Consider the following 72,089-nt stretch of genomic DNA (forward strand, 5'->3'; position numbering starts at 1 on the left):
GCATATAATGGTCTGCAGTTCTCCGTCTCAGAAAAAACTCCAAGGCTTTAACCCCAAGTTCCTTCTTGATACAGGTGTATAAACTGGCACATTCATGGTGACAAAAAGGAGGTTTTTAGACCTTGCCAGGCCCTCAAATGTATTGAGGATGTCCTTACTATGTTTGATGTAACCTAGCAGGTTATGGAGCAAGGGTTGTAAAAATTGGTCTACATATTCAAACTGGTTTTCTGTAGCGGAGTAAACCCCCGAGATGATTGGTCATCCTGGTGGAAATGGGCCCCCCTTCTGTATTTTGGGGATTACGTATATGCAGAGGAAAGAGGGTTCTCTGACCATCAAATAGTTACACTCTTCATCACTTATCAAACCACTCTCCCGCCATTCCACTAATCTGATATTGATGTGAGTACTGAGTGCTTTGGTGAGTATTCCCTGGGAACGTTATATAGCACGCTGTATCTGCTAACTGGCGGTCGATTTCCTGCATATAACTCTCCCTGTCCATCACCACCACATTCTCCCCTTTTCAGCTTCCCTGATTACAATGGAAAGGTCAGATCTCAGACCCTTCAGTGGCTTATTATTTGCAACAGAGAGGTTGAAATTGGTTTTATAATGGGGAATGGGGTGTTCCAACAGTTTATAAAAAACCCTGGGTAACCTTCTCTCTGAAAAGGTCAATATTTGGAGCGCATTTTCAGCCCAGTGTTAATTTCCATATTTTTTTAAATGTTCAATTCTACTCTCAACATATTGACATCAACCAGTGTTTCATCCTGTAGTGATATCATCAGTTGTAATACATGTAGATCAGAGACAGTGTGAATCAGTGGTATGCGTTCCCCCGTGTTCTTAGTACATACAGACTGATTACGAGTAAAGTGATCTTTTAACTTTAATAGTTGTTTACATTTCTACAAGTCAACAAAAAGTGTCAATATCATTTCCAAATTTGGTTGGGCAAAAGCCCAAACCATTACTCAGGACAGATAAATCAATTTCAGACAACACTCTAGCAGAGAGATTCACAATCATAAGTTCCTGTGTCAGACCCCGAGCAAGTTCCTCTAATGTGACCTGTCCTAGTTCTTTTTGGACCTGGTGGTCATGGCGATGGTCTTGTTCCATACTCTCTTGTTTCTGTTTGTATGTTTGCCATCTCCTCCCCCATTCTTGTTTTTGGTCTTTTCTCGTAGGTTTTCTCCCAGTCTTAGGCTCTCCATTCGGATGGGCCTTCTGTGTCTTCAGTGGGAACTGAGCTAGCTACTGATGATAGGGAGATAATGCTACTAGCAGATGCCAATTCAGATGTATCCTCACGTTGTTTCTTTCCTTCCCCTGATACTTTTAATATGTTGTACCTGTGTGTAAATGTATAATCCTACTGTCGCTATAATTCTTGTCATCCCTTTCGATTTTTTAACTTTTAAGTCTCCCAGATAAATTTGGTAATCTTCCAGTATTTTATCTAGGATATTGATGGAGCAAGGTTGCGTAAGTAAGAAACTTGCTTGGATTCAACCATCTCGAAATAACATGTAATAACGTAATTAATATGTTTTGTGAATACTAATAAGTGCACCACACGACATTTATTTAATCTGGGCATGCGTCTACTGCATCTATGTAGTATGACATCTTTTGCTTTTGGTGGAAATTCTTTGCAGCTGCGCAGTAGTATTTAAAATGGCCGCTTGAACCTCAAATGCTAATGCATATGGCTATGCTTAAACTAAACTTCGTATGTCTTGCTAATCTGCTAATGCAATAGTTAAAATAAAATAATGGTATAAGAGTAGGAATAAGTGGTATAAAGTGCATTCATTTGTTTTCATATTCTAACATGTTCTTCTTTGACTTTATTGTTATTCATATTTGGGCTTGGAGGGTGACTGAAATCTACATCTTGAAAATTTGTACGCATGTGTCGGGGACACTGAAATACCTCGAGCGATAACATTGAAGAGCTGCCCAATCCCATCTTACCAGTGATGAGCCTGAGAACTTCACCTCTTGACCCAGAGAGGGGAAGAAGAATTCAATAAAATATATATATCATTGTACATGAAGTAAAATCAATATTGCTGGGAGGAATAAAGCATGGGAAAGTGAAATTAAGGGTGGGAACATAGAACAATTAAACCAAAGAAGATGACTTCATATTAGTATGGTGTGATAACCTCTCCCCATCCCATTGACCAATCGAATGAAGGGAAGACACGAATATTGAAACAATGGGGGGTGGTACATACACTGAGAATAGTATAACTAAGATAGGCTTAGTCAGTTAGATTGTCTGACTTGTCACAGACCTGTCACTGACCCAGCACTGCAGCAGAAGTGGGTCAATGCCACTGAGCTCAGAAGGCTGGTCAAGCACTCTGAAAGAAGAATCGAGGAGGGAGAGAGAAGAGTCGGGAGATTGCTGAAGAAGAAGAATCTGTCCATCTAGAAGGGAATGAGAGTAGCACCAGAGAGGGGTGTTACGCAGGTGTTACACTTAGAAGAGGTTACCTCTTCCTGTCCTGTCCTGTCCTGCACCTGTCCTGAACTGCTGACTCCTAACTTCTCGGGAGCCCCTTTTCCAGCCCCTGGCCAGGGGTTTGGTCCTCGCACCATTCTAGGTAAATATAAATCTGTGTGGTATGTTCTTGTACCGTTTTCCTTTTCCACCCTTCCCAGGTACCATTGTCATGAGATATTACTAAGTCTTTAATGTTTTTTTTACATAAATCATAATTTCTCTTCAAAAGTTTGGTGTTTTAACTTGTATTGGTTTTTGACTCACAAAATTATTGCATAGATAAAGGTTTTAAAACTCTCCAGAGTCTGTGGTCATTCAAAGAAATAGGAGTAAAGATATTTATGCCTATTATGCTAACAACCTGATCTATCGACCAGAGGAAATAGGCACTGAGATATTAAAATTTGGTAAAAAATGGTGTTCAAGTGTAAGTCATTATAAGTTAAACCCTGATCAGCAGCGGGAACTATCAGCTTATTATGTGAGTGTTTATGGGCCCAGGTGAGTGGGGTGTTTTAGAATAACCCAAGCTAGTAAACCCGCACCATCAGTATTTCTTGGTAGAAGAGCTATGATTTAGGTTTTAGTTTACGATAGGTAATTAATAGAGTTTGGAATATTGATGTATGTATTAACCAAAACCCGTTTATATTGTTTCATGTTGTCCAGAAGTCCCCGTAGCGGGTGGTAAACGGAAGCCACACTGCAGTGAGGTTACTGGACTTGGTAAAGAAGGTGTGAAAAGTTAGGTATAACTTGAAGCACTACTTAGGGATTATATTCTTGTATAAAAGTGAGAGTGACCGGTAGAAAAGGAGTTCGCTGGTGAAACTTTGGTCTTATATCATCTAGAAAGGGTAATACTGAAGGAGTAGCAGGTTCTTTAATGCTTGAGTGAAGAGTAAGTGGAAAGGGTTTTACTCGCAGTGTGTGAAGGGTAAACAGAAGGTTTTACTCGCAGCAAAATAAATTGATCTTTTTCTGAATATAGTCAATGAGGCACAGTAGTGAATGTTTGTACGTTGTTAATGAATGAAATGCATAAGTAAAAATTTAAAGAAATTGAGTTTCGCATTACCTTGCAAAGGTTGCGGGTGCTGCACTGACATCACTGAGAGCCACGCTGGGATTGGTTGAGACAGCGGGCGTGTACCCGAGGTAAAATTGTGAAGGAGGGGTGAGTGCAGAGGAGTGAAACTAACTTCACGGGAAAGCAGCAAGCCGCGCAAGCTTTGGTTAAAGAAAATAAGACAATTTGAAGTTGATTGGTAAAGAAAATAAAAGACGTGCTGTTATTCGAAAAGCATTTGAGTAGAAGTAAACGATTGATTATTTGCCAAAATAGAATTTTCAGTATTAATAAATAGTGGAAATTATATGTGGAACCCCAATCCAACTATCATAGGGTCCCGTCCAGATAGAAGATTTATAGGCTTTGCCCACAAGCAGTACATTAGAGAGAGACCAAACATTATGCACGGAGAGAAAAGGAAAATGTCATTGATGCAGAAGATTAAGAATTATTTTAAAAAGGATAAACCCAATAAAGCTAGAGAAGGAATTATTAGTCCTCCCCCGAAAACACCTGCATCGTATATGAAAATAGAAAGAGGTTATCACACTTGTGTATGGTTAGCAAATTGGATAGAGTACACAAAAGATGATGGAATATTAGCTTTACCTGAGGATGAAACAGGTAATGGGAGGATTTTGTACAATTTACGAACTTGCATGAATGAATTAGAACCAAGGCCTAGGTTAACTTAGTATGAAGCTTTAGAAGAATGGGAGACTGAGGCTTTTGATTTAGACAGACGACGATGTGACAGGAACTTGAGTACATTTTATCCCAGATTTCCTCATGAAACCAGAGACAAACAGATGAAACAATGGAGGCAAGCCATGGTAGTCAAAGAATTATATCCTGTACTGACCACAGAAGAAACAATATTAAGTAAATATTCAGAGAAAACAAAGCATTTATTGACTGATAGTGGAGATTCAGAAGATGATTATTTTGAAGATATTTTAATGAAAAATCCTCCACCTTTGAAAACACCTTTAGTTCCGCAGATTGTACATGAGACCACAATGGAAAGGGTACTTCAAGAAAAAGAAAAGGAATAAATAAATAAAAATAGAAGTGAGTTAATTCAGAAAATAACTCAGTTAAGTACAAATCCTGAAGCCCTAACAATACCAGTAACTATAGGTCCTGTCGTTCCCTTATATGGAGATAAACCAAGCTGTCCTAAAACTTCTGTTCTGACTACACCTATTACACAACCTAGGAAGGAAAAAATAATAGTTGACGATCAAGCAAGTGAGTGTGAGTCGATAATTTCTCTAATGGATTTGCCAATAAGAGAGCCAATGAGTGAATCATTTAGAAATGTTACACCGAGGTACTCAAAAGAAGTACAGATCGAAAAACCCACAGGAACAAGAAGCGCTACTGTAGTAACCCCAGAACAGATGGAAAGATGGACAAGAGATATAGAAAAGCCAAAATCACAACTAAAGATATTGGATATATTTAAATTATGAGTAGAATTAGAAGAAATGATTGCTGGAAATATAGGGATAGAAAGATGAAATACTTTCAGTGAAGAAGAGTTATTACTCATATACAGAAGCATTACCCGAAATACGAAAATATTTCATGAAAAATTGATGAGTCTGGCTGCAGAAATGGGAATTGAAATAGGCAAATCCAAAGTGTTGCAGATACCATATAGAGCAGAATTTTCTGACAAAGATTTAGAAAACACGAATGTGTCAAGAAGAAAATTACAGATAAAAGAATTATTGACATTGTTGCAAAAATGGGTAGACTTAGATAGATTGAAAGCAAGCTGGACAAAGAAAAAGAAAGAACCTCAGGCAAATCGAACGACATCTGAGTATTTAATGAAGGAAACAGAACAAGTGGAAAAGTTGTGTCCAATGAGAAATGTTCCAGGAGGAGGTTATGTAGATGTCCCATAGACCCGACAAGATATTTTATCATTCATAAATTACTTCCTAAAGCTTAGAGAAAAACCAGTAGAAAGGTACAGGCAAGTTGAAAGGTTTGTGAAGGTTTCAAATTCAAATTCAAATTCAAAAAATCTTTATTTCGGTCATAAAAGACCATAAAAGATATACAAATAATTGTTATCAGTTAAAACATTTGTACATATGATATAAAAAGTCATAGTTAAAATCTGATAAAAAAAAATCATAATTCGAAGAAGGGAGGGAATGGAGTTATTTCATGTAGCTTTAGTGTCTCTAATAATTAAGGCGCGTGTTCGCCACATAGCTGTCAGGAATTTTGCCATTGCAAACACAGTTGGAGCCGCCAAATCTGTTTTGAGGACTCTATAAGCCGGAGCAAAAGTTCTGAAACCCAAGTTCCTTAAGTGAGGGATCAACCAATAACTCCTAATTCTGCTGTAGGCTCTGCAGAACAGGACCACATGAAGATCGCTTTCCAGTTTGTAATTGCATGCGGGGCATGCCCCTGAGTCCAGGTTGCCTTCCCACGATTTAGTAAGGGACCTCAGGGGAAGAGATCCATACCTCCATTGCATGTAGATCTTCCGCACAGACACAGGTGTCATAGTGTCCAGTACATATTCAGGGCTGTAGGAGTCTTTTATCTTGATAAATGAGTCAGTTAAAGATCCTTCCCGGAGAGAGGACATGGTTTTCTGATGCATAGCTCCGTAGAATAAATTTGAAAGTTCTTTTCTAGCGAGCCTTACGGACGCTACTTCCGGGTTGGACCATAATTCTGGGACTCCAAGGTAAATGCACATGTCCCTAATGTACTTTATCCATGGGATTTTAGTGGCATAGGTTGATCTAAGAAGCTCCTGCAGTTCATTTCTATAATGTACCAGGTCCTCACTGCTCCACAGACGCCTCCAGTAGGTCAGAGGTTTTAGGCCCAATACCTCCGTGATTGGTCGTAGTGCCAAATCCATTCTTAGGGGGAGTAGTGGGGTGCTTGGGGGGAGAAGGTTTCAAAAATTCTGCTGAAAAATTTAGATGGGTTGTTTTGACATTGTGGTTCCTGCTGATTTATGAGAAGAATGTAAAATCAATGTAGATTGGCCTAATGATGAGAACCCCAGAAATCCCAAAACAGGAGCCCCGTCAGAAGAGGTAATGAAAAAATATCATCAGACCTGATGATATTTTTTCATTGCCTCCTCTGACGGGGCTCCTGTTTGAACGGAAAGATTCCCCCAAAAGAAACAAATTGGATAAAAATAAACAGAACAACCCAAGAAAGGGATGAGTCGGTACATGCATACTATGAGCATCTTTTACAGGTATTCAAACAGTACAGTGGGGTTTTGAAAGCATTGAAAATAAAGATATGACACATTTTGTATATCGTTTTGTGACTGGGTTAAGGACAGATATATCACAAATGACTATAAAGCATAAAGTTGTGTTGGCACGCAAAGCCAATCAATGAAATCCTTAAGTATGCAAAGTACTGTAGACATGAAATTGATAATAAATTGATAATAGACCAAAGTAATGTGGGCCCATAGCAGAGCAACAAGAACTTCAGCTGAGTAATCAGGCAAATAATCAAGGAAGGGGGGGGCGGTCAAGGGGAAGGTAGTGGGGGCAAACCAAGAGGGCGAATGAAGAAAGGAGAGGCAAAGAAAAAGTTTCCCTGTCACAGGTGCGGAAAATTGGAGCATTGGGAAAACAAGTGTAAACTTATACAGAATAATTATGTCCAAACTCAAAATTTTAATTCACAGACACCGAATGAGGTGTTAATGAGGCAACTGCAGCAGGTTGTACAGAGTCAATTGCCACCTGCCCCTGTGCCAGATTTTGTGAGTTAAGCCAAGTACAATGTGGACACCGGATTGCGGGGAGGAAGTGGTAAGAAAAATTCTGTAACACCACAGTTTCTTTTGCAGGATACATTTTTTGATGAAGAAACTCAATGACGGTGCCTGAGAGGGGGGGGAAGAATGCATATTTGGCGCATCCTTGCTGATAGATCAGTCAGGTACATATATAGAAGGTAAGGTGAAAGGAAATGACATCACCTTCTTATTAGACACTGGTGCTACCCGATCTTCTGTGAGAACAGCAGACATGCCAAACCTACCCCTCTCAGGAGAAGCTATCCAAGTAGTGGGCATTTCTAATAAACAGATTAGGACCCCAAGTACCGAACCAATAGAGGTATGTATTGGCAACTTTAAAGAAATGCCCAAGTTTGTAGTCTGCGACTCAAGTCCTGTAAACTTGTTAGGAAGGGATTTATTGTGCAAAATGAACTGCACAATATTTTGCACACCAGATGGTTTTGCAATTAGACCCCTGATGAGGACAGAGTATATAAGATCATGTTAGCTAAACAGGGAACAGCAGTAAATGACACGTTTACTATGATGACCTAGATGAGCTACCAGATGAGGTCCAAAATACAGTAAATCCTGATGTGTGGGATTTTACCAGAAAAGAAGTAGGATTAATGGCAAAAGTAGACCCAGTAAAAGTGACCGTTAAAGAAGGTGCAGTCTACCCAAATACCCGACAATACAAAATGAGCCCAGAAATAAAAGCTGGTATTGCAGCAGAAATTGAACGACTAGTTAAGCAAGGCATATTAAAGGAAATAATGAGTAGTCCTTGTAATTCGCCTATAATTGCAATTAAGATACCTAACAGAAAATATAGGGTGGTCCAAGATTTACGCAAAATTAATTAAACTGTTGTACCACGTTGTCCAATAGTACATAATCCAGCAGTATGGTTCACTGTAATTGATTTATGCCATGCCTTTTTCTCCATTCCATTGCATCCTGATAGCCAGTTTTTATTTTCGTTCAAATTTGACAAGCATGTTTTTGTTTGGAATCGTGTTCCACAAGGGTACACATAAAGCCCATGGATTTTTCATCAGATTCTGGAAAAAAATCTTGAATCTCTGGTGTTGCCCAGACAGTCCATCTTGGTGCACTACATTGACGACTCATTAGTCGCATCTAAGACTCGTAATTATTGTTTCATTGACTCCATCGCATTATTGAATCACTTGGCTGAAGGTGGACATAAAGTGTCACCAGAAAAATTACAATTTTGCACAGCTTTAGTCAAATATTTGGGACACCAAATAGAAAGAGGAGTCAGAAGAGTGACTTCAGAAAGAATCAAAATGATAAGAAATATGAAGTTACCTCAGACTTAGAAAGAAATAAGGATGTTTCTTGGAGTAGTAGTATATTGCAGGCAGTGGATTGTAGGATTTGCAGTACTAGCCAAACCATTGATACAATCGATAAAGAAGAGAGTAAAAGATCCAGTAGAGTGGGATGATGAAAGCATGACAGCCTTTTTGAAATTACGCAACTGTTTCTGCGAAGCACCTGCATTAGGTATGCCAGATTATTCCAAAGAATTGGCACTATTCTGTGATGTGAGAGACAATTGTGCATTCTCAGTCCTAACACAGACACATGGCCTAATGCAACGTCCTGTGGCATATTTGCTGCTACTTTGGACCCAGTGTCATCTGCATTACCAGGGTGCCTAAAAACTTTGGCTGCAACATGCATGAGTCTGGAACAAAGTGAATCCATTGCATTGGGACACCCTGTAACAATGTATGTCCCACATGCAGGTATAATTTTGCTAACGCGAACCCAAACTCAGTACCTTAGCCCTAGTCGGCTGACAAAATATGAGCGAGTTATATTAGGTGCAGAAAATGTAACAATAGTCAGATGTACTGTCTTAAACCCTGCAACTCTGTTGAATGATTTACCTTTTGAAGAAGTAAAAGATGAGGTTGAACATGAATGCCTTGATGTCACTGAATTAAGTACCAAGCCTCATGCAGACATACAGGAAGAACCCTTAAAGAATGCAGAACATGAGCTGTTTGTAGATGGCTTGTGTATGCGTCATGAGGAAGGAGGATTGAGCGCTGCTTATGCTGTATGCACAGTGGCTAGAATAGTCAAAGCATCCTATTTACCAGGAGTCAAGTCTGCACAAATAGCTGAATTGGTGGCTTTAATTAAAGCTTGCAACATTGGGAAAAATTGGAGAGTAACCATTTACACTGACAGTCAGTATGGTTTTGGGTTTGTGCAGGACTTTGGCCAGCTCTGGATGCAAAGGGATTTCATGACGTCTTCAGGAACCCCTGTTAAAAATGGAAATTTCGTACAGGAATTAATTGAAGCAATTCAATCGGCAAAAGAAGTGGCCGTGGTCAAGTGTGCTGCTCACCAATCAGGAAATGATAAAGTGACAGCTGGTAATCGGTATGCTGACCAAGTTGCCCAACATTGTGTGAAATACAAAATAGCAGTAAACAAGAAAATTGATGCATGTGGAATCAGCTGCCAACTTACGCTACTTGGGGGGCATAGGAATATGGGAGGAAGTGAGAGAATTACAAAATGAAGCAGAAACAAAAGAAAAAGAAAAATGGGAGAAAATAGGTTGCCAGAGAAGAGCTGATGATGGTGTATGGGTTTACTTAGATGGAAGACCTGTGCTACCTGACCGTATGCTTGCACCAATGGCTAGAATGTATCATGGAGACACACACATAGGCAGAGATGCAATGTTTAGACTTTTTCAACCAGATTGGTTCAATGCAAAGTTCAAGAATGTGGCAGAGAGTCTGTGCCAGAGATGCTTAATTTGTTAACAAATGAACCCAGGCAGGAAAACTGTAGTTTGTCCAGGAAAGTTTGGGAAAGCTGAGGGTCCATTTAGAAGACTTCAGATTGATTTCATTCAGTCACATGCTTGTCCAAGATTAAAATATGTACTTGTCATTCTTTCTTTGTTTTCAAAACGGGTGAAGTATACCCAACCAGAAGAAATGACAGCTTGACTGTGGCCAAACTCCTATTGAGGGAATTCATTCCTCGGTTTGGTTTTCCAGTAACTATTGAATCTGACAGAGGGTCTAATTGTAATAATGAAATAATTTGATTTATTTGTGAAGCATTCAAAATTGAACCAAAATTGCACTGTGCATACCGTTCAGAGGCTTCTGGAGTGGTAGAACAACTAAATGGCACAATCAAGTCAAGACTGGGAAAGGTGTGTGCATTCACCCCACTGGAGTGGCCAGATGCTTTACGTCTTGTCCTGATGGGACTCAGAAGCATCCCAGACAAAAATGCAGGCTTGAGTCCCCATGAGATACTCATGGGAAGTGCAATGAGGCAAGCATGTATACCAGGACACAAGCTGTTGAATATATCTGATGATTTGGTACTGGAGTATTGCGAAGATTTGACTGACCAAGTGCGTTCTATCTCTCACAGGGTTGGGGAAGACGCTGTTGCCAGGCAGCCGAACCAAGTGCATTATCTGAATCCTGGTGACGGGGTAGTAGTGAACGATTACACACAAGAATCGTGCCTAGCACCAAGGTGGGGAAAGCCAGTTCAGGTTATATTGATTACAACAACAGCTGTAAAATGTGCAGGCTTGCTTAATTGGATCTATGCCAGCCATACGGAGAGAGTGCCAGCACCTGCCGAAACAGAATCACAATAAGCTGGAGTGGTTGAAAGGGCAGATGATTGCACAGCTGACGAATCACAGGAAATAGAATCTGAATTAGCTAATCAAGAACAACCTAGCACTAGTCAGGACGACGGGATCCCAATAGTGGACATACCTGAAATCATTGTAAGAGCCAGAAGTCAAACCCGGTTAGAAAGACAGAGTGATGGTGAGGATGGCGGAGAGGGGTGTGTGTGCTGGTAAGTGGGGGGAATCCCCTAGTTGGAACTAGAACCCAGCAAGCTAGGTGTCATGCTTCATCATATGGGCTCTGCTCCTCGTCAGACTGGCGCTGCAATGTCTGACGGGCTCCCGAAACTGGGGCTCTTTATCGGAGATCTTCTGTTCCCGCCATATGGTGCATGCGTGTGAGAGGGCCTGGGGAGTGTGGTCGTGACGTGAATTTTAAGTTAAAAAAGGTGAGTCAGTCCACATACTGAATTTATTCTCGTAGTAGACTCCCTTGGTTAAAAACAAAGAATGGTGGTGTGGGAGGGGAGAGACAATGACCCTGACACTATTAGAGTGAATTGGACTACTACCCTCAATTATCGGTCGACATGTTTCTTGCCTGATGGCAATTCTTCAGGACCTAATAGGATCGTACCACACAGTGAAAATACTAGTGACAAATATATATACAAAAGTAAAGGGTCAACACTTGCAGGCAGGTATACGACCGTTTTTTAGTCAGTGATACCAGGATGCAGGCTAGTCAGTCCTGCTGCAGTTTGAATGCCCTAAACCGGATCCCTGATGGACCTCTCAGTCTGCTCCCGTGGGACTGGCTGGGGAGGTATAGTACCTTCGGCGGCAGCAGTCCAAGCCGGTTCACCTACCCCACGAGCAGCATCTGGATAAGGAACATGTCGACCGATAATTGAGGGTAGTAGTCCAATTCACTCTAATAGTGTCAGGGTCATTGTCTCTCCCCTCCCACACCACCATTCTTTGTTTTTAACCAAGGGAGTCTACTACGAGAATAAATTCAGTATGTGGACTGACTCACCTTTTTTAACTTAAAATTCACGTCACGACCACACTCCCCAGGCCCTCTCACACGCATGCACCATATGGCGGGAACAGAAGATCTCCGATAAAGAGCCCCGGTTTCGGGAGCCCGTCAGACATTGCAGCGCCAGTCTGACGAGGAGCAGAGCCCATATGATGAAGCATGACACCTAGCTTGCTGGGTGTATGAGGGTTCTAGTTCCAACTAGGGGATTCCCCCCACTTACCAGCACACACACCCCTCTCCGTCACTCTTCCCGGGGAACTTTTGTACATCCCTTTGTGTCACTAGTCTATAGGACGAGTACACTGGACCCCGTAAAATATTGTCCTATCCTTGTCCCTCCCCCTTGTATTGATGATGGTGAGGATGGGACAGGAATAGAAGAACACACTAAGATTACAGAAAATAAAGCTAATATCAAATCTGAGGAGGACCAGATAAGGAAAGAGCAATATAATCAGTCAGAAACAAATAGAAGCCACACTTGTGAGTCTGAGGAGGGACAGATAGGTACTAGAGAAAATGCCCAGGCAGAAGACAATCAAGAAATTATAAGACCTGAGCAGGACCAGTTAGATAAAGAAAAACAAGTTCGGGAAGAAGAATGAGAAAAAAGTCAAAGCAAACAAACTCCTGAACAGGGTCAGTATAATGTAGAAGAACACATCCAGGCAGAAACGGCAAAGCCCTGGACAAGGTCAAACAGAGAGGAATTCTGAAGTCGAAAATAATCAAATTGTGCCACTAATCAACAAAAACAAAAGCACATTTGAAAAGATTGAAAGCACAGTGCCAGCTGAAAAGACTCAGAAAAGGTGATACTTGGCCTGGTATTATCAAGAGACTGAAATATCGCCTTAAGACAATAATTGAAGAACCTGACCAAGTAAATGAGGTAACAACCCAATCTGGACCGTCTACTGAAAGCCAAGAAGGAGAAGTCCATGATTGCAAAGACTAAATAACAAATTCAGGGGTCCTGAATGGACATATGTAATTCTGGAAGACTTTGAGAATCTAGCAATAAGTGGAGAAAGTGTTGAAGAATTAAATGCTGATCGAATTTACGAAGAAGTGAGACCAACTTGAAGGAATAAATCCACAGATTGTATTCTGTACAATAGCTAAAAGAGGGGAATAAATCTCCTAGTCAAAAACGGCTGATAATAGAGTTCCTGGAAAACCGAAGCATAATTGTATAAAGAGAAGCTGTAGAATATGCATATGTAGCATATTTTTTGTGCTCATAGTGTGGTTAGGACTGACAATAGCCATACCCTATCTAATGACTGGAAGTAAACAAAATAACAGTAGTGAACATGGAAAGGTAACTAACATTAAACAAGACAGAGTAGAATTAGAAGCACCAGATAAGACAGATTTAAATCATAGCATATATAAAAAATTATAGATTTAAATGTGTTTGCTAACCTGATAAGTACATTATGGAGAAAACATGGAAGTTAATGATTGTTATGTGTTTATGAAAATGCCAACATCTGTAGCTGAAGGAGTAACATAACATCATATAACATTGACCTATGGTATTACATGTAGTATTTTAGCTAGTTTATTTTATAGAACTGGAAAGGTACAATATTATTATTCTAATGTAGATGTGATTTTCTCTGAAATTCCTTTAAGGAGAAACATGAACCCCGTCCTTTGTAGTAGAGACTCACAATTCATGGGTGAATATTTCCTAACTATGAAGACAATAGATATAGCTGAAGTACATAAGCACAATCTAACCTGTAAGTTACTTGAAGAAGAAAAGGTATTTTTGAATTTAATAGAGAAAAGGAGACAGGATTTCCATAGAAGGGTTATTGAACTGAAACGACAGATACCTAAATGGGCTGAGTGAAAAGACTTTATTGCAACTGGCAAGACTCATGCTACTATATCCCTCAACCTTGAAAAGAAAGGGAAAATCTGTCTCCATAGATTAAAAACAGAGTATAACAATATATTTATTGGTTCCAGCGAATGTGAACACAATTTCCTGATAAGTGAGGGTTGGGGACTAAAAGGGTGAACTGATCCAGTATTTCCTGGAGTTTATTATGTTTGTGGAATCAAAGCTTACTTTAAGCTGCCTAACCATTGATATTGGAGTCGCTATTTTGGAATAGTATTCCCAAAAGTATACCTTGTAAAAAGAATCACTGGAAGCAATGAATAAAAATAATGGAATAACACGAAAGAAAAGAGCTAGATTTCAGAAATTGTAGGAGATATAGTCAGTGCATTGATACCTTCAGTCGGAGTAAATCTGAATACGCAAAGAATTTGTAAATTATCTACAGTGGTTGATCGCTTATCAACTGACACTGCTGGAGGATTCTTATTGATCAAAACCGAATTGGTTGCGGTGAGATCAATGGTTTTGCAAAATCGACTTGCTCTTGATATGTTATTGGAAAAGGAGGTCGGAGTCTGTAAAATGTTGAAGGCGCAACATTGTTGCACCTACATACCTGAGAAAAGTGTTGAAATTGGAAAGTATGTTAAAAATATCACAAATTTGGAAGAAGAATTGAAACCAGTGGAAGTTGACAGTGCATGGAAGAAACTAACTAATGGTGTTTGTTATATTTTATTTTAACTATTGCATTAACAGATTAGCAAGACATACAAAGTTTAATTTAAGCATAGCCATATGCATTACCATGTGATATTCAAGCAGCCATTTTGGTTTGGTTCTCTAATGTAGGGAGAAGTATTGTAGGAAAAATACTGATGTCAATAATAGGTATAACTCTATTAGTTTTAACAATAATACTTTGGTGCAAATGTTGCAGGAAAAGAAAATGGTATTTTTTTTTAAAGTTTTATATAGCGCTGGCTTGACCCGGAGGTATCAGAGCGCTTTACATGAACATCAGATCATAGTTACAGCTTACATCGTTACAAAGGTTACACAGTTCTTAGAGCATGGCAACATAGTTAAATGTAAGGTCGAGATACACAATAAGCACAAATACGTAAGGGGAACAGCAGGCAAGGTGAGAGATTCAGGGCAGGGGGGTTGGAGCAGGGGAAGTAGACAGATAATGAAGGCGGTAAAGAGGAGGGGAGGGTGTGAGACACAGCATGGGAAGAGGAGGGGAAGGGTGATGGGGACACAAAACGGTAGACGAGTCAAGGCAATGTCCAAAGTCCAGTAAGCTGTGATCCCAGGGGAAGTGGTATCACTTCTCTATCTCTGTTGCGAGAGGCTCCCTTTATGCAGTGGACTCTCTCAGAGGGGACTCTGAAACTCCAAGGCCAACACACTGGATCCTTCCCCAAAAAAGGGAGAGGGAGTGATTTGGCAAGGGGTGCCATACAATACCTCAAGTGTGAGTGGCTCCCTTGGTGCAGTGGACTCACTCAGCGGGTTCGCTGAGACTCCAGAGTATAAATATTGGATCTTTCCCCAACAAGGGGAGGAGGAGTGCTTAGTCAAAGGGCACAAGGGACAGGGGGTAGGCTGAGTAGCAGGCAAGGGGAGATATTCAAGGGAGAGGGGATAGGAGCTAGGGAAGAGACAATAAGGAGAGACGAAAAGAAGTCTGCCTAAAGACCAACTGGGTAGGTGACGACCAAGGAGGGAATCCACGGCCCATCTCCCCTATAGCTAAACCAAGTAGCACCATCGGGCATCAGACAAAATAGTTCAGTCTCAATACATTGAGAGAGGAGGGAAGAAGAGACATAAATAGAGGGAGGATGCGGTAGGACACGACAGGAAAGACGAAAGGAAGTGCAACAATGTGGTTCAACAATATACCAGAAAAAGATCAACAAGTAAACAATATATCAAACAATCAACAATACATTAGGGGAGGAGAGAAAGGAGAGAGAGAGTAGTGGGGGGTAGGGGAGGAGGGAAAGTGAGGATAAGGGAAGAGACAACCGTAGAGTCGAAAGGAAGTCTGTCTAAAGACCGACTGGGTAGGTGACGACCAAGAAGGGAATCCACGGCCCATCTCCCCTATAGCTAAACCAGGTAGCTCCATCGGGCATCAGACAAAATAATTTGGTCTCAATACATTGAGAGAGGAGGGCAGGAGAGACATAAATAGAGGGAGGATGCGGGTGGAGTCGACAGGGGAGACGAAAGGAAGTGCAACAATGTGGTTTAACAATATACCAGAAAAAGAACAACAAGCAAACATTAAATCAAACAGTCAGCAATACATTAGGGGAGGAGAGAAAGTAGTGGGGGGGTGGGGAGGAGAGAGTGTGAGGATAAGGGAAGAGCGCATTGAGGCAGGGTTAGTGATCGATCTTCAAGTTCAACTCATTGCCAGTGTGAACATCTGTAGCTTGCGAATACGCAGACGTTTCCAGCATCTGCAGTAGTTTGGGCCCAGGTTGCAGCTGTTCGCTCAAGGACACCTGCCTTTTGATTTTCTGCCCTTTTTAGACAGCCAGATTCCAACTTGGCAGCATTGGAGCCAGAATATTTGTATAGATAGAGATGGAGACAGTCCAAGATGGCCACCTCCTTGGAAAGGACATTATGTCCATCAGAGTAGTCCTGTGTCTATTTCCATTAATCGGGCTGTGTAGAAGAAGTCTTATTTAAATTTCTGTGTCTCCTATTGGAGTTGTTTGGTCCTTTTTCAGTTATTATTGTTAGCTTCCAACTAGGCTCGAAGTTTTACTTTCCCTAGAGCAAGAGCAAGTTGGAGGTGGACCCCACAGTAAAGGTAATCATGTGGGCCGCCATTTTGTAGTTTTGGTAACAGGCAGCCGATACTGCCAATAGATAATCAAAATAAATGGAGCGCTCTACTTCCCGTGTGCAGGAAGATGACTCCAATATTTAAATGAAATGTGTCTTGCCCTGATGCCGAGTTATGCTGCAGCTTCATCTGGGGCTGCAAGTTCTGTGTGGCTCTGTGTGAAGAGTCTGGTTAGGGGGGAAGGCTCACCTTTCTCCAAAGACCCTTTGATCCCTCTGCACATCCGTGATGTCCCTCGCCAGCTGAGTACTTCCCCTACAGTTGAAGGGGCAGCGAAGCTCCAACGGAGGTCCCGTTCTGGATCTGCTCTGTTTACTGCGATCTAGGATGAATTCTGCTCCTCCGGTGTCATTCTCCCTCCAGTGCTTCGCATCCGCAGTGTGCTCCGAAGAGCAGTGTGGCAGTATCACAAAGTGGATCGGCCCTAGCGCCTAAAGACGTGTGCGGCGCTTCAGTTTCAGTGATCAAACCCGGATGGGGGCTGTCATTTTCCTCCTTGGGGCAGGACAGAAGGGGCGGGGCGGACCCTCGGGTCCCCGGCATCACAGGATCACGGGAGCGGGGCTGGGGAATGTGGCTGCGCTCCTTACTTCTCCCCTGTGCGGGGCTCAGACGACCGGCAGACAGGGTCAGTTTCAGAGGCCGGGCGCTTCACGACAAGTCCAACTCCTGGGGATATGGTGGTAAAGCTGCAGGACGGATTAGGCCCACCAGGAACACAGCAGCGGATAGGGGGAAGGGGTGTGTGCTCCTGAATTTGGCCAAAGGTCTTCACTGCACCCATAGGGAGTTGTTATAATGCAGGAAGGGAGAGAACAGACTCCAGCAAGAGACAGACTCTCACAGCTTCAAACATGACTTGGAAGGCTTCGCTTCTCTCCTCGCTCAAGACAGGCAGTTCCAGCAGCATCAAAGTCGCAGACGGGACTCCAGGTGGGTTTTAAAGCCGATTTATTTTCCATGCAAATTTATCGTTACGTTACCGGCAGGTTTCTTGATAGAGGGATGTCGAGTAGCAGGGTTGAGGTAGGGTATATTCGGGGATATTCACAGAAAAGTGATCCCTAACCCTGGAGTTTCAACTTCAAATTCAACTTGAAGAAATAAAAGGAGATACTTATAAACGAATGAAAGGTTTTCAAAAGGGAAAGGGAAATTCTAAAGGGTTAGATGAAATAGAAATGGGAAATTGCTAAAGTTGGCATCTGGTTCAGTAATTAGTGTTGGCATAGAATGCCATCAAAGAGGGGATTGACGGAGCAAGGTTTCGTACGTAAGAAACTTGCTTGGATTCAACCCTCTCGAAATAACATGTAATAACTTAATCAATATGTTTTGTGAATACTAAAAAGTGCACTACATGACATTTATTTCATCTAGGGGAAGCTTGTCTAAGTGCTTTACTAACAAGTAACTTGAGTGAATTAAAATGGCTGTCAAAAACACAGAAACTCTTCTGCGCATGCGTCTACTGCATCTGCGTGGTATGACATTTTTTGATTTTGGTGGGAATTCTTTTGCAGCTGTGCAGTAGTATTTAAAATAGCGGCTTGAACCTCACATGCTAATGCATATGGCTATGCTTAAACTAAACTTCGTATGTCTTGCTAATCTGCTAATGCAATAGTTCAAACAAAATAATGGGATTAGAGTAGGAATAAGTGGATTACAGTGCATTCATTTGTTTTTGTATTCTAACATGTTCTTCTTTGACTTTATTATTAGTTTGCATTCGGGCCTGGAGGGTGACTGAAATCTACATCTTGAAAATTTGTACGCATCTGTCGGGGACACTGAAAGACTTCGAGCGATGACATTGAAGAGCTGCCAAATTCCATTTTACCAGAAATTCACCTGAGAACTTCACCTCTTGACCCAGAGAGAGGAAGAAGAATTGAATAAAATGTATATACATTGTACATGAAGTAAAATAAATATTGCTGGGAGGAATAAAACACGGGAAAGTGAAATTAAGGGTGGGAACATAGAACAATGAAACCAAAGAAGATGACTTCATATTAATTTTGTGTGATGACCTCTCCCAATTCCATTGACCAATCAAATGAAATGAATAAACGAATATTTAAACATTAGGGGGTGGTACATACACTGAGAATAGTATAACTAAGGTAGGCTCAGTCAGTTAGATTGTCCGACTTGTCACAGACCTGTCACTGACCCAACACTGCGGATGAAGACGGCGGATGCCACGGAGCTCAGAGGGGTGGTCGAGCACTCTGAAAGAAGAATCGAGGAGGGAGAGAGAAGAGTTGGGAGATTGCTGAAGAAGAATCTGTCCTTCTAGAAGGGAATGAGAGTAGCACCAGAGAGGGGTGTAACACAGACATTACACTTAGAAGAGGTTACCTTTCCTGTCCTGGACCTGTCCTGAACTGCTGGCTCCTTACTATTCAGGAGCCCCTTTTCCTGCCCTTGGCCAGGTATTTGGTCCTCACACCTTTCTAGGTAAATATAAAGCTGTGTGGTATGTCCTTGTAACGTTTTCCTTTTTCACCCTTCCTAGGTACCATTGTCATGAGATATTACTAAATCTTTAAAGTTTTTTTACTTAAATCATAATTTCTCTTCAAAAGTTTGGTGTTTTAACATGTATTGGTATTTGACTCACAAAATTATTGCATAGATAAAGGTTTTAAAACTCTCCCGAGTCTGTGATTATTCAAAGAAATAAGAGTAAAGATTTTTATGCCTATTATGCTAACAACCTGATCTATCGACCAGAGGAAATAAGCACTAAGGTATTCAAATTTGGTAAGAAATGGTGTTCACGTATGAGTCATTATAAGGTAAACCCTGATCAGCTTATTGTGTGAGTGTTTATGGACCCAGGTGAGTATGGTGTTTTAGAATAACCCAAGCTAGTAAACCTGTGCCTTCAATATCATAGTTTCTTTTCACAATATCCTTTAATTCTGAGGATGTAATCTCCTTCTCCAGTTTCTCAATCACTGACTGTAACTTACAGCCTTTCTTCTCCGCTTTTTTTTATTAATATGCGCATCATATTAAGGAGTGAAGGTTCTCCTCCCTCTCCTTAAGCGATTTATGATCAAGGTCCTCGAAAGTTGGAAAGATTAAAATTTTGAGGCCTCTCAGTATTTTTTTGTTCACCATATATTTTGCCAAAGTCCCACCATCTGGACATTTCTTGTTTGTTCATTTTCTCAAGTTTCTGGAATTTGGCTTTTAGGCCCTCTGCCTTAGAGGCACCAGTTGTTGTTCCTCACACATTCTGTCTTGGTGAGAAAGATCCTGAGCTAACTCCTGTCTTCTATCCTTAAAACTTGGCATGTCTGTGAGAAGTTGGGTGCTGAGGAAGTACAGCAGGTCAGTGCAAAAAAAGGGAGTAATATATAGTGGAACCCTACAAAGAACTAGCACCTGACCTGTTATCCCTATTTAATATACATATATTGGGAAGTACCCAAGGTTGTGTGTGCATACAGTTAGCGCACCCACTGCCACAGTGCAATCCAATACTGGAAATAAAATGTCTAACAAGAGCAAAAGGTGCACCACATTTTATTTCATTTACATAGCGTCAGGGTGTACGTGATGGATGAAAACAGCTTAGATACTCACTTATGAGAGCAAAGAACGCTTCACGTAAGTGTAAAAAGCCAGAACCAAGCTAAGTCCAGGAAATAATATTCAATCTATCACACCAATGTAATGTAGACCATAAAATTAGAGCAACCACTGGTTCCAACCTATAACGAAAAAAAATAATATTAAACAAAATGCTTTTAGCAGGTAATGGCATATACCATTCCCTAGCGAAATAGGTCAACAATGTTAAGTATCTGGACCACCAAAGTTGAGTTTGCATGTCATTTGCTTTTTAAAGACAGACTGCAAAGCAGGGCTGCCTTTAGAAATGACAGTAGGCACAAAGCAATGCACACTTCAGTGCAGGAAATCTACTGGGCCTCTAAACCACCTTGCCCTGTTATCTTCTTCGGACTTATAGGTAGTTTGCATCCCCCTGTCTTTAATATATGCTAGGGACATACATGGGTTTGTCATTGCCCATTGTAAATATACCTAATCACCATATACCTTTTTCATCAGAGCAATGGCCCTGGGGGCCCAGTCAGAGTCAGTTACCACCAGTATAAGTCAAACAAATGTGGGTGAACAGGGCTAAAATCATGACTGTCTAACAATTGTGGTCTATGGTATTGGCTTAAATTATTTCATACTGTTAGTACATTTTAATCTAACATCATCCAAAAGGCAGTATGACGTGTTTGACGCACAGAGGTAAAGGTTTAAATCAAAGACTTCAGGGTATATTTACTAAAATGCCTTACAATGCAGATCTTTGAGTTGCATATGCCGGAGATCGCAGCACAGCACCATATCTACAGGGATATGGCACTATCATGCTCTTTCCACTGTCCACAGTCCACAGTCCTAGCACACAATCAGGCTTCCAGTGCCACACACAGACCTTTGCACTTTAGTGCAAGGGTGTGTATGTGAAGTCCAGAGTAGGTTCTGTATTGATAGATCACCCTTCCAGTACAAAATACTATGCTTAGACTAACTTTTAAACTTTTCCTGTACATTGCAGCACAGGCAAGACTGGAAAATATTGGAGAAATAAAAGCATTTCTCCTCAATAACACCAATGTCAAAACATTATTTTGTAAAGCAAAACCATCTTTATTTTTTAGGTTGAGCCAGCAGGCAGTGCACAAACACTGTCAATTGGAAATGACCTATTGTGTTTTGTGTTTTTTTAAAACTAAAAAAGGGGGTTGTAGCCCACCCATAACTTACCATTTGTTAGCATCATTCACCACTCCTTGTTGCCACCTTCTAATACAACAGCACATGCAACACAAACTGCATCACCTCCAGTCCATTGTGTAGAGCATAGAACAAGTACCGATTGATCTAGTTTCATCAGTGTCTGTCTGCTGCTGTGCTGTGATTAACCACTTCCATGCTCATGACGAGCTCAGCTCGTCATGCAGTACACTGCTCGTGTGCTCATGACGAGTTGAGCTCGTCATGAACAATGGGAGAAAATGAGTGCCAGCGCTGGGGGGGAAATGCTGTAGCATTGATGGTGTTAAAGTACTATTTCTTCTTTTTTTAATGTTTTGTGTTTTTGTATTTGTAATAGACATCCAGGCCACGGAGAGTCATTACAAAATCACCTTGACGTCATTTAAAAAGAAACTTGACGAAGTCAATAAAGAAATGACTGAATATAAAGATGTCCTAACCCGGTCCAAAAACCAACAGTTCTAGAAAGACCTTAGGAAATTTTCATTTGTAAAAGCCTATCCATACTCTGACGATGACTACAAAACTTCTAATAAAACAGGAAACTCAATATCGTCAGACGAAGGATCATCAATAATCAGTGGTTCAAGTAATGGAAGCCATGGGTCTCACAATAGTAACTACAGAAACAAACAAAGAGGACGAGTCCAAAATATCAACTGGCAACAAAATTGGCCTCATGCAAACCCTGGGGGACACGCCAACTTTTTTGGTCCTCACCCACCCATGTTACCCCCCATGAACCCCCACATGATGTACGGATGGAATTCTGCTTTTTCAGCACCACAAATGCAGTTCGGCAACCCAAACCAGAGGTTTCATTTTTTAGAACCGGGCCAAGAGGACGGGGCCGGAGACGAGGCAGGAGCCAAGTACATTGGGAAGAGGATGAGAACCCGAGTGCCAACACACGGAGCAAACAACCCGGCCCGAGCACATCCAAACATTAGTGACCAACTTATCTGATCACACTCTGACTCACAATGAGGAACATCTCCGAAACAAAGGATTGAGTTTTTCACCTACTGCCAGATTGGATAAATTTAAATTACATTGTGAGCTCTCCGAATTTTGCCGTAAGCTCAGACTAAAAGCATTTTTTGAAAATCATGAGCAGAGTACAACACAAACACTGGATGAGGGAGACACGAACCTTAAACTGAAATCTACTTTCGTACCTCCGCCCCATACCACCCCGGTTGAGCTTCTAACATTTGAACAAGCCACTTACAATGCTATTGAAGACTTAACCGAACAACCAGTGTTCCGTAACACCGGTGCCAACCAGTTTGGGGCCATAAACAGCCTAAAAATCAATGACACCATCGTAATTAAACCGGCGGACAAGGGAGGGGGTATTGTCCTACAGAACAAAGAAGAATACCATCATGAGTACCTACGATTCCTGGATGACGAAAAAAATCACAAACAACTTGACCATGATCCAACACAAATTTTGAAAAACAAAATTGACACCATGGTATTGGAAGCTGAAGGTAACGGCGACATCAGCAGACAAGAAGCTTTATACCTCACCTCTGGAGAAAAACAGATACCCTACTTCTACACAATACCAAAGATTCACAAAAACAAAGGCCTGGCCGCCCAATTGTTTCAGGAATCGGATCACTCCTTGAACCACTTTCGCGCTTTTGCGACTTCTTTTTACAGCCACTAGTACAGGCTACACCTGCATACCTAAAAGACACTAAAGACCTACTGGCCCAGATAAAAGATATCCCATTTGATCCTACAACATCCATTCTGGCGAGTATGGATATTGAAAGCCTGTACACCAGTCTGCCACAAGATGACACTCTAGAAGTCCTTCAGACCGCACTTGAACAAGCAGACTGGCGCTACAGAACACCAAGAAGCTTCATCTTACAATGTGCTGAACTTGCTTTCAAAGACAACTTTTTGGAATATGAGGGCACACTGTACTTACAACAGTATGGTACATCTATGGGCAGGACATTCGCGCCGAGTGTGGCAGGATTGTATGTGTCTAACTTTGATTCCCAACACATCCTCAATACAGCATCTCCGTTCCATGATGAACTGGTATTCTACAAGAGGTACATCGATGACGTCCTGTTTATCTGGCAAGGCTCTGAACATAAACTAATAGAATTCTTGACCTGGATCAACACACTTGACCCTAATCTCAGATTTACCCACTCCACGAGCAGGGAAAGTATTATATTCCTAGATCTGGACATACAAGCACACCAAGGGACCCTGACGACAAAAACACATTTTAAGCCCACGGCAAGAAACTCACTACTCAGGTATGAAAGCTTTCATCCCAGACCTTTGCGCGAAAATCTTCCATATGGGCAGTATCTAAGACTGAGGCGAAACTGTAGTGAGATCAAAGACTACAAAATACAATCACAAGCCCTCACACAGAAACTAACTAACAGAGGATACCCTAAAAGAACTGTGCAGAAGGCACAAAAACGGCTGAGGAATCAAAATAGGGACGCTTTACTTGAGTCCACAGTAAAACAAGAGACAACTATCCCACTAACCTGTGTAACAACGTACAATACCATCTCTATCACATTCGCCAAAATCATCCAAAGCAATTGGAGGATACTGACCTCTGGAAAATTACAGTGGGAGAAAGCGCTATTTTCTTACAAAAGATTACAAAACCTACGTGACAGTCTAGTGGCCACGCGCCCCAGACAAAATCTCAACAGAGACACGACAGTGCTTAAGTCCTGGGCTCTGTCAAACATTACTGGACATTTTGCCTGTGGTGATTGTAGTGTGTGCCACTTGACAAAGACAACGAAGAACTTGAGTCTTGAGCCAGGCAAAACATGGCAGATCCGCAGACACACCAATTATATTTCGGCCAACGTTGTTTACATGATTACATGTCCGTGCAGCCTAAGATATATTGGCATGACCTCAAGGAAAGTCAAAACCAGGATCTGTGAGCATAGGAGCAATATCCGGTGCAAGCGTAACACTACCAAACTAACTAACCACTTCCTTACCGCAGGACATACTACAAATGACATGACATGGGTAGTCATAGAACAACTGGAGAGCAATAGACAAAACCTACAGAATGCACTTCTTGAGAAGGAACAGCGGTGGGTGTACAGACACCAGACCCACGTTACTGGCCTTAATGATAATGTGCCCTGGAACTTAAGACATAGACCGTGAACATGGGCACTTACCTACACTTTAATCGCCAGTACACATGTCTATCCACCTATGTTATTCCCTCATGTTATTTGCTTAAACTGGTACTATTGTCTAATTAACAAGCCATTAATGATCAATAAAATCCTTAGTGTATTACCAGAGATAAGAGTAACATTGCGTTCCTCTTCTTATTGCCGGGATAAGACACACTTGACTATGCCAGCGCCCTTTTCAGTCATAATTGTGATTAGTTACGTGATGGTCTCCACATTTGGAATCAACACACCACTATCCTTGTTATTATTATATCAATCACACTAATTACACTTTGTGCTTGGTTTCACACTATTTAAGTGTTTTCACATGCCTTTATTAAGGCTTTGTGTCCTTCATACTGTGGGCGCACTGCCGGTAATTTTCTCTCCCGCTCCACACTAGCTCTATCCTTACGAACCGTAGTATATGTCTGTTTCCCTATTAAATAAAAAACAAATTAGGGGTCCTTTTCATATGCGCAGCACACGTAATGCCATTCTTTTTGGTAATATTCTCTTTGTCAAAAATCTCTTGTCAATAAAGTACAAAGCGCTCTACGCATGCGCGGCCTCTCCTCCATTTAGCCACCACGCCTGTACAAGTCAGCAGTCTAGATGTGGGCTGCCACGTGACTCACACACGCGATCACGTGCCCCTCCTGCGTCCCCTTTTCACTAGCCGGTTCCTGTTTCATGTACTAGGTTGGGAAGTATCGCCGGAGGAGACAAACGTGAGTTATAACTACCCGCTTACCGGCACTCTGCTCCCTTTATTAGCATACGATCGCCATTGTTACGTACTCACGATGTTTTCCCTTTTTAAAATATCCTTACCGCGAGTATTTCTCTACCTATCTACAGGGTCCCCCAGCATTCCCACGTGTAACAGGATCCCTGTACCTACATAACCGTAAAGATAAAGTGAGCGGCGCTCCTCTTTGTTTTGTGTTGTTTGTCTCGTTTGGTCTTTGCACATGAAGAATGGATTCCAACACATATATCACGTGCTACTCCTCTGAAATCATTTCATTTTCATTTAAAAGTATACCCACACGGAATGTGCCATAGTTATCTTTCTAGGCACCATAAGAGCATTTTACTAGCAGTTGATGTAAGTCCACCTTGGCACATTGAAGCCACGCAAGGTCTTTTTTAGCGTTCTCTTGCATGCTGCACCTGATCCTGACATGCATGATGTATGGAAGAAGCAGGCATTTCCACCTGGACATTGTTCGCTCACCACAGGCACAATATGAGCGATTCTGATTACGATGATAATATATGCTTTGCATTTAACTGTTTTCTTTTCAGATACTTTACGAACAGGATCTGTGAGTATATTGATCCACCACATACACAACGCGCTTTAGGGTGCGCTTTGATATTCCTACACTTTGCAGTGGCCACCCATTCCTTTTTTGGCCACGCACACTATTGGTCCTGAAGAGAGCCTCACGACTAACGTAGAAGGCTGAAACTAGTAGACATACACCTCTTGAGTGAGATATAGAGGGACATTTTTTTCCTCAACTATATCCTGCCTATGTTTTTACCCATGCCATAGGACCCTTCAATTAAAATTTTTAAAAGGGCATTTCCTATAGGCATTTTTACCTCATAATTCACTGTACATAGCACGTTCACTTTCACACGAAACCCCGCTCCGCTGTAGACAGGCGTTGCAGCACAGCTGGATCGCACTCTGTGATGGCCCCGATGATGAAGCATGCCACCTACCAGGTAGGTGGGTGAGGGGTTTCTTAACAACAATAACCTGTTGTTATCATCCAATGACCAGGTGCCAGGGTAATATCCCTAACCTATACCTACAAGCTTCCGGGGACCGGTTTCTGGCATTTCAGCCGTCGTCGGCCCGGCTTGCTTGAATCCTGATGGTGCAATGAGCAAGGGACTCACATCTGAGTATACCCTTCCACGCTTAGGGTGGACAAAATATTTAACAACAAGGGGTGGTGATGGACAGAGTTTCTGAATTAAGCAGAATACTCTCACCCAGTCAAGAGATCAGGGCTAGATCCAACACCGTTTTTTAGCTCACTGCACCATCCCAGTTCAGAACCTGGCTATATGCAAATTAGTCTGTTCCTGTCCCAGTGCATGATGGGAACAGGGCAAACCAAACTACCGAGCCAATTCTTACACTGGGAAGGAAACAAGCTTCCGGGGACCGGTTTCTGGCATTTCAGCCGTCGTCGGCCCGGCTTGCTTGAATCCTGATGGTGCAATGAGCAAGGGACTCACATCTGAGTATACCCTTCCACGCTTAGGGTGGACAAAATATTTAACAACAAGGGGTGGTGATGGACAGAGTTTCTGAATTAAGCAGAATACTCTCACCCAGTCAAGAGATCAGGGCTAGATCCAACACCGTTTTTTAGCTCACTGCACCATCCCAGTTCAGAACCTGGCTATATGCAAATTAGTCTGTTCCTGTCCCAGTGCATGATGGGAACAGGGCAAACCAAACTACCAAGCCAATTCTTACACTGGGAAGGAAACAAGCTTCCGGGGACCGGTTTCTGGCATTTCAGCCGTCGTCGGCCCGGCTTGCTTGAATCCTGATGGTGCAATGAGCAAGGGACTCACATCTGAGTATACCCTTCCACGCTTAGGGTGGACAAAATATTTAACAACAAGGGGTGGTGATGGACAGAGTTTCTGAATTAAGCAGAATACTCTCACCCAGTCAAGAGATCAGGGCTAGATCCAACACCGTTTTTTAGCTCACTGCACCATCCCAGTTCAGAACCTGGCTATATGCAAATTAGTCTGTTCCTGTCCCAGTGCATGATGGGAACAGGGCAAACCAAACTACCAAGCCAATTCTTACACTGGGAAGGAAACAAGCTTCCGGGGACCGGTTTCTGGCATTTCAGCCGTCGTCGGCCCGGCTTGCTTGAATCCTGATGGTGCAATGAGCAAGGGACTCACATCTGAGTATACCCTTCCACGCTTAGGGTGGACAAAATATTTAACAACAAGGGGTGGTGATGGACAGAGTTTCTGAATTAAGCAGAATACTCTCACCCAGTCATGAGATCAGGGCTAGATCCAACACCGTTTTTTAGCTCACTGCACCATCCCAGTTCAGAACCTGGCTATATGCAAATTAGTCTGTTCCTGTCCCAGTGCATGATGGGAACAGGGCAAACCAAACTACCAAGCCAATTCTTACACTGGGAAGGAAACAAGCTTCCGGGGACCGGTTTCTGGCATTTCAGCCGTCGTCGGCCCGGCTTGCTTGAATCCTGATGGTGCAATGAGCAAGGGACTCACATCTGAGTATACCCTTCCACGCTTAGGGTGGACAAAATATTTAACAACAAGGGGTGGTGATGGACAGAGTTTCTGAATTAAGCAGAATACTCTCACCCAGTCAAGAGATCAGGGCTAGATCCAACACCGTTTTTTAGCTTACTGCACCATCCCAGTTCAGAACCTGGCTATAGGCAAATTAGTCTGTTCCTGTCCCAGTGCATGATGGGAACAGGGCAAACCAAACTACCAAGCCAATTCTTACACTGGGAAGGAAACAAGCTTCCGGGGACCGGTTTCTGGCATTTCAGCCGTCGTCCGCCCGGCTTGCTTGAATCCTGATGGTGCAATGAGCAAGGGACTCACATCTGAGTATACCCTTCCACGCTTAGGGTGGACAAAATATTTAACAACAAGGGGTGGTGATGGACAGAGTTTCTGAATTAAGCAGAATACTCTCACCCAGTCAAGAGATCAGGGCTAGATCCAACACCGTTTTTTAGCTCACTGCACCATCCCAGTTCAGAACCTGGCTATATGCAAATTAGTCTGTTCCTGTCCCAGTGCATGATGGGAACAGGGCAAACCAAACTACCAAGCCAATTCTTACACTGGGAAGGAAACAAGCTTCCGGGGACCGGTTTCTGGCATTTCAGCCGTCGTCGGCCCGGCTTGCTTGAATCCTGATGGTGCAATGAGCAAGGGACTCACATCTGAGTATACCCTTCCACGCTTAGGGTGGACAAAATATTTAACAACAAGGGGTGGTGATGGACAGAGTTTCTGAATTAAGCAGAATACTCTCACCCAGTCAAGAGATCAGGGCTAGATCCAACACCGTTTTTTAGCTCACTGCACCATCCCAGTTCAGAACCTGGCTATATGCAAATTAGTCTGTTCCTGTCCCAGTGCATGATGGGAACAGGGCAAACCAAACTACCAAGCCAATTCTTACACTGGGAAGGAAACAAGCTTCCGGGGACCGGTTTCTGGCATTTCAGCCGTCGTCGGCCCGGCTTGCTTGAATCCTGATGGTGCAATGAGCAAGGGACTCACATCTGAGTATACCCTTCCACGCTTAGGGTGGACAAAATATTTAACAACAAAGGGTGGTGATGGACAGAGTTTCTGAATTAAGCAGAATACTCTCACCCAGTCAAGAGATCAGGGCTAGATCCAACACCGTTTTTTAGCTCACTGCACCATCCCAGTTCAGAACCTGGCTATATGCAAATTAGTCTGTTCCTGTCCCAGTGCATGATGGGAACAGGGCAAACCAAACTACCAAGCCAATTCTTACACTGGGAAGTAAACAAGCTTCCGGGGACCGGTTTCTGGCATTTCAGCCGTCGTCGGCCCGGCTTGCTTGAATCCTGATGGTGCAATGAGCAAGGGACTCACATCTGAGTATACCCTTCCACGCTTAGGGTGGACAAAATATTTAACAACAAGGGGTGGTGATGGACAGAGTTTCTGAATTAAGCAGAATACTCTCACCCAGTCAAGAGATCAGGGCTAGATCCAACACCGTTTTTTAGCTCACTGCACCATCCCAGTTCAGAACCTGGCTATATGCAAATTAGTTTGTTCCTGTCCCAGTGCATGATGGGAACAGGGCAAACCAAACTACCAAGCCAATTCTTACACTGGGAAGGAAACAAGCTTCCGGGGACCGGTTTCTGGCATTTCAGCCGTCGTCGGCCCGGCTTGCTTGAATCCTGATGGTGCAATGAGCAAGGGACTCACATCTGAGTATACCCTTCCACGCTTAGGGTGGACAAAATATTTAACAACAAGGGGTGGTGATGGACAGAGTTTCTGAATTAAGCAGAATACTCTCACCCAGTCAAGAGATCAGGGCTAGATCCAACACCGTTTTTTAGCTCACTGCACCATCCCAGTTCAGAACCTGGCTATATGCAAATTAGTCTGTTCCTGTCCCAGTGCATGATGGGAACAGGGCAAACCAAACTACCAAGCCAATTCTTACACTGGGAAGGAAACAAGCTTCCGGGGACCGGTTTCTGGCATTTCAGCCGTCGTCGGCCCGGCTTGCTTGAATCCTGATGGTGCAATGAGCAAGGGACTCACATCTGAGTATACCCTTCCACGCTTAGGGTGGACAAAATATTTAACAACAAGGGGTTCTGAGCTGGGATGGGGCAGTGAGCTAAATAACGGTGATGGATCAAGCCCTGATCTTTGGACTGGGTAAGAGTGGTCTGCTTAATTCAGACACTCTGTTAATCACCACCCCCTTTTCTGAATCGTTTTTGGCCACTATAGGTGCAGCAGGGTATACTCAGACATGAGTCCCTTGCTCACTGCTCCATCAGGATTCAAGCAAGCCGGGCCAACGAGGCTGAAATGCCAGAAACCGGTCCTCGGTAGCTTGTTTCCTTTCTGGTCAAGAATTGGCTTGGTAGTTTGGTCTGCCCTGTTCCCATGATGCACTGGGCCAGGGACAGACTAATTTGCATATAGCCAGGTTCTGAGCTGGGATGGGGCAGTGAGCTAAATAACGGTGATGGATCAAGCCCTGATCTTTGGACTGGGTAAGAGTGGTCTGCTTAATTCAGACACTCTGTTCATCACCACCCCCTTTTCTGAATCGTTTTTGGCCACTATAGGTGTGGCAGGGTATACTCAGACATGAGTCCCTTGCTCACTGCTCCATCAGGATTCAAGCAAGCCGGGCCGACGAGGCTGAAATGCCAGAAACCGGTCCCCGGTAGCTTGTTTCCTTTCTGGTGAAGAATTGGCTTGGTAGTTTGGTCTGCCCTGTTCCCATGATGCACTGGGCCAGGGACAGACTAATTTGCATATAGCCAGGTTCTGAGCTGGGAAGGGGCAGTGAGCTAAATAACGGTGATGGATCAAGCCCTGATCTTTGGACTGGGTAAGAGTGGTCTGCTTAATTCAGACACTCTGTTCATCACCACTCCCTTTTCTGAATCATACTCAATGCAGAACCTAATTTACTCCAGTGTGTGACTACCATTTCCTATGTGGACTATCTGGACACGTTTACCTTTCTGATGCCAACTGTATTTTGGACATTGGACTTCAAACAATGTTGGCTCTGCAATATTCATTTCATTCACCATGACTGACTGTTGTTGTATTTTGTTTATCAATTAGTTCATTTATTTCTTTACATCATACATTTTAAAATGTAAACATTAAAATGTCATATATAATTCCCATGTCACACATTTAAAAATAAAACTGAGCAAACATAACAAAAACCACAGATAATCAACTAGCACTGAATAAAATTGGAAGACATAAATGTATAACACTTTTTTCTTAAAAATTACAACCCATGCATAACCCAAATACTAAGCACCTTTTTCTCATTTACAGTTGCAGGCCATGCCACCATGGAATTATGGAGTATAATCAAATGGATCAGAGTAAATAGGCTACCTAATATTGATTTAAGTCATCAGCTGGAGCCAGATCTCCTGGCCCAAAAAAGGAATCCCACATCAATAACACCAATAGTCTAAATCATGGCAGTACTCTATTTAGTGGCAACAGAATCATTCCAATGCAGAGTTGCAGTTTGGGGTGAAATGTCACACTCAGCTCCAATTTTTGTGCTACAAGAAGTTCCTGCTAGAATGATAACACATATCAACAACCTCAGACACATCAACAAAATGAGGATTCTGCAAATGTGAAGGGAGATTAATATGCTTCGAGTCGACTACCACTTGTGCCCAGAGAAAGTTAAGCAGCACAGATTGGCTTGGTGCCAACATTCCACAGAAAACAAGTCTAATGCGATCTTAAACATTTCAATGCAATCACTGCATATGTTGTCTTTGTACAATATGTGCACACCCATAGTCTGTGTGTTACAGGATCGACCCATTTTCCCTTTGTACTTTGCAATAGCAGCATACAACTGCAAATGCCACACATTTTAAATGTCAAAATGAAGATGACATGGTGAAGGAATCTACTACAGATTAAAACATAATAACAATTAGTTGATTACATTACAACATTGTCACATGACAAATTAAACATTTTGAGGACACATTTTCTAAGAACAATAAAAGATAAACAATGTGTTTGAACAGAGTATTCAATGTGTCGAAACTTAGTTCAACAAAATCTTCATACTGTATTTTCCTTAACATGCTTTTTAAAAGTTGGTTTTACCATGCAATTTAATAAACTATAAATATATACTCACACTCATGTGAAGATCTTTTCAACAAAATCTTGACATAAGTCAATTCCTTCTTATTCACCACTAACATCTTCATTTGGCATTTCAACATGGTCTCCTCCCTTTGCAATGTATGGAATGTACCGTTGCAGGGATATGTTGAGTAGCATGCAAACATAGAAGCTGTTATAATAATAATAATAATCAGCATTTATTAAGCGCCTGGCTGCACAAAACTGTGTGTCCCCGCGCTGACTGCAAATGCAAACCATCAAGAGGACCAAGAGTCCGGCGAGCAGAATTAATTTTTAGGAAATAGATACGTTTTGAGTCTAGCTCTGAACCTTGTTTCAGATGGCTCCATCCGCAGCTGGATTGGCAAGGCATTCCAGAACTTGGTGGCCAGATAGCGGAAGGATTTTCCTCCCATTTTGGCTTTAGTGATGCGGGGGATTTTAAATAGCATCGTGCCTGCTGATCTAAGATCTTTGATCGGCCTATGGATGGTGATGAGGCCTCTCAGATAACTAGGGCCTTTGTTTTGGGCAATGCGGTGTGCGTAGCAGAGAGTTTTAAATATAATTCTCTCTTTTACAGGGAGCCAATGAAGCTTGGCCAGCGCATTTTTCGTAGATGCTCTGATGTGTCTCATCATTAAACAAAGATCTCCTTGCAGCACACCACTGAAAGTTGGTTGTGATATTCCACCAAATACTGCCACAGTGCATTGGAATGATCTTATGGCCATAAAATGTAATACTGCCATGATTGTGACTACTGATGTTACTGCTGTGGTATTCCAATTGTGAGGCAGAAGATCTGACTAGGGGAGATGACTTTAATCAAGAATTGTTTGCCTATCCAATCTGAATTGTTCAAAAGTATCCTATTCTTCCATGGTGGCAAGGTCTGGGAATGGTCTGAACACTTGAGGCTGTTGTCTCTTCATTCTCCCTGGGTTCATATGTCTGTATTTTGCAAATACTGTATTACAGACTTTTAGATTAAAACACATTTCATCTAGTTTTCAACAATAATACATTTCAAACATAAGTGTACAGAACTTTAATAGGTTTGGTATACTTTTATTTTCAACATGACTTTTTATACATGTGTAATTTTAAATTTAATATTTACACATTCCTATTTTTTTATTTCTGCTATCGAAAATTCCATCGACAGCGATATTAACAACAACGCACAAATTTTTAAGTATGAGCGAATTTTGCGAATCAGCGGTTCACGAATTCGCGCGAAATCGCAAAAAAACCTGGGAATTCGCGAATTTCCCTGTGAAATCGCGGATTTGTTTGCGATTTTGCACCATACTTAAATGGAGTACTTTCTACTGGCTAATTAGTAAGTGCTACCTCGTTGGGTAAATGTATAGTGCTTTTCCTGCATTACAGCTGCTTAAAGTGCCAGAAGAGTTGTCTCCAGTGACCATGTGTGTGTTACTATGCCATCGCGCCGAAGGGCGCAGGGGTCCCTTGAGTGAGCTGTCCACATTAGTGGGTAAATGGCGGGAAGACGGCGCTCACCGCTAGTGTGTGGGCAGGGCTTCCATGCGAGTTCACATACCTCTTGTGTTTATAAATGGTCAGAGACCGATCAGAGCAGCAGATGGGAAGAATGAAGCTCCAGTAACCATGTGTGTTACTATGCCATCGTGCCGAAGGGCGCAGGGGTCCCTTGAGTGAGCTGTCCACATTAGTGGGTAAATGGCGGGAAGACGGTGCACACCGCTAGTGTGTGGGCGGGGCTTCCATGCGAGTTCACATGCCTATTGTGTGGTTAAATGGTCAGAGATCGATCAGAGCAGCAGATGGGGAGAATGAAGCTCCAGAGACCATGTGTGTTACTATGCCATCGCGCCGAAGGGCGCAGGGGTCCCTTGACTGAGCTGTCCACATTAGTGGGTAAATGGCAGGAAGACGGTGCACGCCGCTAGTGTGTGGGAGGGGCCAAACGAGCGAAGCTTCCATGCGAGTTCACATGCCTCTTGTGTGTATAAAAGGTCAGGCACGATCTGAGCAGCAGATGGGGAGAATGAAGCTCCAGTGATTTTTTGGGGCTGACTGAATTTGACCTTCAACTCGGGCACCTGCTTTATCTGTAAGTGCTTCCTGTTCTCCTGTTCACGGAGCCTCCTTGTTTACTTGTAACTATTCGCTGACCCTGCTTCGAGGGTCAGAGCAGGGTCAGAGAATTGTTGCAATTAGGCAAGGAGGCGCCAGGAAGCACTTACAGGGTTACAGCAGGTGCCCAAGTTGAAGTTAAATGGTTACAAAGAAATTAGCTTCAACTTGGGCACCTGCTGTAACCCTGTAAGTGCTTCCTGAGCAAAATTCGTCCCGCTCGCGAATTCGCGGATTTTGCAGCAATTTCGCGCGAATCGCGGATAGCGAAATCGCAGAAAATCCGGAAAATCCGCAAATTCCGCGAGCGGAATGAATTTTCCGCCCATACTTACAAATTTTGAATCTACCCACATTAACACACTACATAACATTTGTTTGGGAAAACAAATGAACATTGGCATTTTAAATATGTACACAAAGTAGCCACCATTTTAAGAGGTGGTGACACACTTAACAATCACAAACACTATTTCAAAATCTAAAATGACAGGTGTAGCGGGGAGGCCGGAGCTGGGGGTAGTGGGTTGAGGGCAATGAACGGACAACCACACAGATCACAGGTCTGGGCGGGGAAGTCACAAGCAACTTCCGCCGCTTTATTTTATACTCTCTGGCCACTCCTAGCCAGAGAGTGCATTAATGTGTGAGAGCCCATCAGGGCTAAAGGTCTGGGGTGCGGATGCCTTCTCTTCAACTAGAATGGTACATCCCATCCCAAGTCAGTGTTCAAACACAATAAACAGAATCAACACATAAAGTCTGTGAGTCGCTGACTTGGTCTTGTGTCGCATTTGTATCTTGGGTGACGAACTGCTCGAACCACTGGGTGTCGCAGGTTTTTTAACTTCAGCTCCCATGGGCAACAGTGTACTTGTTGTGACATATTCATCACATGGTTGTGGTGGCAGACCTTCCACTGTGGTATCTCCACATTCTCCCTGGTTGGAGTGGAGTTGTACTGTGTCAGAGTCCTGCACTTTCTTGAACAAGGATATGTTACGGGTGATCACCTAGTTACCCTTTTGGGCTGTGACGGCTGTTCCATTGGTCTTCACCACCATCCATGTTCTGGATTCATATGCGGTGCGGAACTTCCCTCCGCAGCGGCAGTTCCTCACTAGCACTGCGCATCCAGGCAAGATGAGCCTGGTCTGGGTTCTCCTTTTTTTGTAGCCCACTCATTGGTCGCTGTTCTTCTGGCTTGAGTGTTAGCTGGGTCATACGGTTCTGGGGCCCAACCTTCAGCAGTAGGTAGGGTATCTCGCCTGGGACCTGCCAGCATCAACAACCAGGGGGACCTCTGAGATGTGCAATGGGGTGTGCTGTGGTATTCGCATAGGAATTTGTGCATTACTACTTCTGGATTGTCCTGCTTTGATACTGCGATTCGTAAGACTTTATTTAGAGTACACATGAAGTGATCTGCTTCACCGTTGGCCTGTTGGCCTGTGGCCACTGAGGCATGATGCGGCGGATGTGTACCCCTTGGAGCTCCAGCATGTTCCTGAACTCTGTTCCTTGAAATGGGGGCCCATTGTCAGTCTTAATCTCATGAGGTAGTCCGAAGAGTGCAAATGCTTTTTCTAAAACAGATTGTATGTCGGCAAAAGACTTTGACGCAATCGTCTCCACAATGAGATACTTGGAGAATGCTTTGATCATCACAGCCGTTGTCTTCCTGTCTGGAAAGCTTTCAAAATCTAGACATACGCATTCCCCCGGGGACCTGGCGGGGTCTTCTGTTATGATGGGTGCTAGCCATTCTTGACTGCTGGTGAGCTGACAGGGTCTGCAGTTTCTTACCAAGGTATTTACCGCGGCTTCATGCCCTGGGAACCACACTTTTTCTATCATTGGAGACTTCATTTGTGTAGTCCCATGGTGCCCTTTAAGAGCTAAGGAGGTGCCACGTTCCTGAAGGCTTGCCGGGATGACCAGTCGAGATCCTCTGAGTATTACTCCATGGTTGCCATGCTCAATTCGTCCCTCACTCTCCAGAGTTTTCCTAGTCGGTCTCAGTCCGTCAAGTTTCATCCATTCACTCTGTGTAGAAAGTCTTCCTATGATCCTCTCTGGAGGGCTTGTAGTACTCACATGAGCACTACATCAGTGCTGGTTTCTTCCTTGATCTCATTGAGAGTAAGAGCCTTTGGGTTGGCCCGCTGGGAGACCATGTTAACATACTCTTCAGCCTTCAGCTCCTGATCTCCACTCTCTGCCACTGCGTCTGGCGGATGTTGTGACAGGAAGTCCGCCGGGTCTTTCGCTTTCGGGCAATATACCAACTCCATTTGGCAGTTCTGCAATTGTTTTGCCCAGCGTTCGATCCAAGGTGGGGATGAGGTGCGGTGGGATGTCCACTGACGTTCAGATGGAAATGGAAATATATGCCCACTTGATGGCTAGCACTTCCCCTTCGGTATGGAAGTATCTGTCTTCCGTCTGTGTAAGAGCTTTACTTGCAAACGCCAGTGGGGTCTATTTCCCGGTTCCCTCTCTTGAGTCAGGACAGCTCCGAGCCGAACCGGGCTGGTGTCCACTAGGAGTTCTGTCACTTGAGTGGTGTTGAAGTAGGCAATGGCTGTTTTACCAAGGAGTGCCGTCTTGATTTTCTGGAAGGCGTCTTCTTCTCCTAGGTCCCAATTCCAGGTTGCGTTCTTCTATGTCAGGGCATGTAGCGGCTCCACTAATGTAGCCAGGTTTGGTATGAACTGTCCACAGTAAGTGGACATGCCAAGGAAACTTCGGGACTTCCAATGCCGTTTTTGGGGCAGGAGATTTCAAAATGGCTTGTGGCTTCTTCGGGTCCACCATAACTTGGCTGAACACATATTTGAAAAAATCAATGGATCGCTGGAAGAATGAGCACTTCTCCCGGTGGAGAGTGACACCATGTTCTGCTAGCCGCTGGAGTGTGGCGCGGAGATGTCGCTGGTGTTCGTCCAAGATGGCTGAGTGTATCAGAATATCACCACTGACATTCAGCACTCAAGGGAGCCCTGACAGTAGCTCCTGGATAGTATTCTGGAATATTTCAGCCGCTGACGAGATTCCAAAGTTCAGCCTTCGGTAGCGACGGAGCCCGATTTGGGTTGAGAAGGTCGTTATGTATCTACTTTCCTCGGCTAATCTCAATTGATGGTATCCCATGCTTGGATCTAATTTAGAAAACCAGCGGGATCCATTGAGGTCGGCTAGGATGTCATCAACTGTTGGGGTCAGGTGCCTTTCGTGTTTTATTGCCAGGTTAGGCAAACGCATGTCGATGCAGAGTCAGATTTTGCCAGGTTGTTTTGGCTTCTCTGCAACGACCATTAAACGTGGTGCCCTTCTGCCTTCACCTGGACTATCATCTTTCCTTTAAGCAGCAGTGGCGTCTGGCTGCCATATGCGAGAATCCTTATGTGTGATGGGGACAACGCTGGTTTCGGGTTGAGTTGTTTGTATAATTGGGACCCCATCACATTGACAGGCACACCCGTGTCGACAAGTGCTATGACCTCGGAGCCGGCAATGTTCATGGTGCAGGTGGAGTGCGGGCATATTTTCTGTTTCATATCACTGGCAAACGAAATCAGGTAGCACTCGCCTTCCTCCTCTGTTAACGAGTATTCCAGATACTGCTTTGATCGCATGGTTGTACGGGTGACCTTTGGGTTTTCAGACTCTTCAAGTGAGAGGTGTCTCACTGCTTTGGATGGTGAGCTTCACTCTCTGGCCCCTCGGTTTCGCGATCCTCCTCTGTATACTACTGCAAAGTGGTTAGAGATTCCAAACCTGGAACATGTTTGCCCTTGTGCCGAGCATGCTGTCTGGGAATGTTCTTTGCCACAGTAACCGCAGCATGACCCTTTCGTGCTTCTCCCTGGCCTCCTGCCGTGATTACATCAGTTTTGGTTGTGAATTTGATCTGCTCTTTCTGTTTTTATTGTGACTTGCTTCTCCGCTTGTTGGGTTAATGCTATCTACATGGTTGTAGACCTGGCATTGGACAGCTCATGTGACCTGGCCAAGATGAGAATTTCCACTAGGGTGATCCCTGGTTGACGCAGATTAAGGGTACGGAGGTTCTTGTATCGGTACCCTTGGATCATCTGGGCCCCCACTTCCTTGACCTGGTTGTCGTCTGTGTACATACTCGCTAGCTCACGCAGCTGCGCGTGGAAAGCATCCATCAACTCCCCTTCTCTCTGACATGCTTGTCGCAGTTTGAACCTCACGTAGTCGGGGTTCAGTTGGGGGTCCAAGTGTACATTTAGGGCTGCCACGTTGTAATCATTAGACAGACCAGTGTTCGCTAAATGATTGAATAACTTGTGGATCTCATCCCCAGCGAAGTGTAACAGCAGGGACCTCTTTACTGTGCCGTGAAGTAGTTTTCTAGCCTGCTGACCCAGAGTGTCCACCTAGGCGATGCAGTAGCTGGGTCGATGAGCTCACTAAATGGAGGCAACGCACTGATCTGGGAGTGTTGAGGCACTTGCTGCACTGGTGGGGGTCCTGGGTTCTGAGCTAGTTGTGCCTTAGGTGGCGCTGTATGTGCTTCCTTTTCTGTTTAAAAAAACTGCTGTCATTCGTTTTTAACTGCACTTAAAATTCTACCTGCACTTGAGCTGATCTCCTCCTCGCTCGCCTACTCCCTGGCCCACTGCAGCAGTACCCGTGCTGATTAAGTGGAGGGAGCATCTGGGGATTGGGGGCGAATCCACTGACCCTCTGCACTTCCTGTGGACCATTTGCCGGCACCCATCTTGGCAGGGTGATGTTTTAGCCTTCCACCCATACCTGGCTATTTTAGGGCTTGATGGCACCGACGCTCAGGGGACGCACGCAGTAGGCACGCCAAAGACAAGACCATCTGCGCCCGACGGCGCCTGGACCGGGTCCAGGGCCAGACCCCCTGGTTCTACTGATCCAGCACCTCTTGGCTCGACGTTAGTCTACACCAGTAAACAACTAAAAGATATCCTCCATTCTAATGACAAACAGATAATCCCTCACCTCGATATATAGACTCTACTCACTCAGTCCATTACCAGATGTTCAACCTGCCGTTTAAACTGGAAGCCCATAACAGATCATCACCCACTATTCTTCCATAAACCAGAAATATATCCACTCAGCCCTTATAAATGCATGTTCTCTTCCTAAACACAAATATTAAATTTCCATTCTCCTAGAGGACCATAATCTGGATCTTCTATTTATCACAGAAACCTGGGGTGACCCCTCTTCTGGTCCAGACTTCTGTACCGCAACCCCTGAAGGCTTCTGCGCACGCAGACACAATAGAACCTTTAAAAAAGGAGGAGGCTTGGCGCTCATTTATTGAGACAAGTACTCAGTTAGGACAAAGACATTTCCCTCTACGGTTTGTGAAGCTCTCACCTTTTCGATAATGCTCACTCTATCCCAATCCTTCAAGGGAACCCACCTCTACCGCCCACCGCGCTCTCAAACTGAATTTCTCTCGGCCATGGGCTGTCTATTAGAACCCGTGACGGGAGTACCCAATTTGACCATCCTGGGAGACTTCAATTTTCAATTAGAGGCTCACGGGGACAAGGACACCTCGTCTCTTACATCAGAACTAGAGGTGGTAGGCCTCTCACAATTAGTGATGAGCCCCACACACTCAGTCGTCCTCACAGTGGATGGTCTGTTCTCTAAAAACCAGCAGACGTTCCTAATTACATCCTGGACCCTAAAAGATGGATACTGGGAAACGAGAGGAGAACCTCATCCTGCATTCTGTGAGAGGTGCATGCTGGGATCTGTAGTGTGCCAATGTAGCAACAGTATTTTGTTAGACTCTGATCTGGCCCACCAGGACAACCACCAATGGTAGAACAAGTGGGAGTATATTTGCAGTGCACTAGCGGGAAACTCTGTTGTTAGCAGGCATTTTAAAAAGTAAATTAAGTCGAAACGCGTCATGCCAAGGATTTCTTGAGAATAAATCACCTACCTGGATCCCCGCTGTGTCCCTCTGATTCTTTCTTCAGCTTGAATCTTTTGTGGCATATATATGTGAAACTGTATATATATACATACGTTGTACTGTGTTGCACTTTGCACTTTGTGGAACATTGCGTAATTTTGCACAAGTATTGGTTGTAGATGCATGACACCAATTATCTAATTGGTATTTATACCATGATTGTTAAGGAAATCATAAGGCTAAAAAAGGTAAAGACTGCAAAAAACAAATGCAGTATTCATTCAATAACACATTGAATCACAAAATGCACTGTCACTTTAAATGGTGTAAAAAATCACAAAAAAGATAAAGAAAGAAAAAAAGTGTGGGCATAAAAGAAGTCAGGTGACTGATTAACGTGTCATGCGATCAAGGCACTTCGGTGCTGAAACGCGTAATGGCCGACAGAGCACACCTCAAATAAAGGAGTTCGCATTCAAGGGCTGACCTCAACAAAGGAAGATAACGGACGAAAGACGACATTTTTATCCAGGAGATTTCAGTTTGTGAACAGCCCCCCATCAACGCCAAATTCGTGGATTTCTAGAACAGTAAGCGGGACAACGAACCTGTGTTGGAGGACCTGGGAGCGATTGTCAAAAGCCGAAGGTAGGAATACAATGCAGCGCGATTAGGTTGGGTGAAGGGTGTGCCAAAACTGAGTTGCTGGATCAAGTGTAAGGACATTTACAGGTTACACTGATTGGGTCTAGCTCAGTAAAAGATTGCCTGAAAGAGGGTTGAGCTATGTCGGCTGACACGTTAAGAGACAGCGAGGCCGCTGCGGCAGAAATGTTTGATGATCAGAATTCGCCGCCAGTGAACAATAATGCCCAGAATGCACCTAGCGGGGCAACAAACAACACGCTCTGTGATAAATTTCACACCCTGGAAAAAGTTTCCTCTCTCCAACGCTACTTAGACGTGGGGCGCGTACCAAGAGGATTGCGCATATTGATTGCGCCAAGTTATGAAACATCCGATCCCCAAATGATGAAGGAGTGGGCGGACACTAACCTTGAGTCATCTAGGAAGCTGATGATAATACTTGTAAAATATGCGGAATCAGACCGTTTAAAAATACAAGCACAAATCAAAAACTTAAATGAGGACATCAAACAAATGGGACAAAGTGAGGAGGAAAATAACTTAAGGAAAGAAATTACCTCACGCTTGAAAAAGGAAGAGGATAGAATAAGAGAACGTAAGACCAGGGCCGGACTGGCTACCGGGCAGTTAGGAATGCTGCCGAGCTGCTGCCTGATTTTACTGCAGTGGAGGCTGATTTCGTCCATGGAGACCTGCGTGTGCTGCGAAATACTGAAAGCAAAACAAATTTCGTTTAGCTCACGCAGGTCCACATTAACGAAATCACCCCCAGCTCAGCAGCATTCCTAACTGCCCGGTAGCCAGTCCCTGCATAAGACCTATAAATATCACAGAGACAAGGCTGATTATGAATGCGGGCGAGTCTTCACTTTCGCAAAAAAATACGAGAGTATGAAAATATCAAAATTTACTGGAACATCCAAAAATGCAGCTAGAGACAATAGAGGGGCATCTGCCTTAGAATGGGCTTCGGCAGTTGAAAGCGAAACCGAGGACACAAGAGACAGGAGAGTGCCTACAACCATCTCATTAGTAGAAGAATTGGATTTTTTAGTGGAAGAGCGCAAACAGACAATGCGCCCAAAGAAACAACCACTAAAACCAGCACCCGCAAACGTATAGAAAAGCGGAGGGCAAGACAAAGGCGAAACCACCAGACGGTACCAAATGCGGAGGTGGAACAGGAAATAAGCAGTGAAGATAATTCACAAAAACAGAAGGACATAACCTCGACAGTAACAAATTTGTCTGACATCATTCTGAAACAAGCTGAGTTACAGTTATTGTCCTTAGGCCTTTCTTATGCACCCGAAAGTACCACGATTGTTAAGGAAATCATATGGCTAAAAAATTTAAAGACTGCAAAAAACAAATGCAGTATTCATGCAATAACACATTGAATCACAAAATGCACTGTCACTTTAAATGGTGTAAAAAATCACAAAAAAGATAAAGAAAGAAAAAAGTGTGGGTATAAAAGAAGTCAGGTGACTGACTCACGTGACATGTGATCAAGGCACTTCGGTGCTGAAACGCGTAATGGCCGACAGAGCACAACCCAAATAAAGGAGATTCTGTGCACTCAATGGTGGTCTGTGCTCCTAATTTGTATGACTGCAAAAGCCAGCTGGCAGTGGAGTTTTCCAAGATATATATATAGCACCGGACTGTCTGAATGCTGCACTGTGGGACTGGCAGTCCCCGAAATCGGAGCAAACAGGCAGAACTGGAAGCAGGTGAGGCTCCTCGACCACTGGGAGGAGGAGCCCACTTAACAACGCGAGATGGGGAGTACACATTTGGAAAGGAGCATCTGAGGAAGGCACACGCCTAAACCGATTATGCTAAATCCATTAAAACAACCTCTGCAATATTCCGCTGTGTCCTTTGATTTATTTTACCGTTTGGGAAGGAGAAGTGGATTTGCATATAGAGCGCCCTGCCTGTGGGGCGCACAAAGGACCCTTTTGATAAAAGCGGACACGGAAACATGGGCAATCTCTGACGTAAGCCAAGGTATTGGACTAAAACCGTGACCCGCCACGATCACTGACCAGGTGCCCAAAAGCTGCGGTTGTACTGCGGACCTAGATTGCTGGGTGAGATGTTGTTACAACACTTTTGTTTCTTAATTGGTGTGCCTGGGAAGTCTGTGGCAGAAAGAATGGGATCAGAGGAGGACATTGCCATAATAACGCAGCGGTTTCCCTGAGCACCAGACTGTCTGAATGCTGCACTGTGGGACTGGTAGTCCCTGAAATTGGCGCAAACAGGCGGAACTGGAAGCAGGTGAGGCTCCTAGACCACTGGCAGGAGGAGCCCACTTAACAACGCGAGATGGGGAGTACGCATTTGGAAAGGACATCTGAGGAAGGCACACGCCGAAACCGGTTATGCTAAATCCATTAAAGCAACCTCTGCAATATCCCGCTGTGTCCTTTGATTTCTTTTACAGTTTGGGAAGGGGAAGTGGATATGCATATATATATATGTAGATAGTTATAGTTAGGACCTAGTTTCCACGGGAAAAGTGTTTTCTGTTTTCCCAATAACTTTGGCGCCAGTTGACGAATCTTCGCGAAATTTCAAAAACTGGTGGCCTGCTCCGGTCAGCTCCTATCCTCGGAATTTCGGGGTGTTTCGCCAAGCCAGGGCCGAGAAAAAAGGGGGTACACAAAACTTGTTTTTCTATGTTATTTTCCATAGCAAACTTTAGACACGGCTACAGCCCGAACTGCTGAACGGAGTTACACCAAATTTGGCAAAAAGGTAGCCCTACTTTCAGAAAGTACTCTTTTTGTTAAATGGTGTAAATCCGTTCAGTAGTTCCTGCGATTTTTTTTTAAAAAACAGGTCAAAAAAATGCATTTTCCATAGGAAACTTTAGACATGGCTATAGCTGGAACTGCTGAACGGAATTACACCAAATTTGTCAAAACGGTAGTGATTGGTTCAGAAATCAACCTTTTTTTTAAATGGTATAAATGCGTTCAGTAGTTGCTGAGAAAATCAAAAAATAAAGGTTTCGATATTTAGAGGCACGGAGGGTCCCCGCACCCTACCGACCACAAGCTTTATTCTAATTGGCTGTCAACACTCCAAACCTCGAATTGTTGGCAGCCATCTTGTGCCACGGTAACCAAGGCACAAGAAAACAGGGAAACAAAGGTGAAAAAAATGAAAAGGGAGTAGGGTAGAAACACCCTGACCCCCTAGACCTGCTCAGGGGCTCCCACAAGGACCCCACGGGCCAAAAAAAGCATTAAAAAACGGCGAGATTTGTGCACCCAGTGCAAATTTCGGCCAATAATAAAAAAATAACAAAGAGCGTTATTATTTAGGCGCTGGGTGGGCCAAGTCCCGGGGGCATGCAAAAATGTAATAGCAGGGGCCCAGGGAGGCCCCCACAGCCCGCCACCCCCTTGGCTTTCTATAAATATTTGCAGGGGACACACGGCCCCCCGCAGCCCCGGCGACTGCCACCCCAGGGCTTCTTATTTTTGATATGCGGTGGGCCTCCATTGCCCCCCCATCCCGGAGGGACCGCCGCCCCCCAGGGGCTTTCATTAATGATTTTGTGGGGGCACACAGCCCCCCGCTGCCCTGGGGACCGCCACCCCCAGGGCTTTTATTTTTTAAATAACACCTATGTGGGGGGCTCAAGCGCCCCACAAGCCCGGGGATCACCATCTCCCCAAGGCTGTGCAATAGGTGGGTGGGATGACATCTCAAATGACATCACTGGTGAGATCATCCTCGTGATTATATGATGCACCTCCTCACACTCTAATATAACCTTTGATTCAGCCACTGTAAAATACAGACTATCATTCTCAAAACCATCGGCACACCAATACCAGTTACTACATACGCACTCACTGATTCCTAGGTCAACACACACATCCACTCATTCACCCATACAATCACTCTTACATGTAGTCACTCATCAATACAACACTATCATAAGCACTCATACACCTATACAGATACTCACACAGACACCACCACTCATCCAGAGTTACTCACACACCTAGTCAGTCATGCAAAGAATCAACGACACTTCCATTTACTGACCTATACCGCTATACACACACCACATCACTTATTCTAACAGAAACAAATGCATACTTACTCTCTTCTACAATCACTGATACAAATACACACTCATCCATACAGCCACTCTCACAATCATTGACTCTTATGTATAGTCATTTATATACTTCAACTTTCACATACACTGCCTTTTATATATAGAGTTACTTGGACATGTACCATTGAGACATCCATTCACTCACCAACACACTCATACACACACTCACCCACACATACAGCTGTTTCCACATGCACTCATGAACCCATACAGCCAGTGAATGAACCACTCAAACATGTATGTACAGAGTGACACTTCCCACGCAGCCACACACACACTTAGGCACCCATACAAATACTCTTGCAACCAATCAATAACCCATATAGACACTCATGTAGCTACTGACCAACCCATGCAGTAGCTTATACAACAGCAGAATGACTGATACAGACATTTACACAGTTTAGTCACTAACCCATGCATTCAGTAAGACACATGAAATACCTCACTTAAACAGTCAGTCACCCACCTACTAAATCCACCATCCAGACACTTATACACCCACTCATTCGTCAACACACCTTGGTATATATATAATACATATTTAAACATTAAAGAAAAACACATTCACTGGATGATGTCATCAGCGATGTCCTCAGTGATGTCATTTAAAATATCATCAGTGAAGTCACTGACCATGTAATGAATGATGTAATATGTGATGTCATCAGCAGTGCATTGCGGGGGCCGAGTTATAGTTAGCTGAACTAGCTATAATAGGGGAATTTCTATGGTTTTGATGAGTGAAATGTCCAACCATCTATAACGGCCCTGAAACCTATGTTTTTTTCAGTGACCGAACAGGCGAGCGGCTGAATGTTGAGAGGTGCTGGGGGCTTACCGATGGAAACTTTGGAACTATTTGCCGCAGGTTACCAAGCAGCCCACTTGGGTAGTATTGAACTATGACTTCCAGTCCCATGATGCATTGTATTGTTACTCACCTGCGTATTATAGCAAGCAAATAAATTAAGTGTGAACACTGGAAACCGTAGCATGCTGGGTAATTTTTCGGCAGCAGCACAAACCTCAGAAGAAGGGCGTCAGCCTGAAACGCGTCAGGTAGCTGCGGACGCCGGTTTGCCTTACACCTCTCATGACCCTATAGACGCCGAACGAGGAGTGCTCCTCGCTCTTGTGGGCAACTGTGAACCTGGATTTTGTACGGCCGGCCCGGCCGGGAGGAGCACCGCCGCCAATGGGAGCGGTTCCCCTGCTTCTTTGGGATAGCGGAGCGGACCGAACAGGCGAGCGGCTGAATGTTGAGAGGTGCTGGGGGCTTACCGATGGAAACTTTGGAACTATTTGCCGCAGGTTACCAAGCAGCCCACTTGGGTAGTATTGAACTATGACTTCCAGTCCCATGATACATTGTATTGTTACTCACCTGAGTGTTATAGCAAGCAAATAAATTAAGGGTGAACACTGGAAACCGTAGCATGCTGGGTAATTTTTCGGCAGCAGCACAAACCTCAGAAGAAGGGAGTCAGCCTGAAACGCGTCAGGTAGCTGCGGACGCCGGTTTGCCTTACACCTCTCATGACCCTATAGACGCCGAACGAGGAGTGCTCCTCACTCTTGTGGGCAACTGTGAATATATATATATATTACCCACTGGCGGTCAGGATCTATTTCCCATAGGAAATCCTCAACATTTTGTTTGGAATAACTTTGGCGTCGGTTGATGAATCTTCGCGAAATTTTCAAAAATCTGGTGGGGTGCTGCGGTCCGCTCCTATCCTGTAAGTCTTGGGGTGATTCGTGAAGCAGGGGCTGAGAAAAAAGGGGGGTCCTAAAACGTGTTTTCCCCAAGCAATTTTCCATAGGTACCATTCATCGTGGCTACAGCCCGAACGGCTAAAAGGAATTACACCAAATTTGTCAAAGTTGTAGTCCTTGGTTCAGACTCGTGCCTTTTGCTAATATGGTGTAAATCTGTTCAGTAGTTCCTGAGGAAATTACAATTAAAAGTACATATATATCTGTGGCCTCTGTGTGCGCGCGGATTATAAGTGCACCATCCCGATCACGTGCAGAATGCTGATTGGCTGTGAAGTGGCTGTCAACATTCGAAACCAGGAAGTGTTGGCAGCCATTTTGTGCCTCGGTAGAAGCGAGGATCTAGAAATGAGTGGAACAAGTGTTTAAAACGTATAAAGGGGGCAGGTAAGAAATGTTTTGATCCTCTAGACCTGCTTAACCCTACGGCCCAAAAAAGATGTATTTATTTTTTTAAACGGAGAAATGTGCGTTGGGTGCATGGATCCGGCGTAAAAAGAATAGAAGCGAAGCGCGGGCTCCTGTGCTTGTTTAAAAATTAGCTACATGGGAAGGAGAAATCCAGGGGTTTCAAATATTGCATTTGAAGCGGGGGCCAAGAAAAAAGAGGGTCGCCAAACGTGTTTTCCCCATGCAACTTTCCATAGGAACGGTTCATTACAGCTACAGCCCGAACGGCTGAACGGAATTACACCAAATTTGGCAAAGTGGTAGTCCTTGGTTCAGACTCATGCCTTTTGCTTAAATGGTGTAAATCCATTCAGAAGTTCCTGAGAAAATTACAATTAAAAATATATATATCTATGACCTCAGTGGATCCGCTCATCATGTGCGCACTCTAAGCGCACCGTCCCGATCACAAGCTGAATGCTAATTGGCTGTCAAGTGGTTGTTAACATTCAAAACCAGGAATTGTTGGCAGCCATTTTGTGCCTCCGTAGAAGAAGTCAGTTGAAGAAGTGTGGAAAACTATAAAGGGGGTAGGGTAGAAATATCTTGACCCTCTATACCTGCTTAGAGGGTCCCCCAACGACTCCCAGAGCCCCAAAAAAATGTTGTTTTTTTTGTAAAAACGGCAAAGTGCACTTAGGGTGCTCGGATCATGCAGGAAACAAACAAATAAAAGGAAGTGCAGGCTTTAATAATTAGCTACCGGGGGGACAAATTCCGGGGGCAAAAGTTTTAAATGGTATGGGGTCCGAGAGGGGCTTCCTAGCACCGGGGATCGCCACCCTCCGGTGCTAAAACATTATTGAGTGGCGGGGGTGACTCAACCGCCACCCCACCAGTAAAATAGATGGGTGGGGGGGCTTAAAGTCACGCTACCCCTTTGGGGATTTTTCAAAAATGGTTGAGGGGGGCTCAAAGGCCCCTCCAGTCCTAGGAACCACCATTTCTGTTTGCTATGGCTATCTGGTTGGCACACATTGCGTGCCCGACTCTAACACGTCGGGTGCGTGACTCCAAAGGAAAAAAATGTAATAGTTTTCAGATATACATGAAGCTTATGTGTTTAGATTTTGGGTGGCTCTAAAAAGAGTCCTTGTGTTTATTGAGAGATTGTGATACTTAAAAGTAAGTACCTATGTAGAGTCTAAAGTTCAAGAGGAAGACTCTGTTACCCTCATCTGTAAAATGTACTCCATCTCTCCTATATATGCCATCCATATTGAAACGCAGATTGTTTTGGTAAATGGACCCCATTCTATAATCTCGGAGAAAGAAGAAATAGATTTATTGACATGTCTCCTAGCTCTCTCAATCTGTGGACAAAAATGATTGGACCTGTTCCATTTCTGCCTTTGGAATACACAAAGGCAGTTTGAGGGGAAAAGTAACATCAATTATCCAAAGGTGTCCTTCATAAGCATTTTCAGACCTACCCCAGTCAAAGTGCCTAGTCATTGCCACCACAGTGCACAATTATGAGGTCAGGGTGTTGGAGATGTAAAAAGGATTTAACCAATGGCATCAATTGGTGTCATTTTAACACTCTCTGTCCAATCCATGTATTGTCTACATTTGATAAACCTAGGTCTTTGTAAATGGTTCCATTTTCTGCGTACCTTTGGCTCCAGAAAATATAGCTGTGTCCCACAATCCATACTGTAAGCATCTTGCAAGGAGGTCTGGATGCACTGAGATGTCTTTTTATGATATTGATTTATCGAATAAAGTAATTTGACTGACTGACTGACACTGAGATGGTCTCTGTAAATGAAATGGCAGTTTGAAAAGTAAGATTTTTCTAAAATGGTGGAAAAAACAATAGAAATGATTGGCTGTTTAAAAACATTGTAGTCTGAAAAGTAGGGTGCATGTTTCTGTTATGTAAAAGCATATTTCTTATTGGTTATGAGAAACTGTTTGTATGGAACGTTAGATTAGAATATGTGATATTTTGGAAAGTCAAGCACACTTGCTGTTTGCACTAGCAACATTGTGTGCTGAACTTGTGACCTGTGTGCTTGGTTCAGTGTTGCATATACTGTTACCAGGGTAACAGGCAGTAAGCAGATTGGGGCTAGGGTTCAAATTTATGTGAATTGGATATGGCTGAAATGGGTAACCAATAGAAATGTGGGTTAGATTTTGAATTATTGTGGGAAGCAAAATGATTTGATATTTACATGTATATGTGTGCAGAATAAAAAGGGAAACTTTGCCCTTTTTTGCTTTTGCTAAGTAGTGTAGTACAGAGATTCTGTATAAGAGAATCTGGTGTGTTACTGAAATTCCTCTTAATCTACAAATCAATTTGAAAGGTAAATTAGTAATTTGTGAAGAGTTTTATGTGGGGTTTTTGTTTTTAATATAATTAATGTGTTTTTCCTGGTAAAATCCAGGTAGTAGTGTTGTTTGTCTAGAATTACAAGTGTGTCTGCTGTTAGGATCCTGCATAACCTGCAATTAGAGAGAGTTTTGGTATCATTCTTCAGGTGCAGGGTTACCTTGTAAATAAACGCTATTGTCGGACTCCCCTCTTCCATGTTCTATTGTCATAGGAAAATGTACCTTGCCTCTGGGAACGCCTACATTGCAACTCATTGGAGATACGAGGCAAGCTGTTACCAAACCGGCTGCTAACATGCGTTAATGCATCTTATCATCACCTAGTAAACAGGGCGATATAATTTTCACCAAATTTTTGGCTTTTTTTGAAAATAATTGCGGCCAAATGGCATTTGTTAATATGCACTGCCAAACCAAACAGCAGTATCCTGGGGGTAGACACCCCGAGACACAGCAGGAGCCGCTCCTGGGGGATGGTGTTCCCCAAGGCTTTTGACTGCTGCAGAATGGGGGCCACGCAGCCTGTCTCCTACAATATAAAAAGCCAAGGAGGGTGGTGATCAGCAGGTCTTAGAGGGACATTTGAGCCCTCCGGATCATTGTTTTTCAAAGCCTCGAAGAGTAGCGGTTCCCGGAGCTGGACGGGGTCTTTAAGTATTTTTCTGGGGAGTACCTTTGACTCTCCCCACACATTTTTAAATGTAAATGTAAATCAAGTACTTGTATAGCGCACAAATTATTCCCGAAGGGGTATCACGCCACTGGGGGCCGTAGGGAAAATTAAGCGAGCTATTGCCCAAAGTCGCATGGTGCTGGGCAGACCCCTGCTACCGGAGCCGGGGATCGAACCGTGATCCCCAGCGTCCAGTATCAGTCATCTTGGCCGCCACAGCACACCTCTTCCCCATTTATTTTGTAGCACCGAGGAATGGCGGTCCCCGGGCTACAGGGCCCCTCTGAACCCCAATGAAATGTAATATTTTAGACCCCTTGATTTGGCCCTCCCCAAGTAGTTAATTTTTAAACAAGCTCAGGAGCCCGTACTTCTTTTTTATTTTTTTTACGGCAGATCCCTGCACCCTGCGCACATTTCTTAATTTTTTTTACTTTTTAAAAACATGCTTTACGACATGGACTGTTTTAAACTCCTTAACATTATGGGGCAGATTTACAAGCCCATTGTGCCACTTTTGCACCACATTTCCCATGTTAAAATGACGCAAACGTGGCGCAAGAGGCTTGTAAATAAGCCCCAATGCATGTACTGGTCTAATCACTTCTACAGTTGTGTTACAGGCCTACAATTCATTCTCTAGTCAGTATACCTTCACTACTGCAAACACCCTGTCACTGCTCTTGCAATGCCATAATGAATCTTTCAGTACTATGTTTTAATCCATTCAGTAAAGTAAAATTCAACTAGTACTAAATTCACTTAGTGTCTTTTCTTGTACTATTCTAATTATTCAGTTTGTATGCATGTACTCATATAGTTAGCCAGACTTTAGGGCACAGAGTGCTTCAAACTTCTATGCACTATGCAGGAGGTGTAGTGTAACTACTTTCACATTTGTATTTAAAGTATACAAATACTTTTTTAGTATCTTTAAAAAATGTGTTTGCATAGTAATAGAAAAGTATAATTTATAAGATTGGTAATATACTTTTATTTATGTTTATTTTTTACCGATATTGTTTATCATCATTAAAATAACGTTATCATGCCTGAAAAAGGTTGAAAAAGAAAGAGAGCTAAAAGATATTTACTTGAAGAAAACTCAACAACAAGTATTGGATGAGCAACATAATGTGGCCAAAAAGAGAAAATCTTCTGGTAAGATTACTAAGAACTTTATTAAAAATGTTTCTAGATGGAAAAAGTGACGCTTCAACGAGAAAAAAAAAATCAAAATATTAGGAAAGGAAAAAAAGCAAATGTAGAATAAAAAAAAATCAACTTTTGTTAAAATAAGGGAAAATTAGTATAAAGAGATTCTAAAGAAAATATTTTATCAAAGAGTAGTACATAATTTGCTGAAAGTTTTGAAGAAATATAAAAAGAGATCACTATTTTATAAAACGAAGAAGCATATTGAATCCTTTGTTGAAAAGGCTTTTGAAGTAAAAAGGAAACTATTTATTTTAGTTTTAAACAGAATTCGATCACTAGATAAACCAATCCATTCAATCAAGGCCAAAAGTAAGAGGAAAAGAGTAATTAACAGAACTAATTTTTGTGATTTTTTTGGGGTGAGTGGAAACACAGTTCAAGTGCAGAACCTTTCTTTAATGAAGAGAGTTTATTTCAGACCAATGATTTGTTGCATGCAGTTGACACCAGTGATCGAGCTTATGAGGTTAGAAATGGTTGTCCAATTCACAAAGAGAAAATGGTTCCCAGAAATGCAGAAGAAGTGGTAGCTGATGAAGTTCTAGGCAGACGTGTAAAGCCCCAGTGTACACATGGGATTGCAGTAGAATTTGTAGTGTACGATAAGAATCTATTGATCTTTTACATATTTTCTGACGAGAATATTGTAAAAAAAAGTGTTAAACAAAAGATTAAGATGTTGCAAGGACTAGACCATTGCAGAGTGAGAAAAAATACTTTTTTTCAAGGTCATTCTCTGGCTTGTCTTCTAGAAAAGTATGTCTAAGTGTTTTTCATCACTTCAGGATGTTGGCAGTACATCATACTCAAATGCTGAAGTTAGTCAGAAGATTGTATTATGCAAAATGTCCAGCACTAAAGTTAATTGCGTGGGTCAGTTTCAGATGTGAAGAAGATTTGTGATGATATTGAGCTTTGTTACTTTGGTCCTGAACAAGAGAGTGAAGAAACTCAGACATTAATAAAAGAAAATGTTGAAGAGAATGTTGAACATAGTTGTACAAAAAAGTTTGAAAATGAAATTTCAAAGTTTAAGGTGATTTCAGGTGAAAGGCCAAATTACTCTTGTATTTGTTGCCGGCGAACTCACTATAAAAATCAGACTAGAAGTGTTGATCTGTATTTAAAAAGTGAAAGAGAAAATAATGATAAGTGAAAGGAATTTGCAACTTATTTGTTGGTAGAGAATTGTTTTGATTTGGGTTCTGATCACCGTATTTGTAAATATTGTTATAACAAATTAGATGAGAATAAAATGCCCGCTAGAGCTGTCCATAATAATCTAGAGTTGGTTGCTATTCCCCCATAATTGATATATTGAAATAGCTATGGGGCTATTCTTGTTCAATGTACGCACCCATTTCAGGTTATTGTTCATATGGAGCCTAAAACAGGTAAATTGCCTCCTTCAGATTTACAGAGATAATTAAAAGGAAGAGTTGTATATTTACCATTAGATTTAAATACAAATGTTGAAACTATTGGTGTAGAGTGTGTAGAAAATGAACCACTAGTCATTCTAGTCAATGGAGTTCCTACTAAGAGTAAGAAAATCTGGCAGGAGTTAGTGGATGTTAGGAAAGTGCAGAAGGCAACTTAGTATTTAATAAAAAACAATGAGTACTATAAAATGTGTATATCGAAGAAGAAGAAATACTTTTAGCAGAAGGTACTGAAACGTCAAGTGGACAAATTGAAAAAGTGGATATGTCAAGAAGTGAAGAAATCTATGAACATTACAGTGTACATCCACTTCATTCAAAAGAAGTGATGGGGAACACTATTGAGTTGTTTTAAATGAAAAAAGCAAAGGGAAGTCCCATGAGTGTATGGGAAGAAAGCTTGGAAGGTCGTTGTTTTCTGCAGTTGTTTCTAACAGGAAAAGGAGAATGATATGATGAATGACCTGTTCAAATTCCTGCATCTGAATATCGGAAAACAAGATTATATGCAGAAGATCCAAGATTTAAACAATGTATCCCTTATATATTTCATCATTTGTTTGAAAGTGACTTGTCTGGACTTTCATATGCAGTCAATCACATATTGAAAACAGGGGTACATCTGCAAAATGTTTCTGCTAAGGATTTTATGGATAAAGTGCACCAGAGGGATGATTAATCTAATGGCATGTCAGCGTGGTACTAATGAATACTGGTACCGTCATCATGGAGAACTGAAAGGTATGCTACAAAACTTAGGAACTCCTACATGGTTCCTTACCTTAAGCTATGCTGAGTACGCTTGGGATGATTTACTTGAATTTCTTCGAGAGGGAAATTCCAATATAAAAAATATTGAATACAAGACACCTGGAGAATTGTGCTCTTTGGGTCCTGTTAATGTATGCAGGTATTTTCATCATAGATTTGTAGCTATGATGTCTTTTATCTGCAATTAAAAAAATTCTCCTCTTGGACAAGTTGTGGATTTCTTTTGGAGAAAGCAGTATCAAGCAAGACTTAAGACAACAAGTCTTACGATTCAAAAGCCATCGATGTGGAAAATACTGTCGACGAAAGTACAAGTCTAAGAACAAGTTTTATACCAAATGTCGGTTGGATTTCCACGTCCTATAATATCCAAAGGAAGAGGGAACAGTTTTATGTCAGCTATGCGACATGTCATCACAAGAAAGTCCCCAAAAAATACCTACAATTTAAGAAGAAGCGAAGAGTCAAAATACATAAATGACTACAATCTGGTTATTCTGTCCATGTGGAATGCTAACATGGATATTCAATATGTTGCGGACAATTCCATTTCTGTTGCTCGATATGTATTGTCCTACATTACAAAATCAGAAAAGACGGAACTGAAAGAAATGTGGGAAGAGATTTCTCACGAAAAGAGTCTAAGTAAGAAATTATACAGTTTCAGTTTGAAGATGTTATCCCATCGAGAAATTGGAGCATTTCAATGTTCAGATCGGTTATCATCTGCAAGTCTATACTCCAAATCTAGAAGAATTATTTGGGTGAGTCTAGGTCTTGCTGCAATGCGAAACTGGGTACTAAAATCTGTGCAAGAAATTTAATATTTAGCACAAAAAGATATAGAAAGTACAGATATTTTGAAAACAAATATGTTGGACACATATTACCCAAACAGAAGTCATCATCTTGAGCACATGTGTCTCTATGAAGTGCTGCAAAACTACACTTTTAAACAGGATACTACTGAGAATATTAATGATGGAAAATATGTAGTGATTGGATCCGAAGGATTTTTGGTAAAACAAACTAAAGGAAATTTGATTAATCACAGGAAGCTGAGTTGCGACACTGCTGATAAAAGGGAATTTTACTATTTAGCTCTTTTGCAACTGTTAAAACCGTGGCGTTCAGAATTGGAATTACTTGGAGATTTTCAGAGCTATGAAGATTCCTTCAATGCTTGTAAAGATACCATACAATGTACTACTTTTGCAAATTATGGGAAAATGTTGAACGATGAAATTGATCAAGAAGCTACTATTGCAGCTGAGATTGCTAGAGACAGTTCTCAAGACAGTCAAAGTTCTGCTCCACTGAGTCAAGATCCACTAGGACAAAAAAATGAAGAAGCAATTACCATGAATGAGGTAGAAACAGTAGTGCATCAAGCTCAAGAAGATGTAACGGAGTTAGAAAACTTGGAAGATCAACTAAATGTTGAACAGAAAGAAATATATCAGCAAGTGAGACAACAGATTGATCATGGATTTCTTCATGAAAAGAAGGAATTTACATGCTCATCTTTTCACCTATCTGAATGTATGTGAGTGGACAAGCTGGAACAAGAAAAGGTTTCTTAATTAAAGTAATCACCAGTTATCTATAGAAAACAACTGAGTCACATTTGGCTTGTGTTGAAACTGCTCCAACTGGGTTAGCAGGACACAACGTTAAATGAATTACATTACATTGTTTACTGATGCTACCTGTGGAGCATGAAAACAAATTGTAATATCACAAGCTATCTGGAGAAGCTTGTTGTGAAGTTTCAAGAGTGCTGAAGAAAATGAAACTTCTTATTATTGATGAGGGAAGCATGGTCTCAAACTTAATGCTTGCTTTTGTGCATTTAAGAATGCAGCAAATTCTTAAAACAGAATATAACGTGTTATTTAGAGGAAAACATGTAATAGTTTTTGGAGATATACTGCAACTTACCCCCGTAAAAGGACAACCAGTATTTAAAATACTTGCACATGAAGACACCAGAAAGTCTTTGGGTAGTGTTGGAAATGTAAACATTTGGTCATATTTTGAATACAAGGAACTCATTACAAATATGGGACAGGCAAATGATGTTGATTATGAAACTATTCTTTAAGATATAAGAAGAGAATAAGAATACTGACAGAACATGGCAGAGAAGCTTTGCAGAGTTGATTACTTTCCAATTTGTTTCCAAATAAAAATGTAGTTCCTGAGAAAATATATATGAAAAGTGTAGAAAACAAATCTGTATTCTGCTTAATGCCAACTCTGCGTGATTGTTCTATATTCAACAAATAACTTTTGAAGCTGGAAAATGAAGAAATAATGAAAATGGAAGCCATTGATAAAATTGAGCATGAAGGAATCACTATTATTTTGACAGAAAAGTTGAAAACAAAATTGAATTCTTTAGAAAAATCGATATCTAAAACTGCTGCTTTAGAAAAGAATTTATATGTATGTAGAAACTGTCGGGTAATTTTAAGGCATTATTTGGATGTAGTAAAAGGTTTAATTAATGGAGCAATGGGCAAAGATGTGGACTTCGTTAATTATCCAAATAAAGATGGTATTGAATTTTTAAAAATTAAATTTGAACAGATTGAAGAAGTAAAACAAATTGGTCATTGTTCAGTTCGCATTTTGCTTGTTAAAGATTTATATGTCCGTAGAAAACAGTTTCCACTTTCGCTGGCATATGCGGTGACTATTCAAAAATCTCAAGGTTTAAGTGTAGAAAGTGCTTTGGTGAACATTGGAAATACTGTGTTTAAAGAGAGTATGGCATATGTTGCTTTGTTGCTAGTCAAAACTTTATCTGGTTTGTTTTTGATTGATGTTGATGTCCAACCTGATCTAGCCTTCCTCACAGAGACATGGCTGGACAACCACAATACCCCGGACATCGCCACACCCCTCCCTGATAATTATAAAATACTCAACCTAAACAGGGAGAAAAGAAAGGGAGGTGGGGTTGCTCTATTGTTCAAAGACTCCCTTACCTGTAGGCAGGAGGTAATTACTCAGGCTAAGAACCACGAAGCAATGGCCTTTACAATAGCCATCAACACCACCATCATACTCGGCAGTGCCATCATCTATAACCCCCCAGGCTGCACCTCCGATTTTAACACCTCCTGTCACAAGTCATGCCTATATGCCTTCAGAATAAAAATATATTGCTCATAGGAGACTTTAACATTCACTTCGACGACAGCAACAACCCCCTCACCAGACAACTGACTGAGAATATGGAGATATTACAGCTGTACCAAAAAATTACTCAGCCAACGCACAGGGCAGGACACACCCTTGACCTACTGTTCTCTAATATCAATGCCATTTCTATCTCCTCTATTAAACCACTATTGTGGACAGACCATTCCCTGGTCGAGTTCAACTTGCTCCTACCCACTAAAAACCCCAGATCCTCCAACCAAACAGCAACCCATAGGAGAAGCTATGCCAACTTTAAAGTTGAAACCTTTCAGAAACACTTTATTCACCCTACAAGTGGTGAAGCAGGTGCTGATGAAGCAACAGACAGACTTCAGAGCCACATAGCCTCAGCTTTGGAGCATTTGGACAATGAGCGTTTGGCCAACGTTCCAAAATTTAGGAGGGTCCGCACTGGCGGTCGACGCTTCACAGTGAAGGCATCCTCAGGCTGGAACTCGCTCCCACGGAGCCTGCGGCTGGAACCCTGCCACCTTCTTTTCCGCAAAAAATTTAAAACCCTCCTGTTCCCCAAATAGGCCCTCCTTCCCCCCCCCTGGTCATCACAAGTTCTCACAGCGCGGGGATGCCTTCGGGTCACCAGGCACTCTACAAATCACTAAAATAAAATAAAAAAATAAAAATTGCTCAAAGCTCCGTTGCAATGTCAATCCAAGGCGTACCACGTCTGAAAACTGGTACGGGCCAGACCTGAAGGCACAAAAAAGGAAATGCACTTTGCTCGAACGCAAGTGGAGACAAACAAAAACTCAAGAGACGAGGGCTACTTATAAAAATGAACTGTCTCAATACACCAAAGCTATTAGAAAGGCAAAAAAAGACTACTTTTCAACCAGGATCCGGGAGAACAAGGACTCCTCGAAAGAGCTTTTTAAAATCGTAAAAGAACTCTGCAGTCCTGCCAATCTCTCGGCCAACCTGATTCCCTCTCAAGCAGGCTGCGACAAAATGAACACCTTCTTTTGCGAAAAAATAGACAACATCTATTCATCCTTCCCTAAAATCAACTCCGACCGCCTGCTGGACTACGAGCCCTCCTCCTCCCAAAACTTCTGCGCGAGCTTCGGCCCCTACTCCGAAGAGGAAGTAGGCAAAGCCATGCTCGAAACCAAATCCGGTTCCCCTCTTGACCCCTGCCCTCATCATATCTTCCGGCAGCTCACTCCCCTGATCTGTCCCGCTGTCACTCAGTTATTAAATCAGTCACTAGAAACAGCAGAGTTCCCATCGTGCTGGAAGATCGCCACAGTCACCCCCTTGATAAAAAAAGCTGGACTAGATATCAACAACCCAGCCAACTATAGGCCTATATCCCAACGTCCCTACCTATCGAAAGTCCTAGAGAGACTGGTCAACAGACAGCTGGCCAGCTTTCTCGGAGCAAACAATCTGCTGGATGCTACACAGACGGGCTTCAGGGCTAATAACAGCACAGAAACAACCCTTCTAGCAGTACTGGATAACATCAGGATGCATGTCGATCAGGGAAAGACAGTGGCCCTGATACTGTTGGACCTCTCGGCGGCGTTCGACACCATCCCCCACCACCTGCTTCTGGAAACCTTAGCATCCAAGGGTATACGGGACAGAGCATTGGGTTGGCTGCGGTCGTTCCTGACGGACAGATCACAGTCGGTGCACATGGGTAACTTCTCATCCCCATGCCGGAACATCAAATATGGGGTCCCACAGGGGGCCTCACTAAGCCCAACTCTGTTCAATGTCTTTGTCTCATCCCTGGCAGGAATAGGCAGAAAGTGGGGCATGGAAATCTGTTCCTATGCCGACGACACTCAACTTATGGCCATCCTTGATGAAAAAAACAATCCCAAAGAAAGGCTCCGTAACTGTCTTACCGAGCTGGCCGAGTGGATGAATCAACATTGCTTAAAACTCAATGCGGACAAATCAGAAATCCTTCTGATCGGCAGCCACACCGAGCTGTGGAACGACAGCTGGTGGCCTAAAGCACTGGGCACCCCACCTATCCCGGCGCAAACTGCGAAAAACCTTGGAATAACCATGGATACTGCACTATCCATGAAGACGCACGTAGCTGCCATTTGTGGCAAAGGCTTTGGAATCCTAAAAATGCTTAAAAGAGTCTTCCCATGAATTCCACTGGAGTGCAGAAAGATCCTGGTCCAGTCACTCTTGATGAGCAGGCTGGACTATGGCAACTCTCTGTTCGTAGGCATGGCCGAGTACCTTTTTACCAAGCTCCAAATGGTGCAGAACGCTGCAGCCAAAGCCATATGTATGAAAAGGAAGTACGACTCGGCCAAGAGCTGCCTGCGCCACCTCCACTGGCTGCCTATGAGGCAAAGAGCATCCTTTAAAATGATGTGCATCACTCATAGAGCACTTCACAAAACTGGCCCCCTCATCCTCAGAAATAGGATTCAGCTCTACGCGCCCACTCGGAACCTCCGCTCCCAATCTCTGGCTCGCGCAAAAACTTGCAGGGTAAAGAGAGCCAGGATGGGCGAACGCGCTTTCTCTCACCTTGCAGCCGCCAAATGGAACGAACTACCCACAGCCCTCCGACTCACAGAAGACCATCTAACATTTAGGAAGCAGCTAAAATCTTTCCTCTTTCCCCTTCCCGAATAAATCTCCCCCGGACTGTCATCCACGCCACTTTCACATTAGCAAACACAGCGCCGTGATATCCTATCTAGGATGATTGTTAGCGCTTTATAAGAACCTAAAATAAAATAAAATAAAGGTTACTGCAGATGCAAACTGTGTAAAAGAGTATAATCGATTAAGAAGAGTTTATGCTCCTAATTTAGGTCAATATCCTGTATTTGAAAAGAGTGTAGTGGGAAGAAAAAGAAGATATGAGAAAATCTGTAGTGAAGGTATAGAAAAGGGAAAAAACAAGATAATGTTGTGATTGCAAGCAAAAACAAAAAGGACACTGTTGAATAGATTGTTGGTTATCAGTTTGAAAATAGTTCAGGTTTCAAGAGCTATGCTAATGTAGTGGTCAATGTTGGTTTTTTTCTTGAAGGTTTGCAACAGCAAATTATAGAGAATCTGGAAGATTTTGTGCATTGTTGTATTGTATTTATGAAAAATTGAGAACTGATAAAAGTAAAATACAAAGTATTTGTGATATTCGTAATCTTTTGGATGTATGTTCTGGTTCTACACATTTTAAAGAAAATATCCAACAAGATGCTCAGGAATTTCTAATGTATGTGCTAACCATATTGGAAAATGAAGGTATACAAATTGAAAACATTTTTGGCCTTTGTTATAAATGGGAACATCATTGTGAAAATTGTATGTATACATGTAGCACTAACAAAGACATTGAAAGATTTATATATTTGACATTGCCAGACTGTAAGTCAGTGTCGTTCAATAAACTAGTTAAAGCAGCAAATCAAAACATGGAGTGCAGCCAATGCAAATCAGAAATGTTGGCAACATTATTTAGACAAAGATATGGATAATATATAATTTTAATGATGCAACGTTGTACAGCTGATGGAAGAAAATTAGAAACTTTAATAAAACATTTTGTAGCAATATCAGGAAGGACTTTTGTAGCAGTAGCAATAATTTTCCATGATGGTCCTTCCACAACATCTGGGCATTACACTGCGTATCTAATATTTGACGAAGGCTGGACACTTTGTAATGATACTCAGTTAGCTTTTAAAAAACTTTTGCCAAACAAATTACCTAATTCCTACCTAATATTTTTAAAGCCAAAGTTTTAGGAACAAAATTCGGCCTCTGAGGAATTTATTAATATGTATTAATATGATTACTGTTGCAAAATTTCAATATAACGGATTTCAAGAATACCATTTGGCCTTGAGGAAGTGTGTTTATTTGAATTACGGACTTTTTCTTGCACATTGTCTCGGCGTATAGTTTTAAGCAACAGCATTTACAGTGTTTAGAAATTTAAGTTATAAAATGTTCTTGCCAGTAAGCATTGTATATATGTGTGATTTGTATTTTATGGTATTTTATTGAGGATGGATTTTTAAACAATCTTATTGATTTTTTTTTTTGCCCGCTGTTATGTGAGGAGTACGATTGAAATCACTGTTTCTAGTTAAATTCAATATATTCTGAGAACAGCAAAAAAGGCATAGAAAATAATTTATGAAATGTAAAAATTATTCTGTTTTCTAAAAATTATAGTACTATGTATTATAATTACATTTTTTCTTCTCTTTTACAGATTCTAATTCTAATAATGTATTCAAATGTAATTTATTTTAAAAAACTGGAAAAAAATGTCTAGCATTCGTTATTTATTTTATTGTGAAGGTAAGTTTAACTAAGCATTAAAATGCACAATAGCCTGTGTTTGACACAGGTGAAGAAAATAGACGCAGTAGATATATGTGGAAAGATGCTCTGTGGGTGTTTTAAGTTACAGGATAAAGTTAACATGAATACTTAGGGGCAGATCTAGAAGAAAGTGCCACAGTGTGGCACTGCAAGCCCTTTGGCTGCACCAAGCGTCAGCACTTTCAGAGCACAGGAATGCGACATATGTACAATGATATGTCCCATTTTTGTGCTCTCCCCAGCGCTGGCGCAGAAATATCTGCCAAGCGTCGGCACAGGCACCTTGGAACCATGGTGCAAGGATGCCTGTGCCATGGGTAGATTGCTTTTGTGCAGAAAGGGACACCTTCCTGCACAAAAACAATCACTAAAAGCTTTTTACTCTTTCAATGCGTGGTATAGAATATAGCACGCATTGAAAGTGGAAAAAATGAGGAGAAATGAAAACATTTCTCTTTGTTGCACCTCCCTACACCACCTTTAGGGTGGCGTAGCATTCAGACACATCTCCAGATTGACGATTTTTCGTAAATCTGGAGATCTGTCTTGTTCCATAGGTGTTGCGTGGGAACATCCACAGCAACGCCCATGAATCGCTCAATCACCGCAAAGTGCTGCGTGTGAAGGTGTTGTATTTACAAGGAGAGGGAAAACCGTGCAGGGTGACTTTCCTCTCCTTGTAAATATGGGGGAGCCCCCTGCGCCACCAGTACGTCACAAAAAGTTACGCACTGGTGGCTCAGAGAGCTTGTAAATCTGCCCCAGAGTGTCACTGGGGACCAACTAACTCAACAGATATGTATAGAAAGCATTCTGTGTCAACAATATGTCACTTTTTGTAACATAGTGATAGCATAAAAAATCTTTCATATTTACAAGGAGAGGAAAAGGCAGTCTGTGTATCTTTTCTTTTCCATGTAAATACGACTTCATCATACACACCACTTTATGTTCAAAGGGCATTCTTTAAATATTGCTGTGCATGTTTGCAGATAACACTCACAAAACAAGACACATTACCAGATTTATCAGAAATTAGACGCCTGGACTGTGTATAAATACTGCACCATCTTCCAATTGAAGTAGCGATGCACAACAAGGAGAATTCTTTTCATTTCTCCTCATTTTTTCTCTTTCAATATATGCTAAAATGCACACCTACATTCAAGGAGAAAAATGTGTTCATTGATTTTTTTTGTGCAGGAAGGTGATCCTTTTCGTACAAAAGTAAACTACACATGACACAGATATTCTTGCACCATGGTGCAAGGGTGCCTATGTCATCACATGGATGTAGTTTAAGCACCAGTGCAGAGAGAAGCACAGAGTTGCAATATATTTTATGTATATATGTTGCATCCCTGTGGTTCGGAAGTACCTTAGCATGCTGTAGGTAAAGAGTTTACAGTATCATGCTACAGTACTTCCTTATAGTTCTGCAGTTATACATTAACCATACACCACAAATGCATTCTTTCACTCAATTATGTGGTACGTATACATTCATATAAATTTTCATACACTAGCATACAAATTTAGCTCTATCTTTAACTAGAGTAGTTAGTTCTGAAAATAACTTTTTTTTGTTTTTTGTACTTTCATATTTTTTTTTCATTTTTTTAACGTTATCTTCTTTTTCTCGTTTAAAAAAAACAAAGAAAAAATAGTCAACAAAACCATGAACTTTGAAGGAATTTAAAAAAAAACTAGCATCGATGGTTATCAATTGCTCGGCAAACTAGGTCTACTGACTTCTCCCCATAACAAATTAAACGATTGCACTTCACACAGTGCATTCTAACTTTCACAAATTGGGGACGTATGTCTGGTGGTGATGTTGAAGGTGATGCCCCAGAGGTACTTCAGATTGCCGGTGGTGGAGGTACATTTTCAAGCAGTCTTCTACATTCTTCGTTAGCATAGTTAACAGGATGCAGGGATTGGAGGTGCTTGAGCATACTAGCAGTCCCACAGGAGTATTTTTGATTCGGATTTCCTCTGGACAGCAATGCCTGGCAAATCTTGCATGTCACCTTCGTGGCATTACATTTCTTTTGCCCCTCTGGAAAAGTACAAAATTTCCATATGATGAATGTGTAACTTTCGGGAGGGGGAGGTTCTTGTAAAAATTGTTCAGTAACAATACTATCAGAATCAGATGATTGTTCCAGCAGTGTAGCCATTTTTTTGTCCAAAAAAGAAATTCAAATTTCTAACGAAGAAAAAGTGAGGTTCTTCTCAGAACAGGTATTCTCCTAAGGAAGGTCTAAGAAGAGTAATTAACCCCTACCGCGCTACCGCGTTTTCCCACTGTGCGCTGAAATAAAAAAAAAGGCTTGTTTGTGACAAAGCCAGATCGTCATCCGCGTAGCGCAGGTAACGCCCATGACGATCTGGCTTTGTCATTAGCGCTGAAGGGGTTAAAATGGGTGGGATTCTTCAATAATTAGAACAGTAAGTGTTATAAACCAATCAAATCTCTTCTTTTTGGTCACATGGGATTCGCAATGGGTGCGTACATGCAACACGTACCTAGTGCAACTCTGCGAAATAGCATTTAAAAGTAATATATGTTTATTACAACAAAAAAATTTTTTTGCCTTAATATTTATATTAAATACATATATATATCTTTTTGTGTATCGAAAAATTTCGCGGAAGTCGCGCGCCCACCGTGTTGAAGACGTAGATGATGTCATGCGGAAATGCACGAGTGTGGCGTGATACGTATATGTCGCGTATGCGCTTGATGTCGCGTACGATCCCGCATGGAAATACACACCCATCGCACACCCTACGCGGATACTACGGAACAATTGTAAAATGGCAGCTACGTTCCGCGCAGTAATCGAGAGAGGTATGCTTTGGGTGCGGGACTTCTAAAAAAATTGTAAAAATAAAATATAAAAATATTGAAAAAAATAAATGTATTAAATAAATATTTTTTTTAAAGAAAACAATTAAAAATATGTTATGTAATGTAAAAACTAAGATATCTAAAAATAAGGATATTAAAAAATTTAGTAAATCAGTACCAAAGAAATAAATATAACAATTGATACATTTAAAAATTGTCATTGAAAAAAACTTTGAAATTTCCTGAAAAAACCATAGTTTTCAGACAGGTTATAGTTAGGAATTATCATTTAAAAAACCTTGAAAATGCACTAAAAAAACATAGGTTTCAGACAGATTACAGTTAGGAATTAGCATTTAAAAAACCTTAGAAATTCATTGAAAAAAACATAGGTTTCAGGGGTGTTATAATTAGCTGGACATTTCACTGGTACAAAACCATTGAAATTCCTCCGTGTTAGTTAGTTGTACTAACTGTAACTTGCGCGCCCGCTATCCACTGCTGATGAAGTCACATAATACGTCATTCATGACATGGTCAGTGACATCACTGATAACTTTACTGATGACATCTTAAATGACATCACTGATGACATAATAATCTTGACATACAGTATCTCTGGTGGTATGGGACTTTTAGTAAGTATGGCTCAATATGGAGTGTTCTACAAAGGGTGAGTTAGGCCACCAACATCCTTTTCTTTATATCATCCTACCATCAGTGTCATAGCAAGATGAGATCAGGAGGGTGGTCCCTCCCGGGCAGAATGATTTTTGGGGGTGGAGGCACTTTTATCCCTTTTATCCACGTCGTTGTCTGTCTTACCGCCACCCCCGTCTCTTATATGCGGCCGTCACGGTGAGGCAAATGCAGGGACCATGACAGGCAGCAAAAGGTCTAGCTAAGGAACTGCCTTCCATCTCATTCCGGTCATTTAGCAGTTCTCCTTTAACCAGAGGTCTAGTCCCAGTTTCTATAGACATTGGATTGAGAAACAATTCGAATCTATCAATGGCTCTGGTCCATTTTCTACATAAGCTAACTAATCTTATGTGCCCCTGCTAGATTTAGGTCGTCAAAAATTATCATTTGCATCAACACAGCTTCTAGCCCGCACCAAACTGACAACCAGAGTAAGGTTGGTGCCATCCTTACTACATCACCTATAAAATGTAAACCTAGCTCATCTTGCACTATATTAGCAGGTATGCTGGGAGGGAATGACATAAGCTTTTGCAAGAACATGTTTTCACTGTACTGCAATACCCCACACCCATCCAAATAGGTAGCAATTGATGTGGGTCTGCCTTTCTAGATAGTAATCACTGTATCTAGGGACATAGTCCCTAGCTTGGTAGCAAATGGGCATAAGGACGCTGTTGCTTGTTCAAACTACGTGACCCTTACTGCCTTAAGTTGTAGCCAGGAGTTCCTACTGCTGAATGGTACTCCAGATAGGAGAATGTGGAAACACATTTGAGAGCTATTCCATCAATGTGAAGAGAGTTAGCCTGCTTCGTGGTTGCCCGCAGATCATATGATTTATGGTTTTATTACGAGTCTGCAACATGTGGACCACCGTCCCAGCGGTGGTGGGCTGACGATTGTGACCTGTCCACTGTATTATGAGTTGGGCAGATTGGCTTTGCCAAGAGTGTGGCTCGACTTCCGGTACAGCTAGTTTACCGCTGACCACTTGTGTCGCAGGTGGGGCGGACCAGAGGTGCAACACCGCCGTCCATATTATGAGTTGACTTCCCGACGAGCCGACTTCGGGGGTCGAATTGCAGCCTAAAGGTTAGTGGAAACAAAGAATTTGGGGTGCATAATCACCCCTTTCCAATTGTTCCCAGCAGATGTTGACAGGTAAGTGTTTTGGTACCATGTACCCATTACTGAGACTGCCCACATATGGGTTGGACTCTGGCAATGGGAAGGTGGTATTTTTTCACATATATCATGCATTCGACACATATGCAGTTGGAATGTACACACAGGCATCACAATATATATGGAAATACATTGCCCACCACCGCAAGACTGCTGCAGCCACACCGCTGGCCACTCGGGATACTTGTAATATGGGGGTCAGAAGGCCAAGCCCCCTTGTATTCTTTATAGAAAAGACCAGATCAAACATAAAATTCATAAAACTATTGAGGAGTTTCTGGAGACCCCTCCCCGTTAACGCCTTAAGGATGCAATCATCCACGTACAAAAGTACGGGTAAATGTTGTGTCCCCATCCTAGTCGGGTCAGTTGCAACTTTGAACAGACAGTCCTCAAGGTCATTGATATAAAAACAAAAAAAGAAAGGGTGCCAGCACACAGCTTTGCCTGGAATCCTTTTTAATTGTTATGCAAGAAGTACATTCCCACTTGGCCCGTACCTGATCCTGCCTTCTGCATCTGTATGGAACTGAGCAAGGAGAGGAACAATTTTGGGAATGGCATGCTTACTTAGAAGCATGGTCCACAGCTTCCCCCTTATGACATTATCAAATGGTGCACTTAAGTCCATGAACACCTGAAATAGGCAACCCTCTTTGGCAACCACATGCTTGCTCATTATTAATTGCAGCTTCAGGCACTGATCTGTTCTCATTGCCGAAAGACATATTGTGCTGGTGTTAGAATGGCTTTTTCATTAGCCCACTTTTCTAGTTGCTCAAGCAGGACTCTGCCTACTATATTAGCTGTGACTGTAGCTGTGAAATCTATTAGTGATATTGGCAAATAGCATTGCGGGTCACTTCTATCTCCTTTTTCAAAGACTGGCACAATCTTTGCCCATGACCATGACTTAGGAGGTGATGCATTGGTATCACTCCTTATTATGTTCACCAGGACTGGGTCCCAAAAGGTCACGTTATTGTTAAAAAGATTGACAGGGACCCTCCATCTGGTCCAGGAGCTTTATGACTTAGGCATCTGCTCACTGCCAAGATAACATCCTCAAGTGTTATTGTCAATTCATCTGTGCATGCTGGGCTAGATGAATCTAATACATCGCCAGGTTCAGTGACTGTCTGGTCATTAAAATCATACAACTCAGTAAAGGTTTGTTGACCCAATCGTACTCAGGTATCGTTACTTCATTCCTGGCACTAGGGCTACTGGAGAAAAATGGGGCATTAACTATCTTCCAAAATGGTGGCCCATCATTCCTTGTGGAGATATTGACTAACTACCCACCAGCCTCTCCCTGATTTCTTCTTTTCGTTGCAGAATCTCATCATACAATGTCTTTTGTCTGTTGAAAACATTGGAGAGATTTTGCGAGCTTGTAAGAGGTTAGAATGGGCTCATGAGCAGATTTTGTCAAACCACCTGTTAGACCTCTGGGTGTGTCAGCAGATTTTTGGTGTTAATTGCCCCTTGCCTTCATGCACATTGCAGAATAAGCACCTAGAACTGCCCCCGGCTCTGCCTTGTCACGAAGATAGAGCTCAAATTGAGCTCTGCGATTCACCACATGCTGGGATAGGAAGTCCTTTGCGTACACATCCCTCTGCTTCCATTGTACCCCTCCCTATTCCTGGTGTATTTAAATTGGGCATACATCCTATCCACAGGTATGGGCAGCAGACCCACATTTAGACTTAAGACCAGCAGATTGCGGTCACTGGTTGCACAATTCAGGATCTGAAAATTTAAAACCTTCCTAGACCAGGACTTGGACAGTGCAACAAAATCAATTGTGGAATCACTACCTCTCCCTGTAAATGTTGCTTCCCGTAGGATTTCACTTGCCACTAAGTCGACACCAATGATAAGTTCATAGGTCATAAGGATCCTGTTCAATATGTCACCACATGGATTGGGAAAAAAATGCAAAAGATTAGAAAAATCATTAGCCCCTAAACCACAAACATGGTCATCAGAGATTGGACAAAGTCTAAGATTAAAATCTCCACCCCAAAGTATTACTTAATACTCTTTTAGACTTGATAGGTACACATCTACATGGTAGGCTAGTGATTTAATTATGTTAACATTGCTACTATTAACATTATCATGAAAACAATGTATGAGAACCCCTAGAGGTGCCCCAGACAATGAACAACTGATTACTTGAAAATAAGGGGAGTCCACAAAAGTCTTCAGCACCTTGGCTTCTTGGTGGTACTTTAGAAGACCACCAACGTGGTGATTCGTTGCGGGTGTAAACACTGACAAAAAGTCATTTATGTTGGTATTAGCTTGTGGCCAAGTTCCCTGGAGGCAAACAATCTGATCTGGTGTTTTGAGATTATGGAGACCCAGTTTCTATCAGTCAGTTTGCTGCTAATGTGGGCAAAGTTCCAAAAAAGGGCACAGTCATGGCACAGCACTAGTGGTGTCTTGTGCTGTCGAGGCCCCATTGGGCAATGGACCAGTTCTATACTTCCCTTCATTGGTGGGCCAAGGGGTGACTGGATGTTGGTGCCCATATCATGGTCCCCAACTTAGAGTGGGGGAGTCTCTGGGAGTTGACCGTTTGTTGCAGGTAATGGACTAATAAAGAGTCTGGTTGACTGGGAGAGAAATACCACTAGCTATTTCTACATGGCCCCCGCGTTCCTGCAAGCGCAGCCTTGGGACCCCTGGACAGGCAGCAAAACGATAATGTATTGGAATAGTGGACCTCTTGTTTGTTAGATTATGCATGGAGATTGGCTTATAAAAAGAGCTCAGAGGAACCAGCTGGATTCTTTGGGGAAGTCCATTCAGATTGCAGAGCCTGTCCATTAAATACCCCACTAGGCTTGTGTCATGAAAGTTGAATACCACACAATCTCCCCGATCTGTCTTGCCGGTGTAGCCCAACCGATGCAACCGCTGAACCCCTATTATTCCATATGAGAGAACATTCCGTGTGATGCATTCAAGAGTGCCCAGCCAATGAGTTACCTTGTTGCTCAGCTGTTGGTCTGATTCCTCTTGGGCTGTATCCAGGGGTGAAACATTCTTCAAAACAACTACATACTGTGTGCACTCAGGGGGAGCTGTAGTGTTTTCAGTTGTCTATTTGGGGACCTTTCTGATGCAGTCAGATTTTGAAGTGCTTTGGTAGCAGGATTTCCTCTAGGGCCCTTTTCAGGACCAGTCCTGGGGAACTGAGTCAAAGTGACCAGGTCTGCCAAACTGGAATGCAGATGTTCCCTCATCTTGACAGCTTCTATAGGTGCAGTTACAGCTAGGGGTGTGGATTTGGCAGGGCAGGGATCATGCCTAGAGGTTGTAGGCGGGTCAGATGGATTAGACTGCACATTTGTAAGGAGTTAGCCTGACAGGTAATCCTTCAAGGCAGGAAGCCTCCCCCCTGGACTGGTTATAGTTGTCTCCTCCTTTTAAACTGCTGGATGCCCCTTAAGCCCCATTAGGTTCTTTTGGCTCTGAGACTCTTCCTTGTTTATCATTTGAACTACTTAAGTGTGGTTGCTCCCAATAGATCTTTGTCTCATGCCCTGTGCTTTTTCCTTTCTAATATTTGGGGAGGCTGCAAAATCAGAGTTGGAATTGTGGCCGGTAGGGTACTTATACCCCGATGGTTCAATGGTAATATGCAAACCCCCCACAAAGACACAACAGTTCGGTGGGACATGGGTAGTTTACCTGGGCTTGTTGGTTCCACCCACTTCAAAACTAGTAGCTCCACCAGGATCGGTTGTTGGCGTGTCAGCACTCTTATCATCACTAGGGTGAATTGTCAAGGATTTCCTACCAAGCCCCAGCCTCTCTTCCACAGACTCAATCTCAGGGTTGATTACTGACATGGCAGTGGTCAGGTAATTTGTTTTTCAATCAGCCTCCCCCACTTGTCTTTTCTCTTACCATGGATCTTTGCTGTCAGCATCTAGCCGGAACTTGCCGTCAGGTGGTGAGTTCTTCACTCTGGGGAGGGTCTCAACTCTTTTAAGGACTGCAAGGGCCAATCAAAAGTTGCCGATCGCTTCCTGGCAGCATTGCACAGCTTGGACTGCTGGAACCGGTAGTCCCCTTGTCGTAGTCTCTCAGCCTGCAAGTCTTTAATATTGCGTCCCGCTCTGCGTGAGTGTCTCAGCCATTTCAAGGGCTGCAGAGGCCAATCAAAAGCTGCCCAACCACCTCCTGGTGGGATTGCACAGCTTGGGCTACTGGAACTGATAGTTTCCTTGTCATAACCTTTCACCCTGCAAGTCTTTAATATCGTGTCCCCAAGTGACACCATTGTGAAATGCCCAAACAAAGGGGAACAGGCTTTCAAATTAAAGCAAGATTGGTACAACATTGCAGTAATGTTTAACACACATTGATTAATATTTGAGTGTTTATATATACATATATTTCAGATGTTAGTGCCTTGTACACACACTCTACAAAGGGTTTTTTCCTTTATATAGGTTTTTGTGACATGAATTCACTATGCTAAACAACAAATCAGAACCATTCAGAGGTGTAAAACAGTTCCTGGAGTAAATATAACATGGTTAAGAGACAAAATCATAAATCATATAGGAGCAATAATTGGAATTTACGAAAATGTGACCAAGTGGTTTCTGAAGATATTCCCTACATTCATGAGATAATGATAATAATGAACTGAAGTTTGAAAGCTTTGAAGAAGGTAAAAGAAGGTTTTGAGAAAAAATGTAACTAGTTCTATTTACAAAGATACTATAAAACTATTGTATATGTCTTTTTAGCATCTTCAGGAGCAGGCAAAGGGGACAGTGTCCATGTAGGCAGGGAACCAGCTGGGCATTGTGTTTCAGGTAGTGATGCCACTGCCACTGATCAACACAGTGCCACAGAGGGTGAGAGGACTGGTATAGAGGCCACCAGTTTTTCAACATCTTAGGAGGCCTCCACAAGCGACCTGTCCCAGTCGGTGGCGGACCCTAGAGGAACTGTACCACCTGCACCCCTTTTTACCACCCCCAGATTGGCATCCAGAGCCTTAGTTGCCAAATACAACAAGAGTAGCATACCTCCATAGTGCTATGTTTGGCCAGCAGAGATCATTTGCAGGACTAGTCCCATCATTGACCGCAGCCTTCCAAACAGCCCAACCTTGTGCCCCACCTCAAGTCCCTTTCATTTCCCAATTCCAAAGTCCCACCACCATACCCAGCCACTCACTTCTTTATAGGCACCCACTCCAACACACATAAGCAGCACACTCACATACACATAAACACACACAAAGAAACTCAAGCAAACACCCGAACAACATACAGACACTACTGACATTATACCCACTGGTACCACAACCACCACCACACCCATATCCCCAACCACAACCTCCACTATATCCACAACCACTAACACACCCACAACCACCACTACCATCACTATACCCACAACCACCAGTATACCGACAACTACCACCCCACCCATACGTACCACCACACCCACTACCACATGCACCACAAAAACCACCTCAACAGCAGACTCATCTAAAACACACACCTACACGCAAACCAACACCCACAAAACATATATGCATACCCTCACCTGAATACAAAACATCTGAGAAACCATGCACATCAGAACATACACCTATCCACATGCAACTGTAAAAAATACACCCACAGACACCACAGCAACACCAACCATGTCAACAGCACACTCATTCAATCCACACCCTCACACACAAGCACACCTACACGTGAACCAACAACCACCAAACACAAATGCACACAGTCATCCGAACAACATACACCTGCCAGGAAAAAACACACAAACATACACAACATACACCAGAACCACCAGCAACTGCAAAACCTACAGACACATGTACATCACACATTGCAGCTCCCTCTACCTCCCAAACCCAGTCCTCTCCC

This window comes from Lissotriton helveticus, chromosome 5_1, assembly GCF_964261635.1.
Source record: "Lissotriton helveticus chromosome 5_1, aLisHel1.1, whole genome shotgun sequence".
Taxonomy (NCBI): domain Eukaryota; kingdom Metazoa; phylum Chordata; class Amphibia; order Caudata; family Salamandridae; genus Lissotriton; species Lissotriton helveticus.